This window comes from Helianthus annuus, chromosome 4 (genome assembly GCF_002127325.2).
Source record: "Helianthus annuus cultivar XRQ/B chromosome 4, HanXRQr2.0-SUNRISE, whole genome shotgun sequence".
NCBI classification, from domain to species: Eukaryota; Viridiplantae; Streptophyta; class Magnoliopsida; order Asterales; family Asteraceae; genus Helianthus; species Helianthus annuus.
Window position 1 is genome coordinate 37,113,267 of NC_035436.2, and position 72,089 is coordinate 37,185,355.

The 72,089-nt window shown below is 38.2% G+C and overlaps 1 protein-coding gene across 1 annotated transcript; it reads right to left on the reverse strand.

Moving 5' to 3' along the window:
* Nucleotides 1–26,298: 26,298 nt before the first annotated feature.
* On the reverse strand, nucleotides 26,299–30,430 carry LOC110936185 (G-type lectin S-receptor-like serine/threonine-protein kinase At1g67520). Its single transcript, XM_022178527.2, has 7 exons — nucleotides 28,862–30,430; nucleotides 27,984–28,136; nucleotides 27,657–27,850; nucleotides 27,365–27,575; nucleotides 27,051–27,288; nucleotides 26,820–26,970; nucleotides 26,299–26,755 (listed from the first exon to the last, which is right to left on the reverse strand). Exons 1-7 carry the CDS (start codon nucleotides 30,054–30,056, stop codon nucleotides 26,438–26,440), a joined length of 2,460 nt encoding a protein of 819 aa, XP_022034219.1. The 5' UTR covers nucleotides 30,057–30,430; the 3' UTR covers nucleotides 26,299–26,437.
* Nucleotides 30,431–72,089: the final 41,659 nt, after the last annotated feature.

The following is a 72,089-nucleotide window of genomic DNA, read 5'->3' on the forward strand; positions in this document are numbered from 1 at the left end:
CCTTAGATCGGCAATATGAAGAGTATAGCGAGTCTCGAAGCAGGACCCGATCTGCACCACACTCTAAACCAAAAACCCATTCTGAGCATCATAGCAAACCACCCTCGACCCAGTCTAAGCCTAAGAAGGACGACGATCGGCACTCATCAAACAAGAATAGTGCCCGTCCTAAGAATAAAGTGTTCGATAATGCACCTCGCGCCAAGGGTTGCACATATAAGTATTTCGTTTCTTGCAAGCCCCGAGATTTTACTGGGGAAAAGGGCGCTGTGGATTGCATGACCTGGCTGGACGAAATGGACACCGTGGTGGACATTAGTGGTTGTGCTGAGAGGGATGTGGTGAAGTTTGTATCCCAGTCATTTAAGGGTGAAGCCCTAGCGTGGTGGAGATCATTGGTTCAAGCCTCAGGGAAGGCTGTTTTGTATAACATGTCATGGGAGGAATTTATTGCTCTCATTAAGGAAAACTACTGCCCTCAGCACGAGGTTGAGAAGATAGAGTCTGATTTCCTATCACTGGTCATGAAGAACCTGGACTGCCAGGCTTATCTCACAAGTTTCAACACCCTGTCAAGATTGGTTCCATACCTTATGACCCCGGAACCTAAGCGGATCGCGCGTTTCATTGGGGGTTTGGCCCCAGAGATAAAAGATAGCGTGAAGGCTTCTAGGCCTGCTACATTTAGATATGTGGCAGATATATCTCTGTCTCTCACACTGGATGCAGTGAGGCAGAGATCTCTGAGAAATGCTGATACTGAAAAGAGGAAACGTGAAGATGATGATTCACGTAGGTCAAGCAAGAAGCATCGGGGGAATCGTGACCACAAGAAGGGATCAGAGACCAAGAAGAATGACCGACAGTCGGGCGATAGGCCCAAGTGCAATGTTTGCAAGAAGCACCACTTCGGAAGGTGTAGGTATGAGCAGAAATCCCAGCCGAAGGCATGTGGGATTTGCAAGTCCTCTGAGCATAGGACACTTGAGTGCAAGAAACTCAAAGATGCAACTTGTTATAGTTGCAACGAAAAAGGGCACATCAAGACTAACTGCCTGAAGATAGTTGTAACACCTCGAATTTTTGTGTCCAATGATGTGTTAACACGTGTCATTTGTTTACACGTGGCATCTATAATAAATAAAGGACTAATTTTGACAAACCTTGAAAGTATATATAAATTCGAGGGTTATAAATGTCAACAAGGGTAAATATACTGTATAGTATCCCTAAATAATGCTTAAACCTTCAATCGAATAAATTATAGATCGTACAAAAATAAAACGCGGAAGAAAGTGAGAGATTACAAACTACAGGGGTTAACTGTGTCAACATGTTTAATAATACCTCTGAGTGACCCTTTAACGTTCCCAAGACTTTGTAACGGTATTATACCCTCACTAAAATAATATATATGAATTTCGCGAAGTTTCGATATGAAACGAGAAAGTTACGATCGAATTCGTAGAAGAAGGGTTAAAAGCGTCAACAGTGAAAGTTAAGGCTTTCCAATATAATTAATAAATAAACCGGGGACTTAATAATGCGGGTAATTAACACGAGGCCCCTATCGGTAAATAACCGAGGGCCAAACCGCAAAGTTACCCCTTCAAATCCGAAAGGTCAGGCAAATCATTACGAAAGATTTCGTTATTAATGGCCCGATTCTGATAATCATGACAAAAGATTTAAAAAATTCAGAAAATATAACCTTAGGCGACCCGCGTGAAGTTTCAACATAAGTTGAGGCGGGCCGCGAGCCTCCCTTATAACTCGCCTGATTTCTTAACTTTAGGCGACCCGCGTTAAAAAGCATGGGATCTCCCATGCGGGCCGCGTAAAGTGCCCAGATGCAGAAAAATGGTAACTACTTGGCTTTTGGAACTTGTGAACGATTATGCATGTAATTATGGGGCATGGGCACCCTACAAATGACCCATACATTTAGGGGACAACTACCCATCAGCTCTGGACTGATAGTAGAGCTTGTAATGATCATAAGTGGCCTTCTTTGGCTATAAATAGCCACTTCTTGTGCATTACCAATCACACAACTCAAAAACACTTATATCTGATCATTCAAGAGCTCTCTAGCTTTCTCTTCTGTTCTCTCATCAAGAGTTAACTTCTGTAAGTCGTTCATAACCATTTTGGTTTCACATTTCCATAGTTATAGCCTAAAAACGCAACCGTCGTAACTAACGGTTGTCATTGCAATATCTTGCAAATGATTCAGTCTTATGACGAATCAAAAATGGTTATGAGTTGGTATTTATGTGGGTATTAAACCTCTAAAATGGTTCCCCCTGATCACCACTCTAACTATGTCAAATATCGAGTCAAACGCGCGGTTAAAAAGTCAACAGAAAGCTATTTTAGCAATTTAAGCATAATCTGTGATATATATGTTATGGAACCTGTTTTGACAATCATAAAACATGATAATATGTATATAAACATGTTTGCGCTCGTTTGAATCGATCATTTACTATATAGAACCGGTTCGGAGCCGAATGTCGCAAAAGTTTGACTTTTGCTTTGACTTCAGTTCTGACCCTTTTTAGTGAGGTATGAATATACCTTAGGACTCTCTTAGGACCAGGTCACATGTTGGTATACGCCTCTGTGGTCGGTTCATGAGTTATCCAAGTCTTTAGCGCATTTCCGTCATTCGCCTAAAAGTTGACCGTAACGGCCTTTTAAAATTAAAACGAGTATTTCGGACACGTGAACGGACCAAAACCTTGCTTGTTAAATTATAAGCATGTCCCTAAAGTTTCACGTCAATCCGAGGTCTAGAATGAGAGTTATGCTAAAAGGCGCACTTTTAAGAAAGTTTTGTAATTAACGGCGCAATTAGCATAACGCCCATCTAACCCAAGTTTTCGTCACCAAAACTTTTACCCACTGTGGTAAAATAATATTTTGGGAATTTTAAAGATTTTTAATAATTTTTACCTTGCTCATAACCTGCGGTTATGGCTACGGTTCGGTAAATACCGAATATGCCCTTTTTGGCCAAAACGGGAGTTCTACAAGGTCTTTTGACCCGATTCCAGTTGCTACTGATTTTAAATAATAAATAAAGTATTTTAAGCTTTATAAGCTGTTCGGGAAACTCAGATTTCCTGTAGAACTCGAAAATCCCTTTTAAAGTCTTTAAAGTGACCGAAAAGCCCCTACGGGGCATAATATAAACTTAAACTCGTTACGGGCATTACGGAAGGTATCCTACTGATACCAAAATACTTTTAAGGCATATTGACTTAGGAAATAAGCGTACGACTCTTATGGTTAACCGTTTCGCCTATTTGCGCACACGGTACGGCCCACGGAACTAGTTTTCGTGCAATAGCCGATATGGGTCAAAGTATACTATTTGAACCCCAAAATCCAGAGTATGAACTATAAACCCATATAAAACAAGTCTCTGAACTTGTTGGGTCCAAATCATACTCCATTCTCGGTTTTCGCCTTTTCGTGCGAATTAACCATATCTATATATCGGAATCAACCGGTTTAAGCTACGGCTAATACAAGGACCGTTAGGATTCTAAGAGGTTAATTAAAACCTTCGTTCCAGATTAGGAGCCCCAGTAAAAGCTATCGGTGACTTGATCTTAATTAAGGATTTATACTTGCAAAGGTAAATACTTTTGACTTATTTCCCCTATATGGGCTTGGGTTACGGTATATTAATACCGCTTGATTGAGCACTATATTCGTCCACCGCTTAGGTGGATAACTAAATAATATGATTGGCTCATTTAAACAGTTTTGTTGCTTATAAGCCTTTGGGGGGTTTAATGACCGTTGTCCCGGATATCCTCGGCATCATTTTACGAAATGGCCACGACCATCGACATCCCGGTGTAGGCGTACACCCGGTATAAAGTGTCGACATTAAAATTAAAAGACGTAGCCGTTGGTTTCTGTACTACGGTTTTACGCAAACGTGGTGTGTCTATAAATCTTTAACCCGGCACGACCCGGGCTACTGAACGCATAAAAGAACATGTAAAACGTTCACAAGATCATTATGAATTTTCCCAAGTTATAAAAGAGTTTGTGCCTTGTGCATTCAAATCAATTTTAATAAACATTTTCAAATGTGTCAGTTGAATGTATTTACCAGTGTAAACTGACGTATTTTCCCCAAAAAGATTAAGTGGAGGTACCTAAACGTAATTGGCTGGTATTAGCTCCCTAGCGTCGGGATAAGCCTCGCAAGCTTGATTGCAGTATCTGATGGAACAATACTTTATCTGTATTTACGATCCACTGTGGATATTCAACTTCTGTAATACATTTTGATATTACAATCAGAGGTTGAAATTATATATTTAAATTATGCTTCCGCTGTGCATTATATAATTGTGTGGTTTGACTATATTGTTGCCAACATCGTCACGGTAATCCCCCACCGGGCCCACCGGTGAGACACGTGGAAATCGGGGTGTGACAGGTTGGTATCAGAGCCAACATTGAGTGAATTAAACACTATCCTAATGTGTTTAATCTCAGTGACACAATTGCACATACTTGAGTCTAGACAAGAACTTAGGACAAATTCGGATTACTACTCCATTTTTGTCTTTATTTTCGATTTGATTTTTAATAAGTTTTGGAGCAGGAAAATGCCACCTGTTATATTCCGAGGAAGAGGAAGGGGACGAAGAGGCCGAGGAGAAATCGTGACACATCACGATCAAGAAGCTGGACCATCTGGTACAAGACATCCTTCGATGACAAGGAGCGAAGAGCCACAACGACGAAGAGATCTTTACGAACCAGCGAGGCATTCCACTTCGCACAGCTCGACGCCATCCTACCGGCACTCCTTTGGGCCAAATTCAGAAAATGATCCCAATAACCCACAACCTTCCTTCATACCTCTGCAACGTTCGGTTTCGCACCGGAATTATGACGACCCTAGTCCATACTACGTAGCTCAGTTTAACCCGGCTGACTACATACAAGAACCTTCAGGTTTTGTTCCACTAGGGCCACAAGACCATTTTTCTGAAGATCCCATGGAGGAAGATGAGGATCCAACTGAACCAGCTCGTGGTACGCCCACGCATCCGATAGAAATATCTGATGGATCTTCATATCATGGTCCGCAGTATCAAGGCCCAGACAGCTTTATGGCCTTGTTTGACCGACATGAGTGGTACAACACACCATCTCATCAGACATCGCAACCGAGACATCCACAGGATCCCTCTGAGGATTCACGCTTTGAGGCAGTTACGCCACCACCTCCGCCACCGGCACAACCAGTTATACCTGATCCGCCGAGGCGTAGGAGGACCAATGCTCGTATGTCTACACGAGGAGGAGGGGGTAACCACTTCAGCACTCCTCGACATTCTAGTAGCAGCCACTATCCGCCGCTACAAGAAGAAGGACCTTCAAGTCCTATACAAGAAGCGAACTCCGCACCTACTGCACGAAATTCGCCACCATTTGGGTATGACCAACCCATACCAGCTTACACAGGTCCAACGGCTTACAACCCGTTTGAACCGTCACAAGCACAATACAACTACGGCTATGAGCGCGACCCATATGTGGTGTCGGCTAGATATAATGCGCGCTACCCTGATGGAGCACATGGAAACATGGGGCCACCGGATTACTCAGCTCATGGGTATCCAATACCTCCCAGACCTCCAGTTCCACATCAAGCGCCACAACCACGATTCTCTCCTCCTGAACAGGAAGAAATACTCCATCGACTAGATCGAGTGGAGAGAGAGTTCGAGGAAGAGAAGAAAAGCCACCGAGGATTTCTCAAGGGCTTGGCGAACTTACTAAAGGGCAAAAAGAAGAAACGTGACCACTAGCCCTTGATAGTAGTACTACTGTAATTTCTACTTTAAAATAAGTCCCTGCGTGGACAACTTATCGTATTTCAGTCCCTACGTGGACTTATATTTAGTCCTTGCATGGACACCTATCTTATATTAGTCCCTGCGTGGACTTGTCACTTATTATAAAACCTCTCTGGAGGTATGTACTATTTGAAAGACCCGTTTAGGGCAATATGTAATTGTATTTGAGATTTTGAAATGTATGTTATGAGTTTTGTTTTAATATATAAATAAATCAAAACCATTCCTTTTACAATGATCTGCCTAAATAAAGAATCTTAAGGGGGTGAAACCTAGCTTGGGGTCTTTTAAGATCAGTCAAGATGGTACGACCTAGCTGAAAGGATTCTGATTTCCCTGTTAACCTCTGTACGCATGTTAACATTCATGGCAGATGTGATTCGCTAAAATCACGCACGTCATTCTTATACAATAATCCTTTAAAGGATTTCAAAACCCAACTAAATGATATATAGATCGTGGGTTACATCACCAATAAAGGTGATCGATATTATAAAGACATCCATTTAGTGATGCAATGCCTACGGGCCAGTACTACAAAGACATCCATTTAGTGATGCAATGCCTACGGGCCAGTATTATAAAGACATCCATTTAGTGATGCAATGCCTACGGGCCAGTACTACAAAGACATCCATTTAGTGATGCAATGCCTACGGGCCAGTATTATAAAGACATCCATTTAGTGATGCAATGCCTACGGGCCAGTACTACAAAGACATCCATTTAGTGATGCAATGCCTACGGGCCAGTATTATAAAGACATCCATTTAGCGATGCAATGCCTACGGGCCAATATTATAAAAACATCCATTAGTGATGTAGTGCCTACGGGCCCGTATTATTAAAACATCCATTAGTGATGCAGAGCCTACGGGCCAGAATTATTAAAGACACCCATTAGTGATGCGTTGCCTACGGGCCAATGTTATAAAAAAACATCCATTTGAGATGTAGTGCCTACGGGCCGACCATATTAAAACATCCATTAGTGGTGTAGTGCCTATGGGCCATAATAATTGTCTTATAAGACAAAAGGCAGTAGTAGTCTATGACTCTCTGTCAAAAAGAGATAAAAAGAACTACGGTTCGACTCTCTATGCCTTGATTCTCTGAAATCTCGGCTAACATTATAAAACATCATCATGATTAGGCTTTATGCCGCCAATACTACTTATATAGTTGAAATAGGATATATTCAAATCCTAATATTTAATGTAATGAGATAATAAATTAACCGAATATGGTCTCTGTACCATGGTTGACAAATTGTCATAAAAGACAATCATATAATAAATCTCCTAAATTAAAATTTTGTTATCTTCTGTAACAGATTCAAGTTACAAATGGCGGATCCCAATGGAGAGAACAGCCACACGAATGAAGATGACTATGACAATGCGTCAGTACATTTGACAGGCGCACAACTGAAGGCTCTGATCAACAATGCTGTCCAGGCAGCTATTGATCGTCAACATACTGAGTCTCAAGGCAGATCTGTGTCAAAACCACCCTCTAAACCAAAGACACACTCCAAACCACCCTCTGAACCCAAGAAAGATGACGACAAGCATTCGTCTACTGAGCATAGCGTTCACCGCGATAGAGAATATACTGATGCGTCCAGTGCTAAGGGTTGCACCTACAAATACTTTGTATCATGCAAGCCCCGTGAATTTACAGGGGAGAAAGGTGCGGTTGATTGTATCACCTGGCTGGACGAGATGGACACGATTGTGGACATCAGCGGGTGCGCTGAGAGGGACGTGGTTAAGTTTGTGTCCCAGTCATTCAAGGGCGAGGCCCTGGCGTGGTGGAGAGCTCTGGTGCAGGCTTCAGGTAAGTCTGCCTTGTACAAAATGACATGGGGGGAGTTTATCACCCTCATAAAAGAGAACTACTGCCCTCAGCACGAGGTTGAAAAGATTGAGGCAGATTTTGTCTCACTGGTGATGACAAACCTGGATTGTCAAGCTTATCTGACAAGCTTTAACACTATGTCACGCCTGGTGCCATATCTTGTGACACCAGAACCAAGAAGAATTGCCCGATTCATTGGGGGCTTAGAACCGGCGATTAAGGCCAGTGTAAAGGCCTCTAGGCCAACGACCTTCAGGTCAGTTACTGACCTCTCCTTGTCTCTTACACTTGATGCTGTCCGTCTGAGGGCACAAAGGAGCAAGGAGGCTGAGAAGCGAAAGCGTGAGGATGATACCTCACGAAAGTCCGGTAAAAAGCACCGTGGAAACGGTGAGGGCAAGAAAGGGTCGGAGGCAAGGAAGGAGGGGCAAGCTGATGGAAGACCTTACTGCAAGGTCTGCAAGAAACCTCACTCCGGGAAGTGTAGGTTTGCGTCTGGTTTACAGTCGCAACAAAGGACTCCACCCTGTGGGCTATGTAAGTCCAAGGATCATAAGACAGTGGAGTGCAAAAAGATAAAGGATGCAACCTGCTTTAATTGCAATGAAAAGGGGCACATAAAGAGTAATTGCCCGAAGTATGCCAAGAAGGCAGAAGAGACTAAGAAGACAAATGCGAGAGTTTTTCGCTTGGATGCAAAGGAAGCGGTCAAGGACGACAATGTGCTTACAGGTACTTTTCTCGTAAATAATATATTTGCAAGAGTACTGTTCGATTCTGGCGCTGATAAGTCCTTTGTAGACCAGAAATTTTGCCAACTACTAAATATGCCAATCAAAACCCTTGACGTAAAATACGAAGTAGAATTAGCAGACGGCACGATAGAAACCGTCTCTACCGTTCTAGAAGGATGTGAAATATCCATTAGGAACCATTCTTTTCCTTTATCTCTACTTCCTTTCAAACTTGCGGGTTTTGACATCGTGCTAGGCATGGACTGGTTATCCCATAACCAGGCCCAAATCATTTGCGGCAAAAGGCAAATAGTTTTAAAGACTCCGAGTGGTGAATCTCTTACCATTCGAGGTGATACGCATTACGGATTGCCCGAAGACGTATCTATGCTGAAAGCTTCAAGGTGTTTGAACAGAGGCTGTGTAATTTACATGGCTCAGGTGATAATTGAAGAACCAAAGCCGAAGATCGAGGATCTTCCTGTCATTTCTGAATACCCCGAGGTTTTTCCTGAAGAACTACCTGGTTTGCCACCAGATAGACAAGTGGAGTTCAGAATTGACATCATTCCTGGAGCAGCTCCGATAGCAAGAGCACCTTACAGACTAGCGCCAACGGAAATGAAAGAACTGAGGACCCAGTTGGATGAACTGCTGGCGAAAGGTTTTATCAGACCTAGTTCATCTCCCTGGGGAGCTCCTGTCCTGTTTGTAAAGAAGAAGGACGGATCGATGCGGTTGTGCATCGACTATAGAGAGCTGAATAAAGTTACCATAAAGAACAGATATCCTTTGCCAAGGATCGATGATCTATTCGATCAGCTGCAAGGAGCAAGCTACTTCTCCAAGATCGACTTAAGGTCGGGTTATCATCAACTAAGGGTCAGAGATGAAGATGTACACAAGACTGCATTTAGGACTCGCTATGGTCATTACGAGTTCCTAGTGATGCCTTTTGGGCTCACAAATGCACCGGCTGCATTCATGGATCTCATGAATCGCGTTTGCAAGCCATACTTGGACAAATTCGTCATAGTCTTCATCGACGATATCCTTATCTATTCCAAGAATCAAGATGACCACGAGAAGCACCTTCGTTGCATTCTCGAATTACTACAACGTGAGAAACTCTACGCCAAGTTCTCGAAATGTGAATTCTGGCTACGAGAAGTTCAATTTTTAGGACACGTTGTGAGTGAGCGTGGTATCCAAGTGGATCCCGCTAAGGTAGAGGCGGTCATGAACTGGCAAGAGCCAAAGACGCCTACCGAAATCCGTAGCTTCCTGGGATTAGCAGGATACTACCGGAGATTTATTGAAAATTTTTCAAGGATTGCTGCGCCCTTGACTTCCTTGACCAAGAAGAAAGAAAAGTACATTTGGGGCCCGAAGCAGCAAGAGTCCTTTGAAATACTGAAGCAAAAGCTAAGCAACGCACCTGTGTTGACATTACCAGAAGGTACAGATGAATTCGTAGTTTACTGCGATGCATCACATACAGGCATGGGGTGTGTGCTTATGCAGAAGGGCAAGGTGATTGCCTATGCTTCAAGGCAATTAAAGGTGCATGAAAAGAATTACACCACCCATGATTTGGAGTTGGGTGCCGTTGTGTTTGCACTGAAGTTGTGGAGGCATTACCTTTATGGTATTAAATTTGTGATTTATTCTGATCACAAAAGCCTCCAGCACCTGTTCAACCAGAAGGAGTTGAACATGAGACAGCGCCGTTGGATGGAAACCCTGAATGATTATGACTGCGAAATCAGGTACCATCCCGGCAAGGCGAATGTAGTCGCCGATGCATTGAGCAGGAAAGAAAGGGTAAAACCCATTCGGATCAATGCCAAGAGCATTGAAGTTAAAAATAATTTGATTGAAAGGATTTTGGCTGCACAGCGAGAGGCTGTGTTGGAAGTTAATTATCCTAATGAAAAGCTGGGAGTAACTGCAGAGCAGTTGACTCTTAGCAAGGATGGAATCCTAAGACTGAATGGACGTATATGGGTTCCAGTTTACGGAGGACTACGTGATGTTGTTCTCCGGGAAGCCCATAGTTCCAAATACTCAGTCCATCCTGGTGCTGATAAAATGTACCAAGACTTAAAGGCAAATTATTGGTGGATAGGCTTGAAGAAGTCTGTTGCCGCCCATGTAGCAAAGTGCTTGACTTGTGCTCAAGTCAAAGCCGAGCACCAAAAGCCGTCTGGCTTGCTACAACAGCCTGAACTTCCCGAGTGGAAGTGGGAATGTGTAACTATGGACTTCATAACCAAGTTACCCAAAACCAGGAAAGGAAACGATACAATATGGGTCATAGTTGATAGGCTGACTAAATCAGCTCATTTTCTACCCATCAAGGAGACGTATAGCTCCGATATGTTAGCCCAACTTTATGTTGATAAGATTGTAGCCTTACACGGCATACCTGTGTCTATTATCTCCGACAGGGATACTAGATACACATCTCACTTCTGGAAGAGTTTCCAGCAATCTTTGGGCACGCGTTTAAATTTTAGTACGGCTTACCATCCACAGACGGACGGTCAAAGTGAGCGTACTATCCAAACGCTAGAAGACATGCTTCGTGCATGTGCGATCGATTTAGGTGGTAACTGGGATAAAAATCTACCCCTGATCGAATTCTCCTACAATAATAGCTACCACACCAGCATAAAGGCTGCGCCTTTTGAGGCATTATATGGTAGGAAATGTAGATCGCCTGTTTGTTGGGCGGAAGTAGGAGAGGTCCAATTATCAGGACCAGAGATTGTTTTCCAGACAACGGACAAGATTGTCCAGATCCGGGAACGTCTCAAGGCTGCCCGCGATAGGCAGAAGAGCTACGCTGATCCAAAGCGTAAGGATTTTCACTTCGAAGTGGGTGAAAAGGTATTACTTAAGGTGTCACCCTGGAAGGGGGTGATGCGTTTCGGCAAGAAGGGCAAGCTGAGTCCGAGATACATAGGGCCTTTTGAGGTCATTGAACGAGTCGGATCAGTTGCCTATAAACTAAACTTGCCTGAAGAGCTCAATGGAATTCACAATGTGTTCCACATCTGCAATCTCAAAAAGTGCTTCGCCGACGAATCGTTGGTGATTCCACACACAGATGTGCATATAGATGAGAGCTTAAAGTTCATAGAAAAACCTTTGTCGATTGAGGATCGACAGGTAAAGAAGCTTCGCAGAAAGCACGTACCGATTGTTAAAGTTAAATGGGATGCTCGTAGAGGTCCTGAATATACGTGGGAAGTCGAAGCTACAATGAAAGAAAAATACCCCTATTTATTTGAGTAAATCTCGGGTCGAGATTTATTTTAAGGGGGTGAGGATGTAACACCTCGAATTTTTGTGTCCAATGATGTGTTAACACGTGTCATTTGTTTACACGTGGCATCTATAATAAATAAAGGACTAATTTTGACAAACCTTGAAAGTATATATAAATTCGAGGGTTATAAATGTCAACAAGGGTAAATATACTGTATAGTATCCCTAAATAATGCTTAAACCTTCAATCGAATAAATTATAGATCGTACAAAAATAAAACGCGGAAGAAAGTGAGAGATTACAAACTACAGGGGTTAACTGTGTCAACATGTTTAATAATACCTCTGAGTGACCCTTTAACGTTCCCAAGACTTTGTAACGGTATTATACCCTCACTAAAATAATATATATGAATTTCGCGAAGTTTCGATATGAAACGAGAAAGTTACGATCGAATTCGTAGAAGAAGGGTTAAAAGCGTCAACAGTGAAAGTTAAGGCTTTCCAATATAATTAATAAATAAACCGGGGACTTAATAATGCGGGTAATTAACACGAGGCCCCTATCGGTAAATAACCGAGGGCCAAACCGCAAAGTTACCCCTTCAAATCCGAAAGGTCAGGCAAATCATTACGAAAGATTTCGTTATTAATGGCCCGATTCTGATAATCATGACAAAAGATTTAAAAAATTCAGAAAATATAACCTTAGGCGACCCGCGTGAAGTTTCAACATAAGTTGAGGCGGGCCGCGAGCCTCCCTTATAACTCGCCTGATTTCTTAACTTTAGGCGACCCGCGTTAAAAAGCATGGGATCTCCCATGCGGGCCGCGTAAAGTGCCCAGATGCAGAAAAATGGTAACTACTTGGCTTTTGGAACTTGTGAACGATTATGCATGTAATTATGGGGCATGGGCACCCTACAAATGACCCATACATTTAGGGGACAACTACCCATCAGCTCTGGACTGATAGTAGAGCTTGTAATGATCATAAGTGGCCTTCTTTGGCTATAAATAGCCACTTCTTGTGCATTACCAATCACACAACTCAAAAACACTTATATCTGATCATTCAAGAGCTCTCTAGCTTTCTCTTCTGTTCTCTCATCAAGAGTTAACTTCTGTAAGTCGTTCATAACCATTTTGGTTTCACATTTCCATAGTTATAGCCTAAAAACGCAACCGTCGTAACTAACGGTTGTCATTGCAATATCTTGCAAATGATTCAGTCTTATGACGAATCAAAAATGGTTATGAGTTGGTATTTATGTGGGTATTAAACCTCTAAAATGGTTCCCCCTGATCACCACTCTAACTATGTCAAATATCGAGTCAAACGCGCGGTTAAAAAGTCAACAGAAAGCTATTTTAGCAATTTAAGCATAATCTGTGATATATATGTTATGGAACCTGTTTTGACAATCATAAAACATGATAATATGTATATAAACATGTTTGCGCTCGTTTGAATCGATCATTTACTATATAGAACCGGTTCGGAGCCGAATGTCGCAAAAGTTTGACTTTTGCTTTGACTTCAGTTCTGACCCGTTTTAGTGAGGTATGAATATACCTTAGGACTCTCTTAGGACCAGGTCACATGTTGGTATACGCCTCTGTGGTCGGTTCATGAGTTATCCAAGTCTTTAGCGCATTTCCGTCATTCGCCTAAAAGTTGACCGTAACGGCCTTTTAAAATTAAAACGAGTATTTCGGACACGTGAACGGACCAAAACCTTGCTTGTTAAATTATAAGCATGTCCCTAAAGTTTCACGTCAATCCGAGGTCTAGAATGAGAGTTATGCTAAAAGGCGCACTTTTAAGAAAGTTTTGTAATTAACGGCGCAATTAGCATAACGCCCATCTAACCCAAGTTTTCGTCACCAAAACTTTTACCCACTGTGGTAAAATAATATTTTGGGAATTTTAAAGATTTTTAATAATTTTTACCTTGCTCATAACCTGCGGTTATGGCTACGGTTCGGTAAATACCGAATATGCCCTTTTTGGCCAAAACGGGAGTTCTACAAGGTCTTTTGACCCGATTCCAGTTGCTACTGATTTTAAATAATAAATAAAGTATTTTAAGCTTTATAAGCTGTTCGGGAAACTCAGATTTCCTGTAGAACTCGAAAATCCCTTTTAAAGTCTTTAAAGTGACCGAAAAGCCCCTACGGGGCATAATATAAACTTAAACTCGTTACGGGCATTACGGAAGGTATCCTACTGATACCAAAATACTTTTAAGGCATATTGACTTAGGAAATAAGCGTACGACTCTTATGGTTAACCGTTTCGCCTATTTGCGCACACGGTACGGCCCACGGAACTAGTTTTCGTGCAATAGCCGATATGGGTCAAAGTATACTATTTGAACCCCAAAATCCAGAGTATGAACTATAAACCCATATAAAACAAGTCTCTGAACTTGTTGGGTCCAAATCATACTCCATTCTCGGTTTTCGCCTTTTCGTGCGAATTAACCATATCTATATATCGGAATCAACCGGTTTAAGCTACGGCTAATACAAGGACCGTTAGGATTCTAAGAGGTTAATTAAAACCTTCGTTCCAGATTAGGAGCCCCAGTAAAAGCTATCGGTGACTTGATCTTAATTAAGGATTTATACTTGCAAAGGTAAATACTTTTGACTTATTTCCCCTATATGGGCTTGGGTTACGGTATATTAATACCGCTTGATTGAGCACTATATTCGTCCACCGCTTAGGTGGATAACTAAATAATATGATTGGCTCATTTAAACAGTTTTGTTGCTTATAAGCCTTTGGGGGGTTTAATGACCGTTGTCCCGGATATCCTCGGCATCATTTTACGAAATGGCCACGACCATCGACATCCCGGTGTAGGCGTACACCCGGTATAAAGTGTCGACATTAAAACTAAAAGACGTAGCCGTTGGTTTCTGTACTACGGTTTTACGCAAACGTGGTGTGTCTATAAATCTTTAACCCGGCACGACCCGGGCTACTGAACGCATAAAAGAACATGTAAAACGTTCACAAGATCATTATGAATTTTCCCAAGTTATAAAAGAGTTTGTGCCTTGTGCATTCAAATCAATTTTAATAAACATTTTCAAATGTGTCAGTTGAATGTATTTACCAGTGTAAACTGACGTATTTTCCCCAAAAAGATTAAGTGCAGGTACCTAAACGTAATTGGCTGGTATTAGCTCCCTAGCGTCGGGATAAGCCTCGCAAGCTTGATTGCAGTATCTGATGGAACAATACTTTATCTGTATTTACGATCCACTGTGGATATTCAACTTCTGTAATACATTTTGATATTACAATCAGAGGTTGAAATTATATATTTAAATTATGCTTCCGCTGTGCATTATATAATTGTGTGGTTTGACTATATTGTTGCCAACATCGTCACGGTAATCCCCCACCGGGCCCACCGGTGAGACACGTGGAAATCGGGGTGTGACAATAGTGAAGAAGGCTGAAGAAGGGAAAAAGACCAATGCCAGGGTCTTTCAGATGAATGTTCAAGAGGCTATCCAGAACGACAACGTCATAACCGGTACGTTTCTTATCAATGATGTATTCGCAAGAGTATTATTTGATTCCGGAGCAGATAAATCCTTTGTGGATGATAAGTTTTGTGAGTTGTTAAAATTGCCTGTTAAAGCCTTGAGTGTGAATTATGAAGTAGAACTAGCTGATGGGACTATGGGAACAGTCTCAACTGTGTTTAGATGGATGTGTTATATCCATTAGGAATCACTCATTTCCTTTATCCCTGTTACCCTTTAAACTAGCTGGTTTCGACGTAGTATTGGGTATGGATTGGTTATCGCATAACCAAGCCCAAATTGTGTGCAACAAGAAACAAGTGGTAATCAAGACTCCGTCTGGAGAACCACTTACCATTCAGGGAGATACTCGACATGGATTGTCTACGCAAGTGTCTATGCTAAAGGCATCCAGATGTTTGAAGAAGGGATGTGTCATTTATATGGCACAGGTGACTATTGGTGAGGAGAAACCCAAGATTGAAGACATTCCAGTCATCTCTGACTATCCTGAAGTTTTCCCAGAAGAACTGCCTGGTTTGCCACCGGATAGGCAAGTGGAATTCAGTATCGACATCATTCCAGGAGCAACGCCTATTGCAAGAGCACCGTATAGATTGGCGCCGACTGAAATGAAAGAATTGAGGACGCAGCTAGATGATCTGCTAGTCAAAGGTTTTGTTAGACCAAGTTCATCTCCTTAGGGAGCACCAATCATGTTCGTCAAGAAGAAAGATGGTTCGATGCGGCTATGCATCGATTACCGTGAGCTGAATAAAGTTACAATCAAGAATAGGTATCCTTTGCCCAGGATCGACGATTTGTTCGATCAGTTGCAAGGAGCGAGCTACTTTTCCAAGATTGACCTAAGGTCAGGGTACCATCAATTGAAGGTTAAAGACGAAGATGTGCACAAGACTGCATTTAGGACTCGTTATGGTCACTTCGAGTTCCTAGTGATGCCTTTTGGGCTCACTAATGCACCTGCCGCATTCATGGATCTCATGAATCGCGTCTGCAAGCCGTATTTGGATAAATTTGTCATTGTCTTCATCGATGACATCCTCATCTACTCAAAAAGTCAAGCTGACCACGAGAAGCATCTTCGATGTATTCTTAAACTGCTTCATCAAGAAAAGCTTTATGCCAAATTCTCTAAATGTGAATTTTGGCTACGAGAAGTTCAATTCCTTGGACATGTAGTCAGTGAGCGTGGTATCCAGGTGGATCCCGCCAAGGTTGAAGCCGTCATGAATTGGCAGGAGCCGAAGACGCCTACGGAGATTCGCAGTTTCCTAGGTCTAGCAGGATACTACAGACGCTTCATCAAAAATTTCTCAAGGATTGCTGCACCCCTAACTTCTTTAACTAGAAAGAATATAAAGCTTAATTGGGGCCCTAAGCAGCAAGAAGCTTTTGATATCCTTAAGCAGAAGCTGAGCAATGCTCCTGTGTTGACATTGCCGGAAGGAATGGAAGAATTTGTAGTGTATTGTGACGCATCGCACACCGGGATGGGTTGTGTGCTTATGCAGAGGGGCAAGGTGATTGCCTATGCTTCACAACAATTAAAGGTGCATGAAAAGAATTATACCACCCATGACTTAGAGTTGGGTGCCGTTGTATTTGCACTAAAGCTATGAAGGCATTACTTGTATGGCATTAAATTTGTGATCTATTCTGATCACAAAAGCCTCCAGCACCTGTTCAATCAGAAAGATTTGAATATGAGGCAGCGACGTTGGATGGAAACTCTGAACGATTATGACTGTGAAATAAGATACCATCCAGGCAAGGCCAATGTAGTCGCAGATGCCTTTAGCAGAAAAGAAAAAGTAAAACCAATAAGGATCAATGCCAAGAGCATTGAAATCAAGAACAGTCTGAATGAGAGATTGTTAGCTGCACAGAAAGAAGCTGTGTCAGAAGCTAACTATCCCAACGAAAAGCTAGGAGTAACTGAAGAACAGTTATCCTATGGCAACGAAGGAATTCTGAGATTAAATGGAAGGATATGGGTTCCTGTGTACGGAGGTCTTCGAGACGTTATCCTTCAGGAAGCCCACAGTTCCCGATATTCCGTTCATCTTGGAGCTGATAAAATGTACCAGGACTTGAAGGCAAATTTCTAGTGGATAGGCTTGAAGAAGTCTATAGCCACCTATGTAGCAAAGTGTTTGACTTGTGCGCAAGTAAAAGCTGAACATCAAAAGCCGTCAGGCTTGCTACAATAGCCTGAACTTCCCGAGTGGAAATGGGAAATGGTGACGATGGATTTCATCACCAAGTTGCCAAAGACAAAGAAGGGAAATGATACAATATGGGTAATAGTTGATAGACTGACCAAGTCAGGACATTTCCTACCCATAAAGGAGACTCATAGCTCTGATATATTAGCCCAGTTGTTTGTAGATAAGATTGTAGCCCTTCATGGCGTGCCTGTGTCTATCATCTCTGATAGAGATACCAGGTACACGTCACACTTCTAAAAGTTTCCAACAATCGTTGGGCACACGTTTGAACTTCAGTACGGCTTACCACCCTCAGACAGATGGACAGAGTGAGCGTACAATCCAAACGTTGGAAGACATGCTTCGTGCATGTGCGATCGACTTAGGTGGTAGTTGGGATAACCACCTACCATTAGTCGAGTTCTCCTATAACAACAGCTACCATACGAGCATTAAGGTTGCACCTTTTGAAGCCCCATATGGTAGAGAGTGTAGAACACCCGTTTGTTGGGCAGAAGTTGGAGATGTCCAGATGACAGGACCTGATATAATATTTGAAACAACGGACAAGATTGTCCAAATTCGTGATCGATTGAAAGCTGCCCGAGATAGGCAGAAAAGCAACGCAGATTTGAAGCGTAAGCCTTTCAATTTCGAAGTAGGCGACAAGGTATTGCTTAAGGTATCACCCTGGAAGGGGGTGATGCGATTCGGTAAGAAAGGCAAGTTGAGCCCGAGATATATTGGACCTTTCGAGGTAATCGAACGTGTCGGCTCGGTTGCCTACAAATTAAACTTACCAGAAGAGCTCAGTGGTATCCACAATGTGTTCCACATCTGTAACCTGAAGAAGTGTTTCGCTGACGAATCACTGGTTATACCGCATACAGATGTACACATCGATGAGAGCTTAAAGTTCGTTGAAAAACCTGTGTCGATCGAGGATCGACAGGTCAAGAAGCTTCGCAGGAAGTATATACCGATTGTGAAGGTAAAATGGGATGCCCGTAGAGGTCCCGAGTACACGTGGGAGGTAGAGTCCACGATGAAAGAAAAATAGCCTCATTTATTTCAATAAATCTCGAGGTCGAGATTTCTTTTAAGGGGGTGAGGATGTAACACCTCGAAATTTTGCGTCCTATAATGTCTTGACACGTGTCATAAGTTTACACGTGGTAGTAGATACTAAATAAGGACTAAAGTTGACAAACATAGAAAGTATGTGAATCCGAGGGTTCAAAGTGTCAACGAGGGATAAATATACTGTACAGTAACCCTAAATGATGCTCGTACCTTCAAACGAATAAATCATGGATCGTACGGAACGAAATGCGAAAGAAAGTGAGAGATTACAAACTACAGGGGTTAAATGTGTCAACATGTTTAAGTTATACCTCTGAGTGACCCTTTAACGAACCCGAGACTTTGTAACAGTAAATTACGCTCACTAGAATGTACGATATAAATTTCGCAAGGTTCCGTTTTGAAACGAGAAAGTTATGATCGAATTCGTATGTGAGGGGTTAAAAGCGTCAACATTGAAAGTTAGGACTTTTCGGGTAGTAATAAACTAACCGGGGACTTAACGGCGCGGGTAAAAGTCATGGGGCCCTTGTACGTAATTAAACGAGGCCCAAAGTGCGAAGTTACCCCTTCGAAACGCCAAAGGCCAGTGCAATAATTAAAAAGATTTGAAAATCTTGAAAAACAGGTCTCAGGTGGGCCGCGTTAAAGAAACAAGGGCTTTACGCGGGCCGCTTTGACAGTAGAAGATATGGGCTCTGACAATGAGATTGAAGCGGGCCGCGTAAAGGTAGCATGGTCTTAGACGCGGGCCGCGTCAATGCCCCAGATGCAGATAATTCGGACAGAAGCACTGTTGAGTGTTTTAACCGACTTATTGGCCATTATTGAGAGCATGGGCGCCCCCTAAACGTCCCCTAGCACTCAGGGACACTTGGTGATCATCCAAGAACACTTGTAGCCTTAGATGTCAAAGATCTAAGGTGTGTAGTTTACTATAAAAGGCCACCTTGTGCAACAATGAACTTCACACCTTCAATCTGCTTTCTTGATCACTTCTGGAGCTCAAGTGCCTTCAATACTCATCCCTGGTCGTGCATAGGACTCTTGTAAGTGTGCTCCACCCTTTCTTAGTTAAGTTTTGCTTAGATATAGCCTAAAAGTCAAACCGTCGTAACTAACGGTTGACTTAACGATAAATCACAAATGGTCCAGTGATTTATCGAATCAAAGGTAGTTATATGTTGGTAATCATATGGGCATTAAACCCTTAAAAGGGCACCCTCTGATTCCCGCTATAGCTAGTCCAAATGTCGAGTTAACTTGCTTAGAAAAAGTCAACAGAATGCTACCTTTCGATTTTATGCGTAATCAGTAATGTAGATGGCGTGTAACTTGTTTTGACACTCATATAACATGATAATAAGTATTATAACTGGTCTAAGCTTGTTTGATCCGACCATTTACTGTTTTGACCCGGTTCGGAACCGAAAGTCAAAAACTTTGACTTTTGCTTTGACTTCAGTTCTGACCCGTTATGGTATGATTTAGATATGCCTTAGGACTCTCTTAGGACCAGGTTACATGATGGTATACCCCTCTGTGATCGGTTCATTGTTTGTCCGAGTCTTTTGCACATTTCCGTTAAATGCTTAAAAGTTGACCATAACGCCCTTTTTACTTTAAAACGAGAATTTTGGACATGTGAAAGGACAATAACCTTAGTTACTGATTTCTAAGCATGTCCCTAAAATTTCACGTCAATCCGAGGTCTAGAATAGGAGTTATGATAAATAGCGCAATTAAGGAAACTTTAGTAAATAAACGGCGCAATCAGCATAAAGCCTATCTAAACCTAAATTTCGACACCAAACCTTTTACACACTGATGTAAAATAATATTTTGGGATTTTTAAAGATTTTTAATTATTTTTAACCTGCTCGTAACCTGCGGTTATGGCATTGATTCGGTAAATACCAAATATACCCTTTTCGGACGTAAAATGAGTTCTACATGGTATTTTGACCCGAATCCAGTTGCTACTGACTTTAAATAATAAATAGAGTATTTTGGACTTTATAAACTGTTCGGAAAACTCAGATTTCCTGTAGAACTCGGAAATCTCTTTTATAATCTTTAAAATGACCGGAATACCCCTACGGGGCGTATATTGGAATTAAACTCGTTATGGGCATTATGGAAGGTATCCTACTGATACCACAACCTCTTTAGAGCATATTAACTTAGGAAACCTGTGTAGGACTCTTACGGTTACCCGTTACGCCTTTTGCGCGCACGGTTCGGTTTATGTAACTAGTTTACATAAACTAGCCGAAACGGGTCAAACCTTATCGTTTTTACTTCAAAATCCAGAATGTGGTTATATTACCCATATAAAACAAGTCTTCAAACTTGTTGGGTCCAAACCACATCCCATTCCCGGTTTTCGCCTTTCACGCGATTAAACCGTAATTATCCTTTGAAACTGACCGGTCTAAGCTAAGGCTGAATTAAAGACCCGTTAGGATTCTAATAGGTTATTTTAAACCTTCGTTCTAGAACAGGAGACCAGTAAAAGATACTTGCATTTGTTTATTGAGGTTATTACTTGCTCAGGTAAATACTTTTAACTTATTTTCCGTTATACGGGCTTGGGTTACGGTATATAAAATACCGCTTGGTTGGGCAATTGATCCTAACTCATTAGTAGTTGGGTATTATCAATGTGACCCATTTAAAAATTGGTTTTGTTGGCTTTACGCCTTTGGGAGCTTAATGACCATGTCCCGGATATCCTTGGCAGCATTTTACGAAATGGCCACGACCTTGACACGCGGGTGTAGGCGTACACCCGACAATGTGTCTATATTTATAAAGGTATAACCGTTGGTTTTCCCGCCACGACTTTATGCTATGTGGCGTGTCTATTAACCTTAAACCCGGCACGACCCGGGCGACTGAACGCATAGTGAACATGTAATTCTTTTACAAGAATTGATTTATTAATTATCCCAAGTTATAAAGAGTTTGTGCCTTGTGCATTCAAATCAATTTTATTAAACATTTTTACAAAAGTGTCGGTTGAATGTATTTACCAGTGTAAACTGACGTATTTTCCCCAAAAAGATTAAATGCAGGTTCTGTACGAAATAGGCTAGCCACTCCTTAGCATCGTTAGAGTCTCGCAAGCTTGGGATGCCATTATCTGTTGAACAGTATTTCTATTTTATTTTGATCCTCTGTGGATTTATTTCGACTACTTGTGATACTTGGATATTACATTCGATGGTTGAAATATATCTATCTTTATGCTTCCGCTGTGCATTTAAATATTGTGTGGTTTGACTATATTGTTGCCAACTACGTCACGGTAATCCCCCACCGGGCCCACCGGTGAAACACGTGGAAATCAGGGTGTGACAAGAGGATCAAAATGCACAAAAGTTAACGTACACACCGCATTAATACGAATCATCAAGACATACAGCCCCATACAATCTGGAAGGCCGTACCCGAATAGAACCCTGAGAACAAATGTCTAGAACACTCGTAATCCTCAACCGGCTTTGAAATCGGACGGAATCTACGTAGAAACTGTTCGATTTCACGGTGAGTGGAGAAATTAGCGACGGAAACTGTTCGACACAGAAAGCGGTGAACGGTATTTAACGTACACACCGCATTCGAAGATCCTTGCATTAGACACAATTTGTTGGAATTTGTGGATTTTGGTTGGTTCGGATCTATATTCGGTCATCTTTCCTCTCAATTTAATAGACAGACACTTGTTTCAAAGGACTCACTTCAATCGTCTCGGAAGTACTGAACAGCAGAAATAACAGCTTCAGTTTCATTCTGTTGTGAACTTGTTCTCTATGAAATGTCTCACTTAACAAGAGAAGTAACTAAGAAAGCGGTGAACGGTATTTAACATACACACCGCATTCGAAGATCCTTGCATTAGACACAATTTGTTGGAATTTGTGGATTTCGGTTGGTTCAGATCTCTATTCGGTCATCTTTCCTCTCAATTGAATAGACAGACACTTGCTTCATAGGATTCACTTGAATCAAACAGGCATGCCTTGAAGTACTGAATCAACAGAAATAACTGTATTAACAGCTTCGGACTCACTTGAATCAAACAGGCATGCCTTTGTTGATTTCGGTTGGTTCAGACACTTGCTTCATAGGACTCACTTGAATCATCTCGGAAGTATTGAACAACAGAAGGATGAGATATCGACAGTTAGCTCGACGAAGTTTCTCTCAAACAGGTGTTCCAATAGATTCTCCCTTTTAACAATGTCCTGTTATTTGTTTCAGATGACATGCTTGGTAACAAAGAGGAACACTTTCTTCTGTTTTATTTTTTTCTACTTTAGAAAGGTTTGACCAACTCACGATTGTAATAAGACGGAACATAATCCCAGATTGTCTAGAGAAGCACTTTTATCATATGTCATACGTTACGAGATTATTCGAGAATTAGAGAAGGAGAAAATACGGAACGACAAGGGTAGTATGAGTCTGAGTCTATTGTGGTTCGTGTGTGGTTTGTATTTCCCATAGCCACCGTTTACGTAGTAAAAACGGTTGCGGTTTTGCATATTCAATCTTCATTGCTTCATTATAATTAATAATGCACTCTCGATTGAAGATGTAATTGCAAGACTGTTTGTCGGGCTTCCATAAAACAGAACATAATCCCAGATTGTCTAAAGAAGCGCTTTTATCATGTGTGATCCAGAGGTCGGTCTCGGGTGGGCAAAAGATCCGTGGGCCCTATTGTCGGATCTGTGACTCCATGGAAGATGTGATTAACGTAAGCGTGCCGTATCATGTGTCATAAAACGGAACATAATCCCAGATTGTCTAAATAAGCGCTTTTATCATGTGTGATCCAGAGGTCGGTCTCGGGTGGGTATAAGATCCGTGGGTCCTATTGTCAGATCTGTGACTCCATGGAAGATGTGATTAACGTAAGCGTGCCGTATCATGTGTCATAAAACGGAACATAATCCCAGATTGTCTAAAGAAGTGCTTTTATCATATGTGATCCAGAGGTCGGTCTCAGGTGGGCATAAGATCCGTGGGCCCTATTGTCGGATCTGTGACTCCATGGAAGATGTGATTAAAGTAAGCGTACCGTATCATGTGTCATAAAATGGAACATAATCCCAGATTGTCTAAAGAAGCGTTTTTATCATGTGTCATATTAGAGTAGTATGAATCTGAGTCCATTGTGGTTCGTGAATGTTTCGAATCATCATAGAAGACGTATCGGGTGAGTTGTGGTTGATTTATAGGAGGAGGTTATGAAACGAATATATGTTTATGCGAATTTAAAGGACAATACTGACAGAGGTGCTGGTCTTTTCTCCCACTGTGCAAACTTGAAAAATCTCACCATAACACATATAATATGACACATGATAAAAGCGCTACTTTAGACAATTTGGGATTATGTTCCGCAAATTGGGATCCACATATTCGTGTGTAAAAGCTTGGAAAGATGACCGAATAGAGATCTGTATACACCCTTGGTATTTGTTTACCACATGACACATAATAAAAGCGTTTCTTTAGACAATCTGGGATTATGTTTCGCAAATTGGGAACCACATTGTAGACTGGTGGGCTTGAATGGTTTTAATAATACTTGAAAATGGAAATAATCGTGTCAAGATCTTTATCTATCATATCGTCGACCAACTGCTCGAAATCCCTTTCGTTTCTCGGGTTCGCATTCGCATTCGACATAACACAACAAAAAATAAATTAAAAAAAAACATGGGCCGATACGCATCGTATAGGCCTATACGATGCGTATCAAGCCCGCCGCCAGACATAACCTGCACCTGTCTGTCTGCCATGTTTTTTATTTTATTTCAATACGCATCGTATAGGCCTATACGATGCGTATTGAATTGAAAAAGTGTGTTGATAGACAGGGGGTGTGCCATTAGAAAACCCCAAATAATAACACCACGTTTATCCCTAAACTGGCTTTCTAAGACTAATAAATATACCATTTGTTAATATTTTTTTCTAAAGAAGGGGTTTAAAATTGTCAGTTTCATAGTAAATTTAAAACCGATGAAAATCTTAAGAAGTTCAAAATTGTTATTACGGAAGCTTACTTGGTGGCATGTTTCACAAGTGATATCTCACCCTTTTCGTTGAACCAATGTTGGACACACTTCTGTGAGCATACTGCATAAACACAGAACTTAAAAAATAGAGTAAAATTATGTAGAAGAAAAAAAATACCCTCATATACTTTATTTATCATCATGTTCGTTTTACTTCTTTTAATAACAAGAAAGAGTAAATAGCCATTTTGAGGTTTGGCCAGTTTTGCGACTTTCGTCTAAAGGTTTGTTTTTCCGCATCTGGATCCAAAAGTTTTGAAATCTTGCCATTTTCATCTAGCTTGTTAACTCCATTCATTTTTCTCCATTAAGTCAGGGATATTTTCGTCTTTTTATTAACTTAAAGGGCAGTTCGGTCTTTTTCACTCTATGTAAAACGACCGAATACCCCTGAAAAATGTAATAATCCCAACTGGCTAAATCATACGTGAGAAATCCGAAGAAAGCCCATAACATGGTGAAGCCTGCTGAGCAGCCCAGATGAATAATCCCAAATACAGTTAAATCACCAAACCCAATGTGTGGCCCGTTAAAAGAAAACCATGTGTGTCGAATGGATTTAAGTTGTGAGAGCCCAATTAAGATGGCATTTGTGGGCCTAAAGAAGCACATGGATCAGATCCAAAACCCATGGATGGATGATAAGAAACGCGCCGGTTAGATCAGATGGATTCCCGGTTTGCATTTCCCGCGGACCCGATTAAGGACTGTACGGGTCGGATCCAGAAGTAACACGCGGGTCAAAGTTAGAAACCCTAGTTTTGAAGATTTATGAGCCGATTTATTGCAAATTTGATGAATAATCATGAAATCGCTTCCAGTTTTTTCTTCTTCGGATTGAAGTTGCAATCATTTCTGCTCTTCCAGTTTTATCAAGTAAGTGAAGAACCTGTTAAATCTGCTTTGTTGTTGATTTTTTGCTTGAATTTACTGAAATAAAACTGTTACAGATAAAACTGTTACAGATAATTCAGTTTGAGTTAAATTTGCTGTTATTATCAGAAAATTGGTCTAGTGTATATATTATTTGTAATGATTAGAAGGTGTGTCTTGGTGTGTGTTTGATCTATTTTAGGAATCAAATTCATAAACTCTTGATCCAAAAACTTGAAAATAACCGGAAAAAGAATGAAGAACAGTATCAAAATTGATTAGAAACAACTGCTCACATACAAACTTTATTCGCGTATATAAGAATCGAGAGTATCGAACTTTGAAGATGAATATGAAGAATAGGTAGAATAAGTAATAAGGCTTTGTTCTTACCATACATGATACATGAAAATGAAGATGCAAAAATTAAGTTCATGTTATTGGACCAGCCAATTTTGTTTATATGCATACAATTTTAAATATACATGAGATTTAGTAGGATACATCGTGTAGTATAAAGTACATTGAAGGCATGATAAAGTATATACAATTTAATAAAGCTGATTCGAAAAATAACTTCATGTATATCTTTGCTGTGGCTCACATTTAAAGGCCATTACGCCAGCACGCAATGATTAATTAGATCCGCAAAATTATTGATGTATATTTCTATGATTAGTGTGGTATAAAGAAAATACCAAAAAGATGTTCATTAGTTGAGTTTTTATCATCATTATTCTTAAGCAATTATCATGGGTCATGAAATCAAATTTCAATCTGATTGTTTGGAAAAGTAGCACATTAAGTACCATAATGATACTAAACATGTTTGTTTATGCTGCCTTCTATTTCGCCACTATAATTGAAACTGAATCGCCATTTTCGGATACATTTCTCAACTTATCTCTTCTTTCTGCCTCAGTCTCAGTTTCGGTCTCGTGCCTCTCAATGAAGAACGCTGGTTGTTTTGGCTCAGGTAGATTCATATTTTCATTTGTAAGCATGGAAACAACTTCTGACATGGTAGGTCGGTCTGTGGCATGATCTTGAACACATAACAAACCCACATGAATGCATGTCATTACTTCCTTTGGAGTGCATGTATCTTCCAGTACTTGATCCATCAACTCCAAACCTCTGCCTTGGTTCCACAGTTCCCATGCCTACATTTATGATCCAATCTTTAATTTGTCTCAAATAATAACACAAGAGTTAGGATTAACTTACGAGTCCAAGAAGGTTGAGTGGGTGTTCCACATCATAGCTCACATAATTCATCTTGTTGCTTATTATCTCAAGCAGCAAAACACCAAAACCAAAGACATCTATCTTGGTTGAAATGATGCCATCTATCAGATACTCTGGAGGCATATATCCGCTGGATTTCAAATCAAGAGTTAATGATATTTATACAAAACAACAACAACGGTCACATTAACACCTTATAAGCAAGCTCACCGTGTTCCAACGACTCTACTTGTATTTGCTTCTGACTCGTTGATCCCAAATAACTTAGCCATGCCAAAATCTGATATTTTTGGCTTCAGGTAATCATCTAGCAAGATGTTACTGGCTTTTAGATCTCTATGGATTATCCTCAGCCTTGAGAACCTATGGAGATACAGAAGCCCCTGAGCAATGCCATCAATGATTACAAAGCGATTGTTCCAATCCAGCAATCCTTTCTTGGTAGGATCTGTCAATAAATGAGTAGCCGTTACCAAATAAAGAACCAAGTTCATATGAACTATGTTAGGAGTGTTGGTTCTTACCAAATAGAAAGGAATCCAAGCTACTATTAGGCATATATTCATATACAAGTATTTGTTCTTGTTTTTCAATGCAACACCCTAGAAGCCGGACAAGATTAGTGTGTTGAAGTTTGGCAATGAGTTCGGTTTCATTCTTAAACTCTTTGACTCCTTGTCCAGAGGTTTTTGAAAGTCGTTTGACCGCAACCTCTTGCCCATCAACTAATTTTCCCTGTGAAATGCATCACAAAATTTAACCTGAAAACTTCTTTACTAGAAGATAGCCATAGTATATGAAAGTTTACCACTTTACCTTATAAACTTCTCCAAAACCCCCCTTCCCTAGCTTATTAGTGCTTGAAAAATTGTTTGTGGCAGATGAGATGCTTTGAAAGGTGAAATAACGCAGCTCAGTGTTCATATTCTTATCTGTCCGTATATTAATGTAAAACTGTCTAATGCGTCTCATCTGGAGCAGCAACTGCTTCTTGATTTTCTTAGCGATCTCTAATATGCAACAAAGAAATACTTGTTAGTGATGGAGTACCAGGATTATTAGTACACACAAAAGTTGTTGAAATCCTTGATGAGAAGGAACTATTTGATTTATTTAAATGGGGTGAAAAGGTGAGGTTGTTACCTTTAAAATTAATGTTCTTGTATACCCAATAGGATGATAGGAGTACTATAGAGACAATCATGATAATCAATCCAATCAAGATAATCAACCAAATCCAGGCCTTATTTTTCTTCTTCTTCTTCTTCTTCTCATACTTCTTCTCCGTCTTCACTTCTGCTTACGATGAAATTAAACTCTTTTCTTATTTTTCTCAAGTTAAGAGATTAATAGGGGTCCATGCGAGCCAAGCCCGAGCTCGACCAGGCTTAAGCTCAGCTCATGGGTAGAATTTCAAACTCGAGTTCTGCTTGTTTTAATTATTTATTAATTTATTAATTAATTTATATTAAATATAAGTATTATATTTTATAAGGTTATATATAACAGAATCTATATAAATATTAATAATAAGTATTATATAAAAATAGATTTAATATATATTAGGATTTGGCTCGAGCTCGATAGGCGAAGTTCGGGCTCAGGCCGTTCACTAAACAAACTTATTTTTAGGCTCAGGCATGAGCTCTTTTAAGATCGGCTCGTTTCGAGCTTTTTTCGAACCAATCTTGAGTAGCTCGGCTCGTTTACACACACCCCTGGAGCTTAAAAGCCTTATAAAGCCAAGTGTGCATGTTTATTGTAAGGTATAATAACTTATAATACTACACACATGAAAGTTTCTATGCATTTAGGATGTCTATAATTTGCAACGGCGTTAGCTATGCTAGTTACTATTGGATGCTTTTATCAACAATAAGATTAACATCAATTCCAAAAATTCAAATGTTAAACTTCTTGTTGGTTAACTGGGTAGAGAGTAGAGACCAAGTGATTATTTATATGTAGGGTAGACCTATAGACAGTCTGTGCACAACAAAAAGAGTAGTAAGCCTACTAACCTTCAGGATGATAGATGGCGTAATATATATTGTTTTGCTGAACTTGCATATAGTCTGCGGTTTTACCATAAGTCGTGCAGCCTACCCTGTTTCTAGTTGTAGTATAGGCCACACAAGAACAGTTTCTCCAGCATATATTTTGGCAATCATATTGGTTATAACTTTCATTATATACATATTCATCTCCAAAACCAAAACCAAAACCAAAAGCAGAAATATAGTTACTGTAGCCTTCTGTTGATTCAATTTGATAACCTTTTCTGCATTTTAATTTTTCAAACTCATCTTCAGCGCAGCCATGAGGGTCATTAATGGAGCGGCAGTGGAGGCTTAAGTTTAGAGGTGAACCCTTAAGCTGACCATCTTGATGCATCCTCAGAGCTGGATAAGAATCATATGTTCTTGTTAGATATGTGAAGGATATCTCAGTCTCGTTAGAAACATAATCGAAGCGGACATCTGGACCAGAACCTTGTAGATAAGTATTTTTAAATTCACCATCCTCCCAAGGTCCACTTGTCCAGTGGATATTCCCTTGCCTTAGAATGACCATTTGACCTGTTTCATTGAGGTCTAATGTAAATAATCCTTCGGCCGGTAGCTCATTATTCCGCCAAGAAGTTAGTGACCATTTGTCACCAGTCTTGAGATTAATTCCCAGTTTCATTCCAGGTAGAAGTGCGTCTGTTGGGTTATCAAAGCTTTGCCATAAAATATGCTTAACAGACCCATTTGGATGCAGTTCTCGAAGCACCAAGTTCCCTGTATTCAACAGAGTAACACTTGCGTTGCGTGTTACTAATCGAGTTGGATTGAAGAGATCAAGAACAGTTCTTCCAGTAGATAAGATGCTGAGCTTTCCATGACCATCTATGATGAGCTTGCCGTTGATATCTGGGATTGGGTTGTTTCTGTTTGCTACCCAAACTGCCATATTACTAAAGTCATCAGATACCTTCTTTTGGTAGTGGTCCGAATTACGGATTTCTTTGTTGTAGAACACCCCTAAATAAGGATGCACCATAGTGCCAAAGCTAAATAACTTCAAACAGAAAACCCTGTTAGATGAAATCAATTCATCCCAGTCCTTAAGCTCTTGGCCTTGATGTAAGGTATCTGTTTCTGAATAACAAGGATTGTTGAATAAAAACCAAAATATAGTGATGAAGAGGAATATTATGCTTCCGAATGCCATTGTTTCGGGGTACACAGCTCCTCTCTGGGATGAGAAGTGGTATTATCATATGATTCTAATTGGCAACTTTACTTGACTCAAGACTTCGTCAACATAAATTAGACATCTGAAAGGGATGTTATATTTCTACCCCTTTCTCCACGGCCAAGTTGTTAGGATGCCTTCTGTATGGCCTACAAACTGACTTTTGTGCAAATTCAGATTTTTTTTACTTGGGTTTTGGATGTCTTACAGCTTTCTCAAGTTCGAGTTGGGTAGTAAGTTAATTATTTTCTACAAGTTTCTATGATTTGAAGGCGACTTATTACATCTTTGTTCGAAAATTTGTTGAATGATTCTTTTTCTGAAAAACAAACAAAACAATCGTTAATGAAAATAATCCTCAATCGAATTTGCACAAATCCGACTTCACAAGGCTCGATGAAGGAAAACAAGTTTGTCATTCTAACCTTTAAAAACCTATGATACATATAATAATTTTGGATTGTAATTGTGAAATGGATGATTGTTTTTGGGTTATGCAGATTGAATGTGAATGGATGTTCTGTATAGAATTGATAATGTTGTTTGTACAGGATGCATAATATATATATCAGTGGTGGTAAAGTGGGCAAATTGGGTGGGTTTCGGTAATGAGTTATGATGGGTTTAGGTTAGGATGTGTATAGGTCAAGATGAGTATATTAAAGAAAAGGTCGGATGGGTAATGGGACAAGATGAGTTTAGGTTAGGATAGGGTTAGGTAAAGATGAGATGAAAAATTATTAAAAAATTAAAAAAATATATAAAAAATATAAAAAACAAAAATAATAAAAAATTTTAAAAAATAATAAAAAAATTAAAAAAAATGATTAAAAGATATAACAAATAATAAAACATTAAAAAAATAAAAATATATATATAAAATAATAAAAATTTTAAAAAATAATAAAAAACTGACAATTGTCAAGTGGATACAAGCATGTAAGTGCATAATACAACCATGAACGACCCATACTATTATTTTTGTCAAGATTCGTTTTCACCCGAACCAAAATGGCCCTTTTTTTCAAAGCCACATGTTTGACCCGAACCAAAGCGACTCTTCTTAAAGCGACCCATTCTGACCCAAACACATCCTGACCCGAAGCAAAATGACCATTTTTTCAAAGCGACCCACTCTGCCACACGCAAGTGAGGTGCTTTTTAAAAGCCTAATTTGCAGCCTAGGGATGAGCAAATGGTACCGGGTACCGGTATCGAATTTATCGAACCAGGTACATTTTCAGTACTGGTACCGATCGTACCGGGTATATTCGGTATCAGTACCTACTTTTGGGATTTTCGGTACTGAACGGGTATCATGCTCATCCCTATTGCAGCCCACATCAAGAAAAATAAAAATAATTCCTACTAGCACCCACATTTAGAAGTTCCCATTTTACCATCTGGAATTTAGTGTTAGGATATGAGTTTGACTTGATTGTGTTGTTTTAATTAAGTTGGTAAATGGAAGAAGATAGAACAGAGAATGATTGCAGCGGAATGAATGTAAAATTTTATAACACAATCAAGGAAAGATTAGTTTTGATCATACAATGCTTTCATTAGTCAAAAGATTGAAAGATTACAAAGTTTCAACTTATGCATGCATGAACACTAACTCCCCCTCAGCCTGAGCTCACAATAGTTGTTCGTACAAGATGAGTGTGTGTGAAATAGCCGAATAGAACAGTACATGCACTGTCTATTTATAGTATAACTCAAACCAATGTGGCATCTTATAGCTATAACAACCTCTAAACACTGATGCTACATAAACACTGTTACATTAATAAATAGACTATACTAAGCACTGATGAGACAATCCACTGATGGTGCTGAAACACTGATGAGGCTGAGCAGTGCTATCTTCTAAGTTGATTAGGCCTTTGATTCCCGCAGTTCTTTGACAATTAGCAGCACTTTGACACCAGCAGTACTTTGGTCTTCAACAGTCTTTGTAATCAATAGTCTTTGTAATCAACAGGGCTTTGCTATAACTGTCTTTAGAGTCATCAGTTGTTAAGTGCCACTGCCATCGGAGGGAATTATATTCAAACACTGCTTATTGTGGATCAACTGTCGAGAACCAGTTTTGGCTTTTGTATCATCTGTTTTTCAAGGAAGGATTACATTTTCCAACAATCTCCCCCTAGAACAGATAGTATCAAAACACTTCCATATTTTTATCTTTATTCTCTCATCAACCTTTCCCGGATTTGCACTTTGAACTAGAGCTCGAAATCCAAGGAATCAGTATCATCTTCATCCCTTTGAAGTTGAAGGTTCATAAGATCTTGGAGGTCTCCTGCACTCAGACCTAGTGCATCCTCCCTTGATATATATTCAACACTACCATCAGACTTGATCAGAGTGAATACCTGGGTCTGTTTGTCAGCCTTCCACTTCAGTATTTTTGGGTCTGATGGGTTTTTTGTGAGAAATTTTATTTTTGAATAGTTAGGGGATTGAGATCTACTTGCCAACCTTTGAATAGTTGCAACAACTTGAGCTTGAAGTTGCAAGGAAGTCTCAACCAATCCAAATTGTAATTGATTTTTGATAACCTCTTTTCATCTTCATCTTTTCATCTTTCTCATCAATCAACTGTTGTCTTTTTCTTTGGTTCAAGACATTGATGGATACATCTGATGATGTGAACAACTTTTTAGAGGAAAGGTTCTGCTGAGGTCTATCAGGGGTTTCATCATCATATACTGGCTTCTTAGGCAGGGAAGGATATGTCTTTCTTAGATCTTCTAATTTTTTGTAAGTTAGATCAATATTCTGCTTAGACCGTCTTGCAATGGATCTAGCAGTCCCATAATTAGCTGCTACAAGTTCTGCTCTTTTTCTTTTATACCACAATGCTTCATCCACATCAACCCTCTTGTATTTTTTTCTAGTTGGGTGCAGATTTCTTCATATGAGGGTCCTTTTTCATCAATTCAATTCCATCAACTTCCTCTTTAAGAGTTTCAAGAGGCCAGTCTCTGAAGTCAGACCTGTAGGCTTTGTAGGGCTTGGTATCCATGATGATGTTCAAGAAATCATCCCTTAATGTCTTTTGAAGCTCAGTATTTGGTGGCAGATCTGACATAGACTCACTTAGATCTCTAGCAAAGTCTTCCAATTTCCTGACTTTGCTAAGCCCATGTTGCATGCGACCTTGTAAGTTACTGTCTCCTAACCCTTTACTCTCTTCTTTGGCCATATATTCTACTTGCTTGGCCTTCAACTTCAGATACTCATCAATGTTCTTGGGAGTTTTGAAGCCATGAAGATATGGGAAGAATCTTTTAGATGGATCATCCTCTGTGTAAAATTGTTTCATTTCCTCTTAAACTGCAAGCAGTTCCAGAGGGAATTGAACTGCCAATGGAATGTTTCGTGGGATGTAACCAGTGGGTGGATGATTGAGCGGGTTGATTTTTGGTGATGAGGGTGGAATGAATGGTTTAGGTGGGGTTTGAATAAATGGAGTAGATGATAAGGGAATTGGTGCAGGTATATCTTTTTTTTCCTTTTCTTCTTCATGCACCATGAACTTTCTTTTTCTTGTGTAAACAGATTTTGGAGGAGGAGGAGTTTGTGAAGGAGATTGTGCTAAGGGTGTAAGGGTTGTTTGTGAAGGGAATCTTTGAGGTGTTGGTGGTTTTGTTGATGGTGGAGGATCAAAATGGGTGGAATCAGTAGTTTAACTGTTGAAACAACTGGTGTCTCAACAATTGTTGTCTTAACATCCGCTAATGCTTTAGGTGCATCAACATCTGTTGCTATGAGTGATGGTGGTGGTGATGAGGGATTTGTTTTCTGCTTTTTGAGAGGTGGTTTTTGTGGAGAAGGTTTAGGTTTGGGTGTGTCAGTGTTTGGATTTTTGGAACCATCAGTGGTTTTGGGACCAGCAGTGGTTGGTTTTTGTGGTGGTGATTTTGGTTTAGGAAATGTGGCAATAGGAGGTTTGTTGTGTTTGTAAGATTTTCTTCTGGTTGAGGGACCAATGTTTAGCACTTTTTTTTCTTTCTTCACCTTTTTCTGCAACTCCTGTCTCAACACATCTTGTCTACTTTCTTTTGTATCTTTCTCTTCTGCTTTGCTTCAATCTCCTTATCTGTCTGGATATTCAGGGTTTCATCAACTCCCTTTTTTTCCAATGTCAGATTTTTCAGAAGATTTGTAGAAGACTTTTTAGCAGGCTCTGGCTTTTGTTTTCGCTGATTCCTTGGTGTAGGTTTGCCAAAGTTTTTCATTGAATCTTTCTCCCCCCCTTTTTGGCATCATATTCATCATCCTTCTCAAAGATTGGTACAGGGGTAGTGCCAGTCATTTTTGCAAGGGATTCTTTAATTCCCCTGATGTCTGCCTGTGTGTCTTTGTATCTTGCATCAACCATAACTCTGATCAATTCCATGTGTGAGTTGTGGTTGATTTCAGCCAAATCCCTTTGAGCTGCAAGAATAGGTTGAACTAAGTTCCAAAGCTCTTGGGATAATTGCTCAGGGGTAGGTTGACTTTTGGAAGCATCCACCAACTGCTTCATAAGATCTTTCATTTCACCAACAGTTGTTTCAATGTTGGATATCCTCTCCGTCAAATCCTGATATTTTAATCCATCACCCAGCTTAATGGGATCATCTAAATTCCCACCAGAGGTGGTTGTATCTGCTTTTGAAACAGGAGATGTCTCCAAGTTTTCATTAGCAGATGTCCCTTGTTCTTGGTTCTGGGGACTTCCCTCTGCATCAATGGATACCTTAGAAAGCACACCAGTGGTTAACTTGAAAACACCAGTGGTTACCTTAGTAGCCACAGCAGTGGTTGCCTTCAAGGGAGTCTTACTTATGAAACTACTGTCCAAATGTAGATCAGTGGATCCAACATCTGAGTAGCTGCTTCACTTGAACTACCAACAAGAATTTCAGAAAATTCAAGTGGTGTATCCTCCTCACCTGTTTGTGGGTTAGCCAATTGAATTGGTTCAGACACAACCAATGTAGAAGTTGTACTCTCAGTAATGTGTTGGTGAGAGGGGCTGTTTTGTGTCTGAATTTCAATGGCCTCAAATAGAGGTATTATGGTAGGTGGAATTTGAGATGTCGGGAGTGGTGTTGAAAGAGAATTTTCCTCGAGAGGAGGGCTGTTAAGCATACTCTCAAATGATTGTAATGCTTCATATTGTGGGGCCCCGTGCTTACAACATGTTCCTTTTGTGAGGAATCATGAGGAGTTGTGTCACACCCCGATATTTCCACGTTTCACCGGTGGGCCCGGTGGGGGTTTATTGTGACGTAGTTGGTAACATTATAGTCAAACAACACAATATTTAAATGCACAGCGGAAGCAAAAGATAGATATATTTCAACCGAATATAATTGTAATATCAAGTATCACAAACAGTTGAAATTAATCCACAGGGGGATCAAAAATAAATAGGAAATATTGTTCAACAGTTCGACATCCAAGCTTGCGAGACTTATTGAGGACGCTAGGAGAAAGCCAGCCTAGTTCGCTTAGTACCTGCACTTAACCTTTTGTGAAAATACGTCAGTTTACACTGGTAAATACATTCAACCGACTCAGTTTGAAAAGTTTAATAAAATTGATTTGAATGCACGTGGCACAAACTTTTATAACTTGGGATAATTATTTGAATATAATACTTGTAAACGAATTACATATTTTTTATGCGTTCAGTAGCCCGATCCGTAGACCGGGTTAAAGATCAATAGACACACCACATTATTTATTCATTTATGCACTGACGGGTGTACGCCTACACCCCATGCTCAGGTCGTGGCCATCTCGTAAGATGATGCCAAGGATATCCGGGACATGGTCATTAACCACCCAAAGGCTTTAAGCAAACAAAACATTTCACAACAAAGCATATCAATGATTTAATCTCTATTCGCTTAAAGATTCGATGCAGGACCAAGCGGTATTTTATATACCGTACCTCAAGCTTGTATAAGGGAAATTAAGTTAAAAGTATTTACCTTTGCAAGTATCAATCACAAATAGCAAGTGCGTGTAGCTTTTACCGGGTCTCCTATTCTGGACGGAGGTTTAATAATAACCTATTAGAATCCTAACGGGTCTTTGATTTAGCCTAAGCGTAGACCGGTTAGTTTTAACAAAAGATACGGTTCGAACGCACGATTAGGCGAAGACCGGAATAGAATGTGTTTTATCCCCGAAAAGTTTAAAGACTTGTATAATATGGGTGAACTAAACACCTTCTGGATCTTGAGATAAAAACGATGAGGTTTGACCCGTTTCGGCTAATTTATGTAAACTAGTTACATAAACCGAACCGAACGCGCAGAAAGCGTAACGGGTAACCATGAGAGTCACTTACAGGTTTCCTAAGTTAATATACCCTAAATATGTTGTGATATCAGTAGGATACCTTCCATTATGCCCAAAACGAGTTTAATCTCAATATAAGCCCCGTAGGGGTATTTTGGTCATTTTAAAGATTATAAAAGCGATTAATTAAACTCCTGCGATTCGGGTCTGAATAAATCAGTAAAATAACTTATTTTAACAAATTACATCAGTAGGTAATAAGTCTTATGTGACAAAATGGTTTTAAAGCTATACTAGGCGTTTAATACGCGTAAAAAGCCATTTTAAGCGATTTCCGGGTTAAACAGGAAATCTGAGTTTTCTGATCAGGTTACATAGTTCAAAATACTTTATTTATTATATAAAATTAGTAGCAATTGGATTTGTGTCAAAATACTATGTAGAACTCATTTTATGCCCGAAAAGGGTATAATCGGTATTTACCGAATCAACGCCATAACCTTAGGTTACGAGCAGGTTAAAAATAATTAAAAATCTTTAAAAATCTCAAAATATTATATTACATCAGTGTATAAAAGGTTTGGTGTCGAAATTGGGGTTTAGATAGGCTTTATGCTAAGTGCGCCGTTTAATTAACAAAAACTTCTTAATTGCGCTATTTAGCATAACTCCTATTCTGGACCTCGAACCGTTATGAAATGTTAGGGACATGTTTCTAAATCAGTACAAAGATTTGTGCTCTCTCACATTCCCAAAATTCTCGTTTTATGATCAAAAGGGCATTATGGTCAACTTTTAAGCATTTAACGGAAATGTGCAAACGACTCGGACAATTAACGAACCAGTCATAGAGGGTTATATTATCATGTAACCTGGTCCTAATGAAGTCCTAAGGCATTTCTAAACTTTACTAAAACGGGTCAGAACTGAAGTCAAAGCAAAAGTCAAAGTTTTGCGACTTTCGGTTCCGAACCGGGTCTAAACAGAAAATTGTCGGATCAAACAAACTTAGACCAGGTCTTATACTTATTACCAAGTTATATGAGTGATAAAATAGGTTACATGCCTTCTACATTGTTAATTATGTGTTAATTCTTAAATTAGCATCCTGTTGACTTTTTCTAAACAACTTTGACCCGACATTTGATCTAGTTAGAGTGGGAATCAGAGGGTGCCCTTTTAAGGGTTTAATGCCCACATAATTACCAACTTATAACTATCTTTGATTCGACTAATCACCGGACCATTAATGATTAATCGTTAAGTCAACCGTTAATTACGACGGTTTGACTTTTAAGCTAAAACTAAGCAAAAACTTAACTAAGAAAGGTTAAGCATATTTACTGAAGTCCTATGCACGATTTGGGATGCTTTGGAAAGGCACTTGTGCTCCAGAAAGCTCCACAATTGCAGATGGAATGAATGATCACAAGTTGTAACATGAAGGCCTTTATATAGTGTTTAAATAACCTTAGATCATTGCCAAACAAGTCTACTACTGATCATGGATCATCCACAAGTGTCCCTAAGGCCTAAAAAGCAAGTAGGGGTCGCCCATACTGGTGAAAAGATTGATCTAAGTCGGTTACAAGGCTGAACAGTGCTGCTGTCACACTTTTCTGTATCTGGGCGTCTCACGCGGCCCCCGTAAGATCTTAACAAGGCTTACGCGGCCCGCCTGAATCATTTTGACAGATTTCAAATCTTTCCAATAATTGCAGGTTGGCTCTTGGCTCTTCGGAAGGGTATTTCTTGCATTATGAGCCCTTCTTATTTACGTACAAGGGCCTCGAAACTTTTACCCATCGTGTTAAGTCCTTGGTCACTTTATTACTACCCGAAAAGTGAAAACTTTTAACGTTTACGCTTTAACCCCTCTTAAACGAATTTGATCATAATTTTCTCATATGACAATGAAACTTTATGAAACTTTTACTGTGCATTCTAGTGAGCATAATTTACCATTACAAAGCTTTGGGTTTGCCGAAAGGTCATTTAGAGGTATAACTTAAACATGTTGACACATTTAGCTCCTGTAGTTTGTAACTTCTCACTTTCTTTCATATTTAGCTCCGTATGATCCATGATTTATTCGTTTGAAGGTATGAGTATCATGTAGGGTTACTGTGAAGTATATTTATCCCTTGTTGACATTTTGAACCCTTGAATTCACATACTTTCTATGTTTGTCAACTTTAGTCCCTCTAGAGTGTTCTTTCTCACGTTCTGGCTTATGACACGTGTCAATACATTTAGGACGTAAATTTTCGAGGTGTTACAAGTTGAGGTTTTAGGTGGAGGTCTTTCTAACTGTTATGAGGAAGTAGCAACAACTGTTTCTTGTGACATTGGTGTTGTCACAGGGTTAACCTCTGGGATCTCATCTTCATAGGACCCTTATTTGTGGGTTTGGTGAGCTTTGTAGTTTTCTTTTTGGTGTTTTTGGGTTTGGATGGTGGGGGTTGCACAACAGTGGTTGTGGTGCTGTGTTCTCCATGAGCAGTGGGCTCAGCAATAGAGGTTTGAGGAGCAGATGTTGACTCATCTAAAGTTTGCTTAGATCCCTTTGCTTGTGTTTTAGAAACTTTTGACTCTTTTGCCATAAGGCGAGTAAATGTTTTAGAGGAAAGACTGTTTATTTTGAAAGTTGTTCCTTGTTCAAAAGCTGAGTTTTTCCCATCTTTGATGTTTTTCACATTATTAACCAAATTAGTAAACAATGCTTGGGAGTAGTTAAAATCTGTTTTTGACATAATTGCATACCCCAAGTATTGAATTTTTATCGGTATTTCATTGAAAGCAGTTATTTTGTTTGATAAGCAAATGAGCAGGGTATGGAACAAAAATTTCATAGGTGGTGGAAAATTTCCTTTTTGCATTGTTGCTTTTTCTAATTGTCCATCATACCTCTTTCGATCAAATCCAATTGATACTCACTTTTTGGAAAGGAAGTTTAACCTGCTAGATTATTCATCTGAAATACCTCTGAAATGGATTGTAGGGTTATTGGTACCAAGACACCTTCTACTTTTGAAGTGATTGCCCATGGCTTTTTATCTTGTTCTTGGATTTCAGCATTTTCCTAGAAATCGCGTAGGGTGTCTTGATAATGGGTGCATCACAAGTAAGCAAAGTTTTGTATTTTGATCAGGACAAGGTGTCGATTATTGAGTGGAACTCTGTATTTTTGTCTGTTTTCTTAAACGTACAGAGGTAATTGTGGGGGTGTTTGATGATAAGAGGCATGATCAGAAGTAGAAATTCGCGAATAGTTGAGAGAAGAATGAAGAAGTAGATCGTAACCGCTTTGTAGAATTTTTGAATTCGATATGACAGTGAAAGCTTTGTTTGGGAGTTAATCAGGGTTTTATAAAAGAGAAAAAGTGAATGCTGACATGGCAGCGGTTTCAAAGATCTGATGGTTAACATCTGCCCACGTGGCAAACTCTGATGGAAAAGGTGGATGATAGTTGTTAGGAAACCACTGTTGGGCAACAACAGTGGTTGGGAACAGTGGATGGCATTATCAGTGGCTGATTTTTGTCTATAAGTGGGTAGACATCAGTGGTTGAAACAACTGAGGTTTAGTCAACAGTGGTCAACAAAAAAATGGAGAAACAGAGGTTGTCTTTCAGCAGTGGGTGAAATTTCAACGATCAGATGTTTGAAACAAACAGTGAATATGGACAAACTTTTAAGGATTTATGAAAAATTTTCATTTTAACTATCTTTCAGGATAAATTTTTAATTTTCTAAAAACATTTTAATGCTTTTTATTCATGGAAAACCAAGTTTTGCTTGTTAGTCCATGTTATGCATGCCAATCCTAGAGATCAAGCTTTCAAAGGTGGATGTGTCTAATGCTTTTGTTAGCACATCTGCCAGCTGATCTTTATTTGGAACATGATGTAGAGAAATCAAACCTTTTTCATAGCAATCCCTCACAAAGTGATGTCTGATGTCAATGTGTTTGGTGGTTGAATGGGATACTTTGATGATATTTTCAGCTGCTTGACTGTCCAACATGAGAGGATTCTTTAAAGCAGTTATACCAAAATCCAGTAACTGGTTTTGAAGCCACAACAGTTGAGCTGTACAGCTTGTAGCAGCAATGTATTCTGCTTCAGTAGTGGATGTGGAAACAGCTGCTTGCTTTTTTGCTTTGCCAAGACACTATGCAATTGCCTAGGAATTTGTTGATGCACTTTGTGGATGCGGCTCGGTTCGGTTTGACTCGGTTAGGTTCGGCTCAAGACCGATGTCGCAACATTCCTCCGTCGTGCGCCCCAGAGATCGACACGAGAAGCACGAAGAGTCGCGAACCGTCATTAGCCGCCACATCACCATGACATCACCATGACATCACCATGATGATGTCATGATGATGTCATGTGATGAATTTATCTTTCGATGCATAATGAACCTCACGAAGATTATGAAGATTGCATGATGTCAACGAAGAATAGTCAATGTTCGTCCATGTTTTCTTATGAGTGTTCGTCTAGTTTTGTTCGATTGTTCCCCACAAAGAATGGTAAATCTTCATGGGATTATGTATTGACGAACATTGATATTTTGTATGATTGTTCACCATAAAGAGTCCCACTCTTCGTGGTGATTGATGGTTCGTCGCAAAGGTCCACGAAGATTCCATTCTTCGTGGGCCTGATAAATGTTCGTGAGCCCAGTAACCACTCTTCATAGGGTTACTGGGTGTTGGGGCTATAAATACAGGCTCTTGCTAATCAGAACATAGAGAACACAGAGTGAAGACAGTGAAAGTATTCAGAGAGTTTGTGTGTTATCTTGTATCATCTCTGTAAATAAACTCCTTTGGTTGAATACATTTGAGCCTTAACCGTTAAATCTTGTTTTTGTGTTTGTGTTCTTTGTCTTGGTTGCATACCCGCTTGGATTCCGCACTTTCGGGTATGTTTGGTAACAAGGAGAAGGTTACTAGATCCTCCTCTAGGGACCTACAAGTGGTATCAGAGCCTTGGCTCTTTTCCTTGTTAAAACCAAGTTGGTATCTTGTGTTTTTGAAGTTTTTTGAAAGTTTGTGTACTTTTGAAAGAAAAACGGGTTAAAAACCTTGAAAAAGCTGTTGTTTGCTCAAAATTTTTATAAAAACCTTGTTTAAATACATGGAGAAATGTTAAAATCAGGGTTTTCTTGAAATTTTTTTGTGCAAAAATCTTGTTCGAAATTTTTTCCAGCGAAGTGTTTTAACCGGAAAAGCAACCAGAATTACTCGAAGAAGATAAGGGTTCAAAAGTTTTTCTCAAAAAGTTGTTTTTCGGTGTCTGTGTGAGCTACAATATCAGGATACCCACCAAAGAACTTTCTGAAATTCAGAGACAAGATTCTGTCTTTTTAGGAAAGCTCTCACCTACCATTTTTCGAAAACCAAGTCTCACAAAAAAATATATTCATTCTCACGAAGAATCACGAACAATAATGGTTCGTTGACAATATAATTCTTCGTAGACCTTCTCAATTCTTCGTAGACCATCTCAATTCTTCGAAGAACAATCATGGTTCGTAGACTAACCATTGTTCGTAGTATATAAATCTTCGTGGACTAGTAACTCTTCATCATTGTTCGTGGTAGAGATAATAGGAATCTTCGTGGATAATCACTCTTCGTGGACGAAGATTCATAAACAATTCTTCGTTGGACCAATTGTTCATCACACATCATTGTTCATGGGCCTAGTAATTCTTCCCGGGCTTCATAATCTTCGTGAACCACAACATGTTCAAATAACAAGTTTGTTTTTGAATTGAGTTAAATAAATTAAGTTAAATGAATTAATTCATTTCAATTCATTTGAATTAAATGAACTAAATTCTTCGTGAGTCTCAATTCATTTTCATTTAGTGGACTTTTATTTGGATTGGTAAACATAAGTCTTCGTGGACCATCTACTGTAGTAAACATTGGGCCTTATCAGTCTTCGTTGGAACCATCTATTGTTCGTAAGCTGGGCGGGTGTATCACAATTATTTCACAGTGAAGGTGTTAATTGGTTTTAAGTTGGTATTTTCTACACATCATGACTTCAGATTGGTGGGGTTGGAAACCTGACCCTAATGCGGATATGTATATGGGTAAAGGTTTGATACCTTCATGGGCTCAGTCTCCCACAACCACTTCATTAGCACAAACGACTTCTATTACAGCAAACCAGTGGGCATTTGTTTCTAACCAAAACCAAAGTATACAAAGTCTTTTTTGAGCAAAAATGAAACCGGTAGTAACAACCGTCCACCTAAACTGATGCATATGAACGAGTATCCTGGTTGGGAAGAAATATTTCATACGTATGTTCTTGGGCAAAACACGGAGTTGTGGTTGTCTTTTACCACAGAATTCGATCAAGCACTTGAAGAAGCCGGTTCAAATGCCGCGACGTTTGCAGCTCTTTCTGTCGATGATAAAAAGGCATATGATTTAGAAAAGAAAGCATTTTCAATTCTAACTCAAGTCTTAAACAAATATATTTATCATCAATTTATGAGATTCAAAACGACAAAAAGTCTATGGGATGCATTAAAGGCGAGAGGTCATGGAAATGCATCGTCACGCAAGCTGAGAAATGATCTGCTCAAAAAGGAATTGGACGGCTTCATGTGTATGGAAAGGGAGTCGCTGGCAGATCTGACAAGTCGATATTATCATCTGCTAAGTGAAATGGGTAATTTTGGGGTAGTGCACTACGTGAAAAGGGGGCTATGGCCACGCTTTTGGCAAAACTGCCCTGCCACACATTTGAAAAAATGTGTGGCTAAAGGTCATTCATCACATTTTAAAACACCTTTAGCCACATATTTTATTATTAATGTGACCATTTATACCAGTTCAGAACCTTTAGCCACACTTTTAGAAAATTATTAGCCACAACTCGAAATGTGTGGCTAAATGTGATTTATGGCCACATATTTTGTTTTATGTGACCAAAAACATATTTATTTGACACCTTCAGCCACACTTAAAAAAAAGAACTGTGGTATATATTAGCCACACTAGCAAAGTGTGGCCAATTGTTATCTATAATCACAGTATTTGTATTCATGTGACCAATAACATATGAATTCAAAACCTTTAGCCACACTTTAAGAAAAAAGTTGTGACATTTATTAGCCACACTAAAAAAGTGTGTCAAATGTGAGCTATGGCCACGATATATTGTTTCATGTGACTAAAAACATAAGTATTCGAAACCTTTTAGCCATGCGTTAAGAAAAAAACAGCCACTCTATAAAAGTATGGTCAAATGTATTCTACGATCACATTATATGTTTACTAATGTGGTTAAAATCTAATAAATATGGTTATGTATATTATTTTCTGTGACTAAAGGTTATACAATAGCTACACTTAAAATTAAAAAAAAAATCATGTGCCTTTACATAAACATTCATCACATCATTGTCACTTTGTTTATTTCGTGTAACAAAATATTATCAAATTTGATGAAAAAATGTGTGACTAAATGTCAAACTTACTATATATTAAAAAATTTCTCCAAAAATATTTTATTCTAAAACTTCCCACCAAAATATATATCCTAGAATTTAAACTTCCCCTAAAAATATTTATCCTAAAACTGCCCACCAAATATTTTATCCTAAAAATTAAATTTACCCTTAAAATAAGTTCCCCCAAAAATATTTCATTCTAAAACCTTCCCACCAAAATATTTCATTCAAAACTTCCCTCTAAAATAATATTCTCAGTTGAAAAATTATATTAGTTGATATTATGAAACAAAAAAAAAAAAAAAAAAAAAATCTTACTACATATTTAAATTTTTTTTTCCTATTATTAATATTATATATTTTAACCATATATGTTTTCTTCTAAATAATATGTTAGAGTATGTATATTAGTTACGTTTATATACGTTTTTAATGTATGCAAAATTAGTACTGATACCAAATCTCCGGTACCGAACTGTTTTCGGTACCTACTTTTTAGCGTTTTCGGTATGACACCAATATTATACCGAATTTAATTTTCAAATATCGGTAATGCAGATTATCGTTCCGAACATTTTCGGTACCAGTACCTGTATCCGTATTTGACGATTTTCGGTAGCGGTATCCCTAATCATTTATGTATTAATAGACCATATTGGGCCTTAATGGATCACAATGGCCAAAGGTGGGTTATATATGTGTGTTCATGGACCATATTGGGTCTTAATGGATCATAATGGATAATAGTAGTCAAACATGTCTTAGTGGACCATGTTGGGCCTAAATGGATCACAATGGCCAATAGTGGATAATACATGTCTTAGTGGACCATATTGAGCCTTAGTGGATCACAGGGACCAATAGTGGATCATACATGTCTTAATGGGCCGAATTGGGCCTAAATGGATCACAAAGACAAACAATGGACCACATATGTGTTAATCGACCATAATGCACAATAGTAGATCATACAAGTCTTCATGGACAATATTGGGCCTTAATGGATCACGATAAACAGTAGTAGATCATATATGTGTTAATGGACCAAATTGGGCCTAAATAGTTCACAGTGGCCAAATAGTGGATCATATATATCTTAATGGACCGTATTGTCCCTAAATGGTTCAAAGTGGACAATAGTTGATTATACATGTTTTAATGGACCATATTAAGTCTTAATGAAGCACGATGGATAATAGTAGATAATACATGTTTTAATGGACCATATTGGGCCTTAATGGATCACAATGGACAATATTAGATCATACATGTCTTAATGGACAATGTTGGGCCTGAATGGTGATAATGCACAATAGTATATCATACTTGTTTTAATGGATCATATTGGCGCTTAATGGACCATAATGGATAATAGTAGATCATCTATAATTTTTTATTATATTTTGAAAGTAGTTGTGAGTGGAGGGAAGAGAAGTAATGATAAAAGTATAAAAAAATATTATTTAATTGAAAGAGGAGAGAAAATGTTGTTTTTAGTAAAATTATAGGGTACAAAAGATGGAAGAGAATGCTCACCCTTATTTTAATTCGAGCGTGTTATGCAGGAGAAATTCGAGATGAGCGCCATGGGGGAAATAAATTTCTTTTTGGGCCTACAAGTTCAACAAACGGAGTCTGGGATATTCATCCATCAGACTAAATATGTCGGAGACATCTTCAGCCGGTTCCAGATGTCTGAAGCGACGCCCATTGGTACCCCACTTTCGCAGAATCACGGGATTACTCCGGACTTGAAGGGTGAAAGCGTTAACTCTTCATTCTATCGCACAATGATCGGATCTCTTATGTATCTCACAGCCTCGAGGCCCGACATAATGTATCCTACGTGCCTGCTCGCTCGCTATCAAGCCAACCCGAAGGCCTCACATCTAACAGCTGTAAAAAGGATTTTCCGCCATTTGAAGGGTTGCCCAGACACCGGTCTCTGGTACCCTAGGGATGATAGCTTCAACTTGATCGCGTTCAGTGATTTTGATTTTGGTGGCTGCAAAATCGACGGCAAATCGACAACGGCTGGATGTCAGTTTTTAGGAAATCGCCTGGTCACATTGCAGTGCAAGAAGCAGACTTGTGTCTTTACATCAACATGTGAAGCTAAATACATTGTTGGCTCAAGTTGTTGCTCCCAAGTCTTGTGGATTCAACAACAAATGCGCAACTACGGTTTTGAATTCCAATCTACTCCTATTTTCGTTGATAATTCTGCTGCCTTACAGATCACTAGAAATGTTGTGCAGCATTCAAAGACCAAACACATCGAAATCAAATATCACTTCATACGTGATTGTTTTGATAAAAGACTTATCGATGTTGTTAAGGTCCACACCGATGACCAACGTGCCGACCTTTTTACCAAAGCATTTGACAAATCACGATTTGACTTTTTACTAATGGTAAACGGCATTAAGGTCAAGCCTGAGTAAACCAACATCGGAAAATCATTTTTGTAAATATTTATTTGTGTTTTCTTAATTTCTCGTACTTTTTGCATTTTAGGGGGAGTAAAAACGAAAAATACAAAAATATTGAAAAATTTTAAAAATACAAAAACATCAAAAAATTTCAAAAACACAAAAACAATAGAAAAAAATGAGTTTCCTGGCGAGAAAAAGAGAATATGATAGTGCATCAGTGGTCTGTCGAAACCTCTTTGAACCTAAAATGAAAAACGATAAGCAGCTCTATATAAGATGTATCGGTAGGCTCACAATCATTTTAAAGTGTGCAGGGTGATATAAACCTAAATCGACTGAAGACTGTGTGGGAACCGCTCATTGGCATATGGTGTTGGTACCGAAATTTCGCTTGATAGATTGCCGAGGTTCTGAGATACGTGGTCTTTATGCTGTTTATCATCTGGCTATCATGGTTGTTTCTTTTACCGGAAAACAACGGGGACGCAAGTGTAGAGCTTCCATGATACCATACATACATGTATATATCATTCAAACATGTATATAATACATGATGCATACGACCTCAATAAGTTATAAACAATCACATGTCCCTATCAATAAGTGATAAAATATCACAGTTTATCCAGGAGTCAAGTTCGTCTCTTTGTCGGTACGATGGTACTAACCTGTTCACGAACTTGCTCTTGTGCCCTGCATGCATCGAATATCAAGTTCCTCATTAATAAGTGATTTAATCACATAGGGCTTGTATTCATCCAAAAATAAGTGAGTATCTCATCACATCATATACGTTGAAAACAGATGATAAATGGTATATTCACCAGTAAGATAAACTCTCGTGCATACCTTGATATGGGAATGTGTCGTGTGTGGATGAACACCGGTCGGTAAGTATAAATCATACCTTAACGTATCCCCTAATCATGAGTACATCTAATAAGTTGAGCTTAAGTGGACAACAATACCGATAATCGTTATAGGATGCTTATCTTAATGTTATCTAACTGAACAACAAGAATGTTTTGGCATCACCGTACACTGATATGATTCTCTTACCCTTGAAACTCGCAAAAAGAATGTCTGTAAATATTTATTTAATGCTTTCAATTTCTGCATCTCTGTATATATTTATTTATTGCTTTCCGTCTTTACATTTGAAATATGCAAAAATTCCAAAAAGATTTTAGGTGTGTTTTAATATAAACTTTATAAAAACCAAAAAGATTTTATTTCTATATTATTTTTGATTGTACGATGTTGGATCTCGAGTCTTTTCCACCTGAAACCTGTTCAAAACCTAAAATAATTGCATCTTCATAAACGGTCAAAGTTAACAAGTTTTGAAAATTAAAGTCTAAAATTGTTCAAATTTTTTTACAACTTTCAAACTGTTGTCGGTCGGTAGTTAATTGAGAGTTGGTCACATGTGTGTCATTTTAACTATATTCCAAGCGGTTGTTCTCATTACGCATTTAGCTTTCTTATATGTGCAGATGCGACACTCAAACCAGCTAACGGCAAAGAGAACGTGTTAGAAGACGAGCTTTGGAATGAAGACACGACATGGATGCAATCAAAGGATCAAGATGATCGATTCGCAGCTGACCACTCATCAACACCGAAAGGATATGAAGTATTGAAGGTCAAAAGATTCACGAGCATCATTCAAGGGGGAGTTTGTTGATACACTCCCTATTTGTGACACATGAAGACATCTGAAGATCCGACAAAATGTGAAGATCGAACCATCACGAGCAGCATCCAAGGGGGAGTTTGTTGATGCACTTTGTGGATGCGGCTCGGTGCGGTTCGACTCGGTTAGGTTCGGCTCAAGACCGACGTCGCGACATTCCTCCGTTGTGCGCCCCAAGATCGACACGCGAAGCACAAAGAGCCGCAAACCGTCATCAGCCACCACATCACCATGACATCACCATGATGATGTCATGATGATGTCATGTGATGAATTTATCTTTCCATGCATAATGAACCTCACGAAGATTATGCAGATTGCATGATGTCAACGAAGAATAGTCAATGTTCGTCCATGTTTTCTTATGAGTGTTCATCCAGTTTTGTTTGATTGTTCCCCACAAAGAATGGTGAATCTTCGTGGGATTATGTATTGACGAACATTGATATTTTGTATGATTGTTCACCACGAAGAGTCCCACTCTTCCTGGTGATTGATGGTTCGTCACAAAGGTCCACGAAGATTCCATTCTTCGTGGGCCTGATTAATGTTCGTGAGCCTAGTAACCACTCTTCGTAGGGTTACTGGGTGTTGGGGCAATAAATACAGGCTCTTGCTACTCAGAACATAGAGAACACAGAGTGAAGACAGTGAGAGTATTCAGAGAGTTTGTGTGTTATCTTGTATCATCTCTGTAAACAAACTCCTTTGGTTGAATACATTTGAGCTTTAACCATTGAATCTTGTTTTTGTGTTTGTGTTCTTTGTCTTGGTTGCATACTCGCTTGGATTCCGCACTTTCGGGTGTGTTCGGTAACAAGGAGAAGGTTACTAGATCCTCCTCTAGGGACCTACAGAATTGACACCCTCCTGATGTAGACTTCCTGGTGGAGTTGCATCTAGCAAAATCACTGTCTGAAAAAACTGAAAGCTTAACATTCCCATTAACAGGGTAGCAGATACCAAGTGTAGGAGCACCTTTTATGTATCTGAATATCCTTTTCGTAGCAATGAGGTTAGACTTCCTAGGTGCTGATTGGGATGTGGCAAAAACACATGTTGCAAACATGATGTCTGGCCTTGATGCAGTTAGGTACAATAAAGACCCAATCATGCTTCTATATAAGGTCTGATCAACCAAGTCATCTTTCTCATCAGACATGACAAACTTTGTGGTTGCCATGGGTGTACTACATGGTTTACAATCTTTTGAAAATCCTGCTCTGAGTAATTTTCAATGCTTTTAGGTACTTGGACCTTGGGATCTTCTGTGCTTGGCACCATTGGAACATGAGGTCCAAAGATGACAGACTTCCAGCAACCGGTGTTTTGTTGTGCTAACACATGGCCCATCCTACGTTGCTAGATATTGTATTCAAATCTGACAAGCATAGGTGGCTTGTAGAGTGTTCCGGTGTTGTGAGGGTCCTATGATTGTGAAGACATCTTGGTTGTTTTACAGAAGTTTTTGAATAATCAACTTTGAAACGTGATTACACTTGTACTCCGTTTTTCAACAAATACGAACAACTTAGTATCAATGAAACTGAGTTGAATTTTTATGTCAAATTGATTGTTAGATTGAATTTGACTGTCCTATGCTCTGATACCAATTGTTAGGATCTGTGTTTGACTTAATTGTGTTGTTTTAGTTAAGTTGGTAAATGGAAGAAGATAGAACAGAGAATAATTGCAGCGGAATGAATGTAAAACTTTACAATACAGTCAAGGAAAGATTAGCTTTGATCATACAATGTTTTCATTACTCAAAAGATTGAAAGATTATAAAGTTTCAACTTATGCATGCATGAACACTAACTCCCCCTCAGCCTAAGCTCACAATAGTTGTTTGTACAAAATGAGTGTGTGTGCAAGAGCTGAATAGAACAGTACAGGAATTGTCTATTTATAGTACAACTCAAAACACTGTGACATCTTTACTGATGTCACATAGACAGTGACATCTAACAGCTATAACAACCTCTAAACACTGATGCTACACAAACACTGTTACATTTATAAACAGACTATACTAAGCACTGATGAGACAATCCACTGATGATGCTTAAACACTGATGAGGCTGAGCAGTGCTTTCTTTTAAGGTTGATCAGGCCTTTGACTATAGCAGTTCTTTAACAATCAGCAGTACTTTGACACCAGTAGTACTTTGGTCTTCAACAGTCATTGTAATCAACAAGGCTTTGCTATAACAGTCTTTGTACACAACAATCTTTAGAGTCATCAGTTGTTAAGTGCCACTGCCATTGGGGGGAATTATATTCAAACACTGCTTATTGTGGATCAACTGTTAAGAACCGGTTTTGGCTTTTGTATCATCTGTTCTTCAAGTAAGGATTGCATAGGTCAACATTTAGCTTTCAAAAATGAATGATATTAGACAGATTTATACGAATTGTAGTTGAGGGTGTTATGTGTAATTTTGTTCTTTATACAATCTCTTGTAATTCTACTTAATCAATACAACACATTATCACCAAGATTATCTTGGTATCGGAGCTTTCTAACTCCTGGCCTTTCCTTTCCCATTCTGGCAGTTTCTTTCCTGGAGACAAATCACTTTTTTTTCCAGCCAAACAATGGCTCTCATGGTTGCCTTCTCTGCAGCAGACAAAATTGCTCACAACTCATATAAATTTGGATTTACCCTCTCTCCTACAAACTATGGGTATTGGAAAGCAATGATCCAACCCTTTCTTTTTACCAACAACTTAACTGGTTATGTTGACGGAACAATACCTTGCCCACCAGAGTTCATAACACTAGTAGCCTCATCAGACAAGGATGCCACCAAATCATCCCCACAAGCCAATCCTAATCACCCAATTTGGATTGCAAATGATGCCCATGTTCGGATGTTATTGCTGTCCACCATCTCAGAAGCCTCCTTCGAACATGTTCAAGGTACTTCTTCTCGTGACCTTTGGATTTCTCTTGCGGATGCTTATGCACTACACACCTCCTCAAGAGAATACATTCTTAAAACACAATTGCTGAAAATTCAAATGAAAGGAGATGAAACTTCATCAGCCTACCTTACACGGGCCCGCGAATATACGAGTGCCCTTGCAATCATCGGTGAACCAATGAAGGAAAAGGACATCGTCATGCTCGTGATATCGGGCCTCAGAGATGAGTACAATGGCCTAAAAAGCAACCTCATTGGTAGGCAATACCCAACCACATTTTCTGAACTCCCTGGTTTGTTAGCCGATCACGATTACATGATCCAGAAGGCTGTCCCTACTGTTCCACCTGTTCCACCTGTTCAGGCCTTTACTACAGCCAACAATTCAGCCCCTACAGCCACAACCACAGATTTGTCTTAAACCCTTCAGCAATTGATTGCTCAACTTAATCTTCAGCCTCAGCCCGCTGCTCCAAAGGCGTTTTATACCAATCGCGGTCGTGGTCATGGCCAAGGGAACCGTCGTGGTCGTGGAAATTTTAATCGTCCACGAGGAGCGGAAACCGAAGCCAGTTCAGTTGGGCTTCCAATCAAAACACTGTTTATGGTTCGTGTAACAGACGCGGCATAGGTCATATCCCATCACAATGCCCTAACCATGACCCTGCCACTTTAAGTGGAAGACAACCTCTGCTAGTTTTTTTGATAACAGGTCACAGGCACCATCTTCATGGCTTCATGACACGGGCTCTACTGATCATTTTGAACCAGACCTTTCTAGCTTTGATGGTTCGGAACCTTACTACAGCGAGGACAATCTTCGTGTTGGCAATGGTAAGGGTTTACCCATACTCCACATTGGCTCTTCACAATTTTATTCACCCACTAAAACCTTTTTACTTACAAATATACTTCATGTCCCTGAAATCAAACAAAAGCTTCTTTGAGTTCAAAAATTTTGCCATGATAGTAATGTATTTTTTGAATTCCACTCAACTTTCTTTGCCATGAATGACAAGCTTACTCGCTTTACCCTCCTCTCGGGTCCAAGTAAAATTTTGCCATGATAGTAATGTATTTTTTGAATTCCACTCAACTTTCTTTGCCATGAATGACAAGCTTACTCGCTTTACCCTCCTCTCGGGTCCAAGTAAAGATAGGCTCTACTCTTTTTGTCTGCCTTGGACTCAACCGGTTCCAAAAGTTTCCTTCTCTACCACTCGTGCTTCATCTACTATCTGGCATCAATGGCTTGGTCATCCACATCCACAACTTTTAAAAAATAAGAATAATAAAATAATAAAAATAAAACGAAGGTGCATGATTTATAGCCAAACGAATGGTTTATGATCAATATTATTTTCTTTTGATATTTAATTGATACAAAAAATGGCCCACTTGCAGATTATATTTGAAAAATAGAATTTCACTAAAAAAGTTCACTGTTCAAAATTTTAACAAATCCTAACTCACACAAAAGTGTTGATTATACGAAGGCAGTATATTATGACACGAATCATATATGTGATACTAAGGACTCATTGACACAAAGCATATATGACAAGAAAAACATTTGAAATGAAAGACTTGAATAACACACGAAGCCACATGACCTAAAGCACTGTATGACACAACATACTAGACACGAAGCACTTGTTTAATCATACACGAAAGACCTTATCACACAAAAGACATGTTTACACACGAAAGAGACTATGGACGTGAAGGAAGGAGACCATACGCGAAAGCAGTTCACACAAGGAGGATTCGTGTGCATGCTGTTGCAGATAGGACAAATCCTTAGCAGACAAACCGTACAATTTGGTTACAACAAATCTTGTCAGCTCACAAAAGGGAATATTCAGGTGAGTGTACTTTTCCGGCAACAAATTCCGGCCAACATTTTTGCCGAAAAAAATTAAGCTTAAAAATTTTGGGTTTAAAACTCAAAAACAAACTGGGTTTTCATTATCTCCATTGACTTTAGCAAGATATCAATTAAAACATTAATCAAATAACATCATTTAGGTTGATTTTTAGTCCATTTTATCATCCAAACGGTGGGTTTGGCGTTTTTGTCTAAAAATCTTCAATAATCGCTCAAAAACTCACCAAATCTCACCAAAATACTTGGTTTCTAACAAGAAATCAGTCCTATGCTCTGATATCACTTGTGGGTCTCTGAAAGGATCTAAAAACAAGTTGATTTCAAGTTATCGAATGTATAAGCACATGTGCGGAATCCCTAATTTACACACAACCTAGCAAGAGCACAATCAATCAAGAAGAATAAATCACTCAAAAGTTTCTCAATTGATTTTGACAGAGTAACAGTACATAATCTCCAAAATAAGCTCCAATACTCTCTCAAAATGCACTCTTACAGAATGAATCCTAACCTGTTGTATTTATAGGCAATATAGCAGGTGGACTCGCGAAATCCTTTAGGATCCACACGAAACAGTGAACAACAACACGAATCGTGTCAAGTAGACACGAAGGTTATCACGCGAACCATGTGTGCTATACAATATCTCCTTCGTGTCATACAATATCATAAGAACAATCAAAATGTTCCCAAGACACACACAAGCATGACACCATCATCATGATGTCATCATTACGTCATGATGATGACGTTCTCGTATCGTCGTCACTTGCATCTCATACGTCGAGTCGAACTGACAGAGGAATGTCTTTGACGTCGGTCTTGAATAGAACCGAACCGAGCCACATCCACCCACACGATAAGTGCATCAACAAAGATAGTTATAAATATAATAATACAGTGATATCCGAATAGATCTCTAATACACCTCTAGACATTCAGAGCAACCTGTAGCTTAAAATAAAGTGTAACAAATCAAGCATATGAGAAATCTTTGCCACCACCTTCACGGTTCATTCTTATGTATTCTCTTTCTTCTGCTTACATATTAATTTCTGGTTTTAAAATTCAGGGTTTGTGCCTGATCATTGCTACGTTTGTTTTTTCGGTATTACAATCCAGGGTCAATGAGTGCCTGATTTGTAAAAAAAAAAAAAAAGAAATATATTTAAATATAAAAGCAACATGATTTGGTCCGCATGAGCACTATCTGAAACTGTGATAGAATTCAAAAGGATAATCAAAACAATATTGATGAGTGGTATATATTTTCTACACTTTGAATAATTCCTAAGAATCTCTCTGTATATAGAGAATTGAAAGGGATGTTGATGTTTAAAGTACCTTGTTTTTTCTTTCAACTGAAACTTCCTTTACTTTTCACTTGGCCAATAGAAATTTAGAAATAGACCCCACTTTCATGTTGACATAATAAGAGATGTGTTGTTATTTTTGTGTTAATAGAAATTGATTTTTTTTTTTTTTTTTTTTCAATTCAACAGTTGATTGCAGTAGTATATAGATGTCGTGTGATTTCTTTGTGTTAATGGTCATTTGATCACTATAGTTAATGTAGTCGGGGATGTCCTGTTTCAATTGGTATAGTGTAAATTATGTAATGCTTAATATAAGATTACTACGAGCTATGTTTATGTAGTTTATCAATATCACATTAAATAACAAGTCTACCACTGCGTAGTTATATTTTGATCCGTTGCTTAGCAGGCCGGATGGCACGTCTATCCTTTTTTGCTGGACACCCAACTATTTACTTACATGTTGAAACTATAGAGAACACAATTTTTTTCATAGAACATAGCATCCATCATATGATAGACACAGGGCCGGCCCTGAGAATTCGTGTACCCTGTTCGAGCTTGAAAAAATGTGTCCTTAGGCCTTAACGAAATTGGGTATTGAGTTCACTAAAAGTCTAAACTTAATGCCAATGTGCTAATAACTAATCTAAACCATAAGAATAGTTTTGTAAGTGGGCCTATATTGGTGTTTGTATGGGTATACCTATTAAAAAATATTTAACATATACGTATCGAGTTTTTTCATAAAAAAACGTGTCCTTCAAACTATCGGGCCCTGGCCTGTGGTCCTCCCTGCCCTCTCCCAGGGCCGGCCATGGATAGACACATTGACAATATATATATTATGGTAATCAAATCGTAATATTCCATAATCAATCGGTACAATAAACACAACAGAGAGTAACGAGAAATTCCTATAAACTAGGCAACCAAGAAGGAACACATACGAATAACAATTGAAATACAATTTGAATATACAAATCCAAAATAGTTTGAGCAGTCAATTTTAAGTTAACGGGTCGGAGGTGGAGCCAATTCATTATTCTTAATATTCCCCTGCGAGATGGACGGTGGTTAATTAGTTAAATCTTGAAAGATAAAACATAAAAGGTGATGTTTAGAACATGGTAGAGGTTTTGTTAAGAGATCAGCCAACTTGTGTCACTTGACTCGAAGAGACTTGCTTGAACTTTCTCTCTAACAAAATGGAAGTCTAAAGCTAAGTGTTTCATTCGTCAATGAAAAAACCGGGTTTGCAGAGTAATTCGTAGCACTTAGATTGTCACAAAAAATTGTAGGTATGTTGATGGAGTTGAAGCCGAGTTCAGTCATGAGATATTTGATCCACTGTACTTTGGTCAACAACTCGGAACTCAGCTTCTGTTGATGAAAGAGCCATGGTGATTTGACATTTTGAGCTCCGTGAAATAGGATTGGAGACACCATATACAATGTATCATGTTGTGCTATGATATATGTCTTTATCACCTCCCAAGTCAGCATAAGCATGAAGGTAAGTGGTGAATTATAACGAATTAAGAGCCACCGGTGCAAAGAACCATGTCAATAATGTAACAACTGTTTCAGCACTGTCAAGTGAGCCTTTGTAGGAGCATGCATAAACTATGAAGCACGGGGAAGACATATTGCATCGATATTAAAAACTTACGGATTGTTTGGATGTGCTTTTTGAATCTGATTATTATTGTTTGGATGATTAATCAAAATCAGTCAATCATGTTGATTAAAGCCGAAGATCGTAATCAGTTAATTTATTTGGTTCTATAAATTTATGTGATAAGTTTGACTCGAACGTGTATGTGAGCATGCGGGATAATCTTGATACATACAGTTTTCCTATGAAGTAGACCATATGAATATTAAACATTTAATGAATATTAAAATTTAATATGTGATCGTAGATGATGAAGAATTCTAATTTATCTTTTCTATTAAAGGAGAAACTTCAGTGACATAAGAAAAGCTGATGTGTCAGCTTGAGAACATGTCCAACAAGGCTTTTCTTATATCATTATTATATCATAAAGGCTAATATATAAAGACTTTAAAATTAAAAGTTGACCCACTTTCACCTTTTCAAACCTCTGCCTTCCAAACCTCTGATGACATATACAAAAGGACAAACCACTGATGTTCATACAAAAGGGCAAACCTCTGATGTTCATCCAAACCACTGCCCAAATTCAAAATCATGGCTCCAAATTCAAAATTTAAACATGGCTTCAGATTCAAAATTTAAACAACTTACCTATAAAAAGCTCAACTCTCTCTAAAACTCATTTTCAAATCCAGAACTCTCAACTCTCTCTCTCTCTCTCCACATACATAACTGCATCTTCTCAACTCTCCAGCCCTAAATCCTCCACCGTCGCTTCTCCGCCGCACTTCTCCGGTCGCCGCCGCTCCTCCACTGAAGATCGTTTTGGTAATCAAGATCATCCGAGTTTCACATGTTTGGGCCTTGGGCCTGTTTATATTTATTTGTTTTATGTTTATGTTAGTAATGGGTCAAAAACAATAGTCTATGTCATGTATATGTATTCGGGCCGTAGGCCACCTGAATGGGTCGAACGAGTCAGTTATGTTTTAGTCCGATAACACAAGGAGTTTGGGCCGGATATCATGAAGCGTCATGTCCCTTATCAGCAATAACCGCTGGGCGGTTATCATGGAACGTCACAACTGTTTGTGAAACGGTGTGACTGGAATTGACGTGCCTTTTCATCCCTATATAACCGGCTGCCAAACTTCCAAGTTATTCGGTTGTTCAGTTAGTCAAGTTTGTAATCAGAACGTGTTTACAAACAGTTATCATATTCAAAGTTTAGTGTCAATCAAGTTCATTCGGTTAGTTTATTGTTTGCAAAATCGTTTCGTTTCAATTCATAATCATGAACTCGTGTGAATGTTGTGGATTGTTCGTTAGTGATTGTGTTTGTGGTCACAAGTCCATTCGTTCCGATTGGTCCTGGGTTTCCGATGACGATGATACCAACATTGGTATCAGAGCCAAAGGTTTAACAGGAACCAGAAGGGATTGTGATCAAGAAGAAAACCGAATCGGTGGAAACAAAGGAAAATCGGTTATGACCGATTATGGTGATGATGTGTTTGTTCGTAGTGGAGAGTGCGGCCGGGCGGCGGAAGCGAGAGAGTACGCGCAGGGGAAGCCAATCATGCGGACCGGGGTATCACCAATGAAAAAGTTTCCAAAGAAGGTATTCAGAGGGGGTTTCACGAAGAAGAACGGGAAGAAACCTAATGCACCAGTGGGTAGGCCAAGAAAACCGGGGGTTCGGTGTTTCAAGTGCAAGAAGTTTGGCCACATAGCGTCAATTTGCCCTAGTAAGTATATTATATTATCACCATTACCAGTCGAGAATGATTATATTGTAAAGGATACTTGCGGGGGTAAATGGGATTCAATCTGGGTTGTGGATCCCACGTTTAAGACGCACATGACGGGAAACCGTAATTTGTTCAAGTGTTTTAAAAGACACTTCGGGGTTGTAACGAATGAAAGTAAGAAAGACGTTTCGTTTGTACATGGAATTGGTGAAGTAAGAGTGCCGGTGGACGGCAAGGATAAGACAATTCCGTGTGTTAGTTACGCACCAAAACTTGACAGGAATGTTCTAAGTTTGGAACAACTCCTGTTTCAAGGGATTGAGACGGTTACTATGAGTGAGAAGTGCGTATTGAAGAAGATGTTCGGTTGTCGATCAAAGGGTTTCGACATATACGAAGACAAGTCGGAAACCGACTTGGAACAAGATTATCTTAACGCCTTTTACGATAATCTTGGGGTCGATAATGGGTACAAGAAAGAGAAAGAAGAGTTTCAAGAATGTCTGGGGGATTATTATGAACGAGAATTTGAAAAGTCGAAAAATAAAAAGAAAGTGTATGACGAACGCCCAAGCGATAGGAAGATTGTGTACTCGAAGAAAGCAAAGAAGGCTTTAATGATCTACATCGAAGGGGAGAAGGATAATCCACGCCAATCAAGGCAAATGCTTCGGGAACGGGCAATAACTCTCTCTCAACTCGAGGAGGATGTTGTTGAAAGGGGGTTAATCATGGAAAGCTGCGTTGAACCAGGGGATCTTATCACACTACACGAAGAAATCAAGAAGCACCCAAGATTCTTCGACGCACCGTTTGAAGAAATCTTAGTTTGGTTTATCACGAACTTTCTAGGGATTGTTTGTGAGAAGGCAATGCCGCCGGAGTTAATTGATGGACGTGATGTTAGCCTCATACTACTACACCGCATCGTGAAGCACAACGGTGGGTTTGATGAGATAATGGCGAAAGACAAGTGGGGCGAGATATCGGTGAAGTATGGCTATGACGCGGACGACGCTTATGAGATGAAGGTTGCATTTGTTTATTATCTAGAGTTGGTCGAATGGTATTTTGATTACATCAAGAAGGAGCGTGCAAGAGAGAAAGTTGGAATGGCCGAAAGCTCAAGCAATTGCGGATGGATCAACGATTCAAGTGATGATGACGTGGTGGTGAAGATCGAAGTCACCAAGAACCGCAAGGAGTAATCGGGATCGAAGGGCTCGGATGTTCTTGCTTAAGGGGGAGAATGAAGATCGTTTTGGTAATCAAGATCATCCGAGTTTCACATGTTTGGGCCTCGGGCCTGTTTATATTTATTTGTTTTATGTTGATGTTAGTAATGGGTCAAAAACAATAGTCTATGTCATGTATATGTATTCGGGCCGTAGGCCACCTGAATGGGTCGAACGAGTCAGTTATGTTTTAGTCCGATAACACAAGGAGTTTGGGCCGGATATCATGAAGCGTCATGTCCCTTATCAGCAATAACCGCTGGGCGGTTATCATGGAACGTCACAACTGTTTGTGAAACGGTGTGACTGGAATTGACGTGCCTTTTCATCCCTATGTAACCGGCTGCCAAACTTCCAAGTTATTCGGTTGTTCAGTTAGTCAAGTTTGTAATCAGAACGTGTTTACAAGCAGTTATCATATTCAAAGTTTAGTGTCAATCAAGTTCATTCGGTTAGTTTATTGTTTGCAAAATCGTTTCGTTTCAATTCATAATCATGAACTCGTGTGAATGTTGTGGATTGTTCGTTAGTGATTGTGTTTGTGGTCACAAGTCCATTCGTTCCGATTGGTCCTGGGTTTCCGATGACGATGATACCAACATCCACCACTTCACTCTCCTACACTCAAGGTCGCCGCCGCTCCTCCACTTCACTCTCCTTTTTCTGAACAGATTAATCACAGGTGGAATTTTTTTTATTTGATTTGGTTTAATTTTGTCATGAAATTTGTTTGATGGACAAAGCAAACCATTAAAGCTAAATTTGGTTTAATTTCGTCAGATCCTTTTTCTAGATTAGTATTGGTGCTATAACTTTGCTTCATATTATATTTGGATTATCAATCTTATGACTTCGAATTATGTGTTTTTGACCTGTTGAAGACCATATGGTAAATATTGATATTATATGCCTAAAATTATAAGCTGTGGTTGACTTTGCAAAATCAAGAATGTGCATATTCGAAGGTGATCTTCCTTTACTTTTATGAAGGAAAGGTATGTGTTCTATCAGTTTTTCATTAATACCCCTTTTAATTCAGAACTTGATTTTTTGTGATGTTTGTTTAGATCAAAGTGTGTTATTAGTGTGCGGAAGTTAGATTAACAACAGTTGGGTTCTAATTTTTAATCCAACGTTGTCGATCTTATTTAGATCTAAGTTTTTTTTTTCAGCTTCATTCTTGACTACCAAATGAAGAAATGAGTAAAAATTGAACAATTGTGGAGTTACATGCAACAACCGATGCTAGAGGGGATACAATATGAACAAAATATATAGGTATAAGGTTTTTTGTTACCTGAGATGAATCGAAAATCATGTATTTAACATTACTGACAAGGTTTTTTGTGTTTGTTTCAGAAGTGGAAACTTTAGTTGAAGGTTGAGAAGATTGGAATATGAAGGTGATTCACAATGTAAGAAATTAATTGTTTTGTTTTTTTAAGACGAATGCTAATATATAATGCTTTCATAGAAACTGCTTATTACACCTTCTAAGAAGGAACTTGGCCTTGCATTAAGGGTAGTCAAAAGATGGTGAATGAAGCACTTGAGATAAAGCAATTCAATTTTCACATCACTCTCTGCAGAATTAATATCAACTAAAGAGTCAGTAAACTTTATGCTTATTTGTTTTATTGAGAAACAAGTAACATTGTGTCAAAATGAAGGGAGTATTACTATGATTTGTTTGTGTGTATACATTGGTCAAATTGGTTAAATGATATTGAGTGATTAATTTAATAATTCTACTCATTGCTATTCAATGCAGGGGATTTAAGCTTGGATTTATAAAAAAAAACCTTCTCCTTTTGAGCAACTTATAAAAGTCAGATCCGTGAAAATTCCGTCACTGATAATGAAGGTTCTTCAAGTAAATACGAGCAATCGTTGAAGAAGAAACAGACTGAACTACAAATCGGTGTTATCGAAGCGTTCGTTATGGCGGAAGTTAGTTTATGCGTCGACGAAAGTCCGTGGAATCCTTTTGCTTAACGGCATTACTTTACTTTATGGTAACGAATTCGTTCCAGTTTCAGTTGATTTTTCTCGTGCAATTTGTTATTATGTGTTGATAGTTGCATTGTATAGTTGTATGGTATGGATACAGGCGGTAGTATCAGTTTTTGTTTATGATTCTCCGGAAGCTATTTTGATCCGGAAGTTATTAGTGAACCAGCGCTAAACTCATATCCGGTGAATTTATCTTCAAAGGTAATATTCATTTTTTTTGCCGGTTGAATTGAATTGAAGTCAATTGTAAAAAAGTTGCTTATGTTTTTGTCATTGAAGAGTGTGTGACTGTTGGAGTTCGGTTTTTTTTATAGAAATAAGAGTCATGAAAGCCGTTAGTGAAGATTTTAAACGTCCATTCTGTCAAAATGAAGGGAGTATTACTATGATGTGTTTGTGTGTATACACTGGTTAAATTGCTTAAATGATATTGAGTGATTAATTTAATAATTCTGCTCATTGCTACTCAATGCAGGGGATTTAGCTTGGATTTATAAAAAAAAAGCCTTCTCCTTTTGAGCAACTTATAAAAGTCAGATCCGTGAAACTTCCGTCACTGATAATGAAGTCTCTTTAAGAAAATACGAGCAATTGTTGAAGAAGAAACGGAATATGAACTACAAATTGGTGTTATCGAAGCGTTCGTTATGGCGGAAGTTAGTTTCTGCGTCGACGAAAGTCCGTGGAATCCTTTTGCTTAACGTCATTACTTTACATTATGGTAACGAATTCGTTCTAGTTTTAGTTGATTTTTCTCGTGCAATTTGTTATTATGTGTTGATAGTTGTATTGTATAGTTGTATGGTATGATTACAGGCGCTAGTATCAGGTTCTGTAAGCATTTAAGTTAAATAAGAGATCGTTGTTAGTTATTTATTTATCTACTGATATTTAAGTTTTATATGCTCACTATATGATGCAGAACGGTTCATGATTGAAGATTATATATGACCGTGGATTAAAAAATTGAAGATTATATATGACCGTGGATTAATCGGAACGGTTCATGATTGGTTTGTAGTTTGTACTTAACGTTAAAAGCTTATCATTTTTCAACTTAAGCTAACAACTGTTGTTTTATAGGGTTTGAAAACAGTGGTTGAAGCCACTGTTGTAATCAAATTTGGGCTTCGAGAAAATAGTGGTTGAAACCACTGTTGGGTAAAATAGTGTTTTGTGGAGGAAACAATGGTTGAAACCACCAACCCAACAGTGGTTTAAACCACTGCAACTCCATACAAGCTCAAAAGCAATGGCGAATTTCAACTTCAATCGCGTCGAAACATCGCCAATTGAAACCAAAAGCCTGGTACATCTGGACACAGGAAAAAGGTTAGTTTGCTGTTTGCCCTAATTTATGTTTCATTTCATTAGATTTTGTTTTTTTTTTCGTAGATCTGTCGCTTTTGCTTTTGAGTGGATGTTGTTTGCCCTAAAGATGTATCAGTTGGCTGTTTCATCCCAATCCCGTTACCATCGTTATAGTTTTATTTTCTCAAGTATGTTTTACCGTTTCAGCCCTCCAGGTATGTTTTAGTTTCAGTTTCTTTTTAAATCAGAAAATAATATATTTCATTCACCAGGGCAAATCAGTTGGTTGGATGATTCTAATGGAGTAGGTTGTATATGTCTATGAATCTGTGTTTGAAAAAGTTGAAGTTATAATATTGGATCTACGTTCATATCATTATTTTAAACTAATATTATGTAAAAAGGAAAAAGTTGATTAGTTCATGATACTTTGCACATATACTGAATTTTTAAATGAATCAATGATGCTGGTTCATGAGTACATCGATGACACAGAGGACTATGTGAACATCCAACTGGGCAACCAACGTAACGAGCTTATTCAACTTCAACTGACATTAACGATCGCGTCATTTGCTATAGTTCATCATAGAGTGGGAGCAATGATGCACCTCTAATATTTAGTCTATATGATGTAACAGTTAAAGGGGTATAACTGTCGTTGGGTGAGTTTTTGTATGCAGGCTGCATTCCAGCAGCTAGCTCGAAAGATATGTAATTTTGGGTGTGTATATAATGAAATTTGTCTTTCAAACATTCTTTATTAGACTTTATTTAAACATTTTGGGTTTTATTTCACTGTTGAATTGGATGTACTAAAATCTGTTTATCAATCAGAGGGTTGCTTTTTGATTTTGGAAGACAAATGGTTAAAAACAGAGTCTTGAGAAACAATTATTTGGCAAAACAGAGATTACCCTTTACAAACAGTGGTTGACTTTAGTCAAACAGAGTTTTAGATACCTTAAACAAATGATACACTCTTTTGAAACCTAAAATTTGGTTTTTGAAAGTAAATGTTAAATGTCTGTTCACTTTTGGTCAATCAGATGTTTGTTTTTCCTTATGTAATCTCTGTTTTTTAAACAGAGGTTAGGCTTTCAAACAGTGGTATGAGAAACATATGTTTGAAACCTCTGTTTGGTTACAAACAGAGTCTTGAGAAACAGAGATTTTGCAAACATAAAGATTACCCTTTACAAACAGTGGTTGACTTTAGTCAAACAGAGTTTTAGATACCTCAAACAAATGATACACTCTTTTGAAACCTAAAAATCTATTTATTAGTCAGAGGTTTGGTTTTTGAAAACAAAGGTTAAATGTCTGTTCATTTTTGGTCGATCAGATTTTTGTTTTTCCTTTGTAATCTCTGTTTTTGAAACAGAGGTTAGGATTTCAAGCAGTGGTATGAGAAACAATGCTTGAAACCTCAGTTTCGTTATAAACAGAGTCTTGAGAAACAGTGATTTGGCGAAACAGAGATTAGCCTTTACAAACAGTGATTGACTTTAGTCAAACAGATGTTAGGTTAACTTCTGTTGACTAACCGTTTTAACATGAGTTGACTAACATCTGATACTTAGCATCTATCAATGTGGCAACCTCTGTTGGAGATAATAGATGACAGTTGTTAGCAAACGTCTGATGGAAAGCAACAAAGGTTTTAACAGTCGATAGACAACAGTGGTTAGGTTATCAACATAATGGAATTGCTATTGAATAAACCTATTGACCATTAGTTTATATCAATTTTGTAAGTCTGCACTAATTATTTTTTTACTCTCTGTCAATATGTGTTATGCATGGTTTTCTAAGAAACAACCCGTGTTTGCACACGGGTCTTACCGCTAGTACTATATAATAAAAGAAACCCCTTTGTGGACACATGTCACCTCCTCAGGCACTCTCTAATTTTCCCTTTGGTTATGAAATTTGGCAGTATAATTCAAAATATATAAATTTTCCATAAGTTGTAGATAAGGTTTATTTTATATAACTTGATATACTGTAGTTTCCTTTTTAAGTTTATCGGTCGTTAGTAATATATAACCAAAACAAACTCATTTAACTACCGGAGTTTCAAGCATTATATCTAATTCATTAACAACAATTATAAAATTTTATGAAGATTCCTTATTAGTTTTGTAATTGTGTTTGTTTTGTTTTTAAAGGAGGATAAAAAAATTAAAGAGTCCCTGCTGAAACTGATGAAAACCTTTACGACCACCGATATATTGCCGACTTACAAACTCTTGGGCTAATGCATGCTAACGAGTTTAAAAACTAAACTAAGAAAATTTATAATTCACATCAACGTTCATTTTATTAAATACATATTTTGAAGAGGAAGGTTTAAATGAGAGCGCTAAATATTTTAAGAACCGTGAGAACGAATAAAAAACCGCGAGAACTTGATAAAAAACAATTCAAATTAAAAAAATTACACTTATTATTTTAGAAATTTAATTTACATGTTCAAATTTACGTGAATTCATAATAAAAAAATTACATATGTGTAAGTTTGTCATTTAATTTATACGTGTGTAAATTTGTTATATTTACACATGTATCATCATCATCATAATCATACTCAGTAAATCCCACTAATAGCAAAGCTAAGTTAGGGTCTGAGAAGGGTAAGATGTAAACAGTCTTACCTCTACCCCGTAGGAATAGAGAGACTGCTTCCAGTGCACGTGTATAAATTTGTTATATTTACACATGTATAAAAAAATCTAATAAGGGTGATTTTGAGAAGAGAAATGGATTATTTGATGTTGTAAATTCTTTTATTTGATGTTGTATCTTAATTTACAATGAGGTTTGCATTAAAAAAAATTGTTTTGAGTGGTTTATTTCTTTCGTTCTTACGGTTCTCGAAGTATTTAGCGTTCTCAAGATAACCGTCCTCTATATGTTAACAAATTACATCATATTTTATTCAATTATTATTTACCCGTGCAATGCATATTTTTATTTAACACACTGTTTTTTAGTGTTAGTTATATAACATTAAATTTATAAACCCGTGTAATACACGGGGTTGTAACCTAGTATTATATATTTTACTATGTGATCGTAATATAGGTAATATATGATCATAATATGTGGTAATAAAATTAAATATGTGATCGTACTATGTGATTGTAGATGATGCGGAATTTTAATATTCTATATTTTCATATGTGACCGCAATATATGACCGTGATATGTGATCATAAAATTTAATATGTGATCGTAGATGATGATGAATTTAATATCTCAATTATCTATTTTAATATGTTCAATTTTAATATTCATATAAGCTTGATTTGTTTACATTGATACTGGGATTAGTATTTACAAGAAATCAACAGCGGGTAACAAACTTGAGATGAAACGGTTGGAAGATGCATGTGAAGAGAAGAATGCCGAGTCAAAAGCGAAAGAAGTCGAGTTGCCATGTGAACTGGTATTGACTTTAAGAAAATAAAAGGTCTTTCATCACAACTTGAAAGAGCTTTTGGTGTTGAAATTAGGGACCAACTAGATCAAGAAATAGCAAGGATGTTTTATACCGGAGGTTTAACTTTTAATCTTACAAGAAATCCACACTATCATAGGGCTTTTCTGTTTGCTGCTGCCAACAAAATTGATGGGTATGTACCTCCTGGTTATAATAAGCTGAGAACAAATTTACTACAAAAAGAAAAACAAAATGTTCACATGCTATTGGAACCACTTAGGTTTTCATAGAAAGAAAAAGGGGTGACTATTGTGAGTGATGGTTGGAGTGATCCTACAAGAAATCCTCTAATCAACTTCATGGCTACCTCAGGTAGTGGTCCTGTGTTTCCAAAGGCAGTGAATTGTTTTTTAAAGTAAAAGATAGATTTTTAATTGCTGATTTGATGAAAGAAGTCATCAATGAAGTTGGTCATCAAAATGTGGTGTAAATCATTACTGACAATACAACAAATTGTAAGGCGGCTGGAGAGATTATAGAGAGTCAGTTTCCTCACATCTATTGGACACCATGTGTTGTTCATACGCTTAATCTTGCTTTGAAGAACATTTGTTCACCAAGGTATGTGGAAACAAATGAAACACCGTATGAAGAGTGCAGATGGATAAAAGAAGTTCATGCAGATACTCTTGCAATAAAAATTTTATCATCAACCATAACATGAGACTCTCGATTTTCACCAAGTTTACTCCAATTAGACTGCTTTCGGTTGCTGATACTCGATTTGCCTCCATCGTTATGATGCTTAAGAGTTTGAAACTTATCAAAAGGGATCTTCAAGCTATGGTCATAAGCGAGGAACGGTCTTCTTATAGAAAAGATGACACTGTGAAAGCAAATGAAGTTAAAGAAAGGATTGTGGATGATGAATGGTAGGAAAAACTACCATATGTTCTTAGTTTCACTGGACCTATATTTGAGATGATTAGAGTTTGTGACCCCGACAAGCCATGTTTACACTTGGTGTATGAGATGTGGGATTCAATGATTGAGAAAGTGAAGATTGAGATCTACAAGAAAGATAAACGTCAAGCACATGAATTAAGTGTCTTTTATGATGTTGTGCGTGATATTTTACAGGCTCAATGGACAAAGAATAACACTCCCCTACATTGTTTAGTTCACTCTTTAAATCCAAGGTACATGCTTTTAAACTATATGCTTGATTTCTATTACGTACTTTATGTTTTGACTTTTGAATGTTGTAGATATTATAGTGTTGCATGGTAACGTGAGGATTCTGAAAGACTTGCTCCACATAGGGATGGAGAATTTTCACAAGAAAGGCAGAGATAGCTATTATGGAACCTGTAGGATCGTCGTGCGACCTAAACGAGTCGATCAGAAGAGTTCTCAGACAGAATCAGAGGTGGAATTCATTGATTCAGTCTTCGTTCAGCTTGAATGACACTAGAATATCATTAATCTGTCTAGTTTATTGATTTCACAACAGTTTACAGGCTAGAGACACTTCGACAGCACTTCGGCGTCGGAATCAAGAAGCATACAAACGAAATGACAGAACATCTATATATAGGCTAGCTATTTCGCACGAAACAGGCTCAAGCGAAATGATTTGATTCATTTCGTACGAAATGGCAGTTCCATTTCGTACGAAATGACTGTTTCTCATTTCGTGTGAAATTACTATCTTATGCCTTTTCCCATTTTTCTCGTACTACGTGTCCTGATCTATCATTTCTAGTACAAGACTCGAACGAAGACGAAGTCGACAGACGTATGCACCAACAGACTCCCCCTCGGATGTTGACGAAGTCTTCGGTACGAGTCTTCAGCATGTCAACTCTTCAGTCTTGATCGGTCTTCTCGTACTATCCAAAATGTTCTCCATTGTAAGCATCTTCAACCTCTATCTTTTCTTCTTCAGGATCTATCTCTGGCTTTAACCTCGTCAGACTCCCCCTTTCATCAAGCTGGTATCTCAATCTGGAATTAGCTATCGCCTTGAGATCGAATCCTGGCACATATTCAGCTCAATCTTTCATCCGTCACAGGTTCAAGAATTGTAGCCTGGCTCTCTGTAACACTCAGACTCAGGAACCTGGCTAACCTGCACATCCTTATCCCCGAACATAAGATTCATAATTTTTTAAGATTTAACAATTTTAGAATCTTTTCTTACCACTTGCAATTACACCACTTCAAGTTTGGTTTCAACATAATGAACCATTAAATTTTTCAAAATCAAATCTCATTCCAATCAGACTCTCCCAAACCACTTGTTCATCATGTTTAGCACTTGGAATTTTGAAAATCAGCTCTCCAATATCAGTTGTCGAAAATCTTTTTGGATTTTTCAAAATTTTATGCTTAAACACACTTAAACTCTTTTTGGGGTTTTTTTTTAATGAAATGCAGTAAAGAAATATATACAAACAATATTTTTGTGAGTTTGTGTTAGGGAATAATATCAGCTATCGACAAGTTACAAGTACCGTTAAGCTTTTGATTTCATATTCAGAATTAGACAATTCGCTTAGAATGCCGATACACTGATCCTCTTAAATTTTCACACAAATTTTAATCTGTTTCAGGATACGAATTTAGTATTTTAAGATCTTGACTTATATGCGTGTACCATCTCAGAATATACTCCCGTATCCAGACTACTATATTCAGTCTTACAGGTGAGTGCACACTAATGATATCTGTAAGGGGTAAATGCGAGGCTATGAGAGCTCAGGCTAGAACTTCCGTTCGTACAAAGAGATGATGGCTCGACTTTAGGTGGGTCCCCTTTGGAGATCTTTTCTTCAACAGCACATGATTAACATTTTTCAATGTTTCATCATTTTTATACTGAGGGCTGGCTTTATGATTAAAGCTTATGCAAAGTATTATACAAGGACTAGGCTATTGCTTCCGCAAAATCAGAAGTCCTGGTATAATACCCTAGATATCATCACGTACAAAGACCTAGTATGTCAAAAATAGAGTCTTTCAAACAGGATTTCAGGGATTACCTATATATCCGAGAGATGTTCCCCACGAAATGAGCAAGTTGTGATTTATGTTTATATCCCGATCAAACTTACTAAATGTGTAAAAACCTATCGGCATATCATCAGCGAGACTGTTTAATGCTTTAAAACTTTACATTTCTTTAGCGTACTGTAACTGTCTAGCTGATGTACTATCATTTTCCCTTTTTCACAACAAAACTCATTTTGTAATTTTTCAATGTTTTTGAATTTTTCAAATTTTCTTAGTTTTTCTAAAATTTTTACTCCCCCTAAAATCAAAACATGTTTCAATTTTGATTTTCTTAGGAAAATTTGAAAAACAAACTATACAAATAAAGTGACAACATGATGAGAATTACTTCAATTCGCCATCCACTTGGCATAAACAATCAGAACTCCCCCTTACAAAAAACTATTTTCCCATTATGATTTCAAAACACTTAAGTTTGTTTTAATCAAAATGGTTTTTCCGGAAAAATTAGTTTTGTTGTTACCACTTGTAGGAAAGGGGATAAACTCATCACATTGTTTTCTCAACCATTTGAATGAAAGTTAGATCAAGTTCAACTTAATGACCTTGATTAACCACTTGTAAGTGAAAACCCACATTTCTACCATTTGTAGGTTTATTCAAACAAACAAATTTAAGAACGATGCCGATTCCTGCTCCACGATTACCAACTTGGGAGCTCCGACAAGTCAGGTTTTTCATTTGAAGAGATCCACCCAAGCCTGACGAACCTTGGGTGTTTTCAAGTGATCATCACTCGGTTTCTTTTCAACTTTTTGTTTTAAATTTATGTTCGACAATGATGGAAAATTTGCGTCATCTATTGTCTTAACGGAATTATCACCTTTTACCTCAACAAATGGCTCTTCTGGCTTTGACGAACCAGATTCATCGCCCGAACGTGGCTCCTTTGACTTTTACGAGTCAACCTCATTGCCAGAAAATGACTCTTTTGTTTTCAGGAAAATAAATTCATCGCCAGGAAGTGAAAATTTCACTTTCTTTGGTTTGTTAATCATTTGATTAACCACCTTTTCTTTCTTTATTATCCCTTTTGTCCTCAGATTTGTATCTGATGAACTCGTTTTACTTGACTGATCAATCTTTGGAGGGCAAAACAATAAATTCTTCATCTTTCCATGAGATTCAGCCCTCAATCTTCCCTTTGATCTCATTGGGCAATCTCTGGCAATGTGACCTCTGATATGACATTTAAAGCATCTTCTTGTCTCAAAACTCTGGCTTTGGCAGTCAACAACAATGTGTCCTTGATACCCACATTTGTAACACACTCTGTTATCGTACCATTCACCACCTTCAAAGCAAACACTCAGATCATGACACTGTTTGGCAGTGTGGTAATCCTTACTTTTCCTATAAGCTTGATTTGACTTTTGAGCACTCTGGTCAAACCTGCACCACTTATTACCAACTTTTTGTAAGTTTTGATTTTCCACTTTTTGTGATTTTTTATCACGATTGGATGATTGAACTGATGAACTTTTATTGTTTTTTTGAAGATTTTTCAAAATTTTAACTTTTTGTTTATGTTCTATATTCTTCTTCAAAGTTTTTGCGTTGAGCATTCACCTTTTTCAGTCAACTGTAAAACAGTTTCTTGAAACTTTTCTTTTAATTTCAAAAATATTTTCTTTTTCTCATTTTCATCATCAGTTTTATCATCACAATCTTCAATTATGACTTTGTCATAATTTGTGACATTGTCACTTGTTGGAATTTCAATGATCGGTTTTGGACATAAATGATTCAAAAATATTGATGAAGTCACAAAACCTTTCAATTTGTTCTCCAATTCATCAATTTTATTTCTAGCACACTCAACTTCACTTTCAAGTTGAGTGATTTTCTCAAGATGAGAATTTATTGCTTTTTCATTTTCAATTTTATTTTCTTCAAGAACAAATTTTTCATTTTCAAAAGCTTTTATTTGATTTTGAAATTTTGATTCATTTTCTTTTAAATTTTTGTTTTCCAATTTTATCCAAAAATCTTCATTTTCTGAAGATTTTATTTTGTTTTCAAAAAATTTTTCAATTTTCAATTTTTCATTTTCCAAAAATGTTATTTTATTTTGAAATACTTTTTCATTTTCTTTTAAAATTTTGTTTTCTAATGTCAAACTCTCCACATCCTTCAAGAGTTTGACATTATCTGATATAGATTGTTCACACTTTGAGCACACAATTTCAGGCATCCTTTCAACATCATCTTCCTTCTCAATCTTGAAAGCTGGAATTTCTTCCACATTTGTTGCCTTATGATTCCTCATTTTCGCAGCTTGTTTATTTTTGAGCATATCCAATTTTGCGGCAAGAAACATATTATACAAATCAGGTGAACATAATACTTTATAAAATTCAAGTTGTTTAATTTCTCCACTGTCATCATCACTCTCTTCATCTGATGAGTGATAAAAAACCGGAGCTTTTTCTGAAACAACTTCTGAAGCCTTTTCAACTTTTTCTGAATCAACTTCTAAAGCCTTTTCAGCTTTCTCTAAAACAACATCTGAACCCTTTTCTTCTAAAACTGGTTCTTTTGAAACCAGTTTTTCTGAAACCGGTTCTTCTTCGATCTTTATAGGACTATACTGTTCAGATTCGTAGTAAAAATATGCTATCACTTCTACAGATTCCATGTTTTAGTAACAAGTTTCAACAATTCTCAAATTTCACGCGAAATGCAATTTCAAACGAAAAGCCTTTTGATGCGAAATGACTATTGGTACGAAATAATCTTTCAAAACGAAATGACACTTTTACATAGAATGGCACTTTGGTGCGAAATAGATCTTTGACACGAAATCGATTTAGTGCGAAATGATTGATTTCGTATGAAAAGAAATGGTTTCGCGCGAAATGAGAGACTGGTTCACACGAAATGACACTTTTGACGGGAAATGAGTTGATTTCGTGCGAAATAAAGTTATTTCGTACGAAATGAAGTACTGTTTCACACGAAATAAGCTATTTCGTACGAAATGCTGCTGATGTAACCTGTTCGATCAGTCTAGGTCGATTTTAGGTCTGATTCTTTCAAGGATTTGTTAAAACATTGTTTCGATTGTTATTTGTGAAAATCGGCCCATTTTAACCGTGAAAATTTGATTAATTTTGAAAAGAAGGTGTAGAAATCAGAATTTTCCAGCGAAAACAAGCTAAATGGTAAGAACTCTTCCTCCTGAGCTCTGATACCACATGTAGGATCGTTGTGCGACCTAAACGAGTCGAACAGAAGAGTTCTTAGACAGAATCAGAGGCGGAATTCATTGATTCAGTCTTCGTTCAGCTTGAATGACACTAGAATATCATTAATCTGTCTAGTTTATTGATTTCACAACAGTTTACAGGCTAGAGACACTTCGACAGCACTTCGGCATCGGAATCAAGAAGCATACAAACGAAATGACAGAACATCTATATATAGGCTAGCTATTTCGCACGAAACAGGCTCAAGCGAAATGATTTGATTCATTTCGTACGAAATGGAATTCCATTTCGTACGAAAT

What these genes read in the sequence shown, in the direction of transcription:
- LOC110936185 (XM_022178527.2), bottom strand. Translation starts at nt 30,056, where the DNA reads ATGGCATTCGGAAGCATAATATTCCTCTTCATCACTATATTTTGGTTT. An exon ending in CTTGGATTCCTTTCTATTTG is followed by an intron (nt 27,289 to 27,364) that starts GTAAGAACCAAC and finishes ATTTATTGACAG; the next exon opens with ATCCTACCAAGAAAGGATTG. An exon ending in AGTAGAGTCGTTGGAACACG is followed by an intron (nt 26,971 to 27,050) that starts GTGAGCTTGCTT and finishes TTTGAAATCCAG; the next exon opens with CGGATATATGCCTCCAGAGT.